Here is a 68,371-nt window from a genome sequence, read left to right on the forward strand (position 1 = left end):
GCCGCCGTTGCCATCATCGTCGCTGTTGCAGCCGTAGCAACAGCAACAACAACGATATGCTCTTGCCCTACTCACGAAGCCTCTCGCTCATAAACTGTTTGCTTTGCATCAATTCAAGATTGGTATCCTTGACAGGAGCACCACAGGGACATGTTAATGCATTCAAGCTTCTTCAATAATTCTTTTTATCTTCTATTCTCTTCCCTTCTTCAATAATTCTTCTTATCTCCTATTCTCTTTAACAATATCACATGATATTTGATTAGATGTAGAATGGATAAATATGTTGTATAAACAAACCACATGATTAAAAAGATTTTTCCGACGTTATCACAGCTACATAGCACCATTAGTAGTAATATAACCTTTGTTTGATATTATGATTTTATTTAAGAAAATATATTTAAATATGTGTTGGTTTAAAAAACCACACATATAATCTTTTAGTATATGAAGCTTATATTATGACAAGCAGAACCTTATTATAAATTGATGAAATCTTTATGAGCTAAGTTAAATAGTATTTTTAATCTCTCCAATGAGGTTTAAATCTTTAGTAAGTAGATTTAATACAATACCACTAAACCAATGTTTTAGGTATCATATGATTTTTTTTGTTAAGTATGATTAAAACAATATCTGAATTTTGAATAAAATTAGTAGAGAATTTGGTTTTTTTGAATATTCAATTTATGTTTTTTTGATTTAGACAAACAATATGTGTGTGTTTTTTTTCTTCTAATATCCAATTGAGTTGGAACATTTGTGTCACCCTTCGTAAAATGACTACTCCAATATTATGGAGATTGGACTCCTCACCACATGCTTCGTCGACACCCACCTCAATTGCCCCTCACCTAAGCCCTGCCGACCTCCCGATCTCCGGAAGGTGATGCTGAAGCTCTTCTTCTCGTCCACCTTCTCGAACGACAGCGTCGTCGGATCTACACGCGCAGATGCTCCCTCCGGCACATCAACCATCGCCCGGTACGTCGACCTTGGCTCCCCGACGTTGGTCACTGTCCGCGTGTAGCTGACCGGCGTCGAATGGTTAGCCGGCAGCTTGACCGATATGGAAGGATAGTTCAGCTCTGCTTCGCTGATGCTCTTCACGGAGGAGCAATTCACTGGTCCGCCAACTATAGCTCGGACATAGTAGTTGGCGTAGAGGCCGCAGAGGTAAGGAATGTAGTCTTGGGGCGTGAGGTCGTAGACGAGTCCGGGGTCCATGGCCTTCGGCGGGTCCACGTGACCGGCTCCTACCGCGAACAAGTCGGCCGGGAGGTGTCTCTCGTCGAGGATTGGCCCTCTGCTGTTGTCGGTCGCGTACGCTGTCGTCATGATCGCTGATTTGATCGCGGCGGACGACCAATCGGGGTGCGCTTTCTTGATCAACGCGGCGATGCCGGAGAGGTGAGGGCAGGACATGGAGGTGCCGGAGAACACCTCGAACGCGCTGGTCCACGCTGCCAGGATGTTCACGCCGGGTCCGGTGATATCTGGCTTCAGGATCCCTGGTGTAATTTGGCTGGGTCCTCTGGAGGAGAACGAGGCCATCGCCGGTGAGTGGGGCGTGTGCATGACGGTGCCCTTGAAGATGATGGTTGCGGTAGGAGCAGAGGTGGTGTTGATGTAGGCCTTGATCTTGAGTCCGTCAGCGTAGGGAACGTTCGACGTCCGGAGGACATGGGGTTCAACGAGAGTGCTGTAGGCGAAGTCAGGGTTGTTGACGATGATCATTCCTGAGCCGCCGGCGCTCTTGACGACGTCATCCTTTTCGGCTCTCCCATTGCCGCCGTCGTCGCACACCACTATTTTGCCGTGGACGTCGACGCCATCCAAGGAGCCACTGAGGCAGAAGGAAGAGTTTTCGTTACCAGTGGCGTGGCCGGGATACACGAGAGGCAGCATTTTGGACTCGAAGTCACGCGGCTGGGACAATGACTCGCCGTAAAACTCTTGTCCGTCGCCGAGCTTGACGGTGGACAAGAAGGACCGGTCCGTGGTGCTTGCGCCTACCGTGAGCAGCCACGGCGCATCGTTGGTCACGGTGCCACGATTTGGCCCGGTATTACCTGCCGAGCAGCTGACGAAGACTCCTTTGTTGATGGCCTTGAAGCCACCCTGCGCGACCGGGTTGGAGTGGAAAGCAGCAGAGGGTCCGCCAAGAGAGAGGGAGATCACATCGACGCCGTCTTCCACCGCGGCGTCCATGGCAGCCAATATGTCATAACCGTGGCACGTATCTTCGTTACACACCTTGTAGACGGCGATGTGAGCGCGCGGCGCCATCCCCGATGCCGTGACCACCCTGGCGTTCCCATATGCGCTAGCATTCGTCACGAACTTCCCGGCGGCCGTGCTCGCGGTGTGGGTGCCGTGCCCCTCATCATCGACCGGAGTGACCGTCGACCGACGCGTGACCTTGTCGTAATTGATGAAGGACCTCGCACCGATGAGCTTGTTGTTGCACGCCGACGCGTTCAAGTCGCAGCGGCCCTTCCACTTTGCCGGCGGCGGCGGCATGCCGTCGTCGTCGAAAGAAGGATGCCCCGGGGTGATGCCGGTGTCCAGGATACCGATGATGATCCCTTCGCCCATGTTGGTGGCGTTCCACACGCTGTGGCTCGGTTGGCTCAACCCCAGGAACTCGGGCGTGTGGGTGGTGAGGGGGCGGTAAACGGGGCTGGGATAGGCATGCAGGAACCAGTCCAACTTCGACATGGCCTCCACCTCCCTCTGCCAGAGCCGCGCACAGAAGCCGGTAATGACGTTGCGGTAGGAGTAGACAATGCGCGAGTCTGCGACGTTGGCGGCATCTTCTTCAGGCGCAAGTTCGAAAGCTTCACTTGCACTGTTTAGGAGGGAGCAGTACCAATCGGACCATTGTTCGGCGGCGGAGAAGGTCACGTCCTCGGAGCGTTTGACGTGAACAATGTAGACCGTCAGCTCGTCGGAGCCGTAGACATGAAGGCAGGAGATGAGGAAGGAGGCACAGAGGCACAGGAGGAGGGGGAGGAAGGGCTTAGGGAGAGCCATCGCAGGTTTGGGTCTTACGACAAAGCATTAGAGGACGGAGATTTATAGAGCTCCTCTGGGGATGCAGTCGTAAGTACATATTCCTACACAGGATGGAAGTATTGTTTAGGGACAGTAATTAGGGTTGAGCAAACATGATATGTGACAAAACAAGAAAGAACACAAAACAAACTAACAAGAAAAGAAGTTATTACTGTTTGGATTTCAGTATAATTTTGTGGTTAAGTCTTGGCATAGGAGACTAATTTTAGTAATTAATAAACTTAATTTCTTCTTTTTTTACTTAGATTAGGATATAATCAAAAAAATAATAAATTAGTTTTTTTTACTAAATAATTGGCTTTCACTAATACAAATCTCAAATATTAGAAAGTTTATACTTTATTTAATCCTAAAATATATCTCCTATTTAGTTCGAACCTCTAATGTATTAATTGACCTAAACTACCGGTTAAGATATTTAAATTGAAGTTAATAATAGTATACTCATCGGATCCTTATAACTTAATATTAGTCTTCTTCACTTTCGATGTGAGACTTATCGGAATGTTATATTTTTTTAATATTTTTTTAAATTATATATCAAAAATCAAATGTTTACAAATGTTAGTCTAACTAATCAATAGTTAATGTTAACGTATATTATGTCATATACTAATTTAACACAAGATTGTTTTGATCTTGAGTGATTTGAGATTATTTTCTTAATCTATCTTTTTTCTATCTCACTTACATAAATATTAATAAAAATTAAGCCTTGTGATATATTATCCTCTTTTTACGAAATGTCGATAAGGTTGTTTTGGCTTTGTTATGAAATAATAAAAAAAAGTTATATATAATTATAAATATATAAATAACACTTTTTGGAAGAAAAATCAAGTAAAGAGCTAAATCTTATTTATTGGTGGAATTTATAAAAGTGTAGCAAGTCATGAACATACCAACACCCTTTACGAAATTCATGAGGATGTGATGAGAATTATTTGAAGTTAATAAATCTACTATGAAATTATCTGCAAGTATATGTGTCTTGATAAATTAAAAGAAAATTAAACACGATGGCATTGCAGAGCAGTAAATTTTGGACCAAAAATAAGATGGAGTATAAGGTTGGAAACAAAATGGCACACAGGAACATAAATATATTGGATAGATAAATGTCATTTAACTCGGAAGATGTTGAGGTGAACAACCTTAAGCCGTGGCCTCGGGGCCGACGCGGCTAGGTTCGGGTCCGAATGATGGGGGGATCTTGTTCGGCGTCCCTCTGGGTTGCCAAGGCGGTTGGTCGTGCTGATCGGGTCACGTCGGAGCTCGTCGGGCTTCTCCGAGGGATGGAGGTTCCTCGCCTAGGTGTTCGGGGGAAGGAGCTCTGTCTTCGTCCTTGCACACAGGTCGGGTCAGGAGAGCTCGACCCGACCCCTCCGACGATCAAGTTAGTGAGTGGTTGCAGGGGGTTTAGTATCTATGTTCGTCTCCCCCTCCCCCTCGTTCAGGACGTGAGGGTATTTATAGGGAAGCTTACTGTTTCCTGATATGACGACTTGCAGGGGGCAGGCTCGTACTCATGGTAGCGTCTGACACTGGTGTTGGTGTGGCGTGAAGGGCCGAGCCTGAGCAGGATGTTTAATGTGCCTCGGTCGGCGTCCCGGCCCGTTTGACTAGGTGGTGTTAGGTCAACCAAGGCGTCATCTGGGGCAGCTGATGTCAACCTGAGTCTTATCGTCATTATTACCCTCATCATATTCCCCCCCGAAGGAATCTATGCGTCGGTTGCTGTAAAGGGGGGTCTGAGGCATGGCTTCGGCTTTGAGTAACTGTCCCAACCGGGCGTCTTGCCGGTCCATTGGCAGGGGTGTGGGAATCGAGGAGTTTAGCAACTAAGAAGGGTTGGATGTGCAGCGGTGACCCCGGGTAGCGTGCGACCGAGGAGCACACTCAGTAGAGCAGGCCGAGCGGAGGCTGTGGTCTCGGGGAGAATGGAGCCGAGGAGCACAACGCAGGCGGGCTGGCCGCACAGGTGTGGTCTCGGGGAGCATGGAGCCGAGGAGCACGACGCAGGCGGGTTGGTCGCGCAGGTGTGGTCTCGGGGAGCATGGAGCCGAGGAGCACGACGCAGGCAGGTTGGCCACGCAGGTGTGGTTTCGGGGAGAATGGAGCCGAGGAGCACGACACAGGCGGGCTGGCCGCGCAGGTGTGGTCTCGGGGAGCATGGAGCTGAGGAGCACGACGCAGGCAGGCTGGCTGCGCAGGCGTGGTCTTAGGGAGCATGGAGCCGAGGAGCATGACGCAGGCGGGCTGGCCGCGCAGGTGTGGTCTCGGGCAACATGCGTCCGAGGAGCACGACGCAGGCGGGCATGCCGCGCAGGTGTGGTCTCGGGCAACATGCGGCCGAGGAGCACGATGCAGGCGGGCAGGCACCGCAAGTGTAGTCTCGTGCAACATGCGGCCGAGGAGCACGACGCAGGCAGGCTGGCCGCGCAGGCGTGGTCTCGGGCAACATGCGGCCGAGGAGCACGGCACAGGCGGGCTGCGGCCGAGGGGTATGGCTCGGGTTGGCAGGCCGCGCTAAGGTGGACTCGGGCAGTCTACGGCCGAGGGGTATGGCTCAGGCGGGCAGGCCACGCTGAGGTGGACTCGGGCAGTCTACGACTGAGCCATGCAGATACAGAAAGGGGGTTAGGCCGAAGCTAACCGCGAGCAGGGAGGCAGTCAGGTAGATATTGAGCCTTCGCTCGGAAGAGACTTTTGTTAGGGCCTAGATTTCTTTTCATGATGACTACATCGGATAGCCAACGCGGGTGCCTAACCTCTTCTATGGAGCCCACTGCCAAACGTCTTCCCTTCTCCTCACAACCACCCAGGCCTCCGTCGCGATGTACTGGTTAGCCCGCTTGAGAATATCTAGTACCATGGTGGGGGGTCGCTCCACAAGGGACCAGAGGAATCTGGAAGGTCGCAGGCCTATCATAAATGCCTGCATTAACAGAGAGGGATGAGTTCCGGCAACCCCCAGATTTGTGTTGTAAAGCGATTCACAAAATGGGAGAGGGGCTCATCCTCCCTTTGGTTGAGTCTGAGGAGCAGTGCAATGGACGGCTTTGGCCAGGTGTAGGTCAAGAAGTTAAGCTCAAAGTCTTTGACGAGCTGATCAAAGGAGACGATCATCCCGGTCTTCAGACCGCTGTACCATGTGCGGGTTGGCCCCCTCAGAGTCGTGGGAAACGCCCTGCACATGAAAGCGTCAGAGGCTCCATACAGCGCCATTTGGGCACGGAAAGCGGCTATGTGGTCCGCTGGGTCGGTGGTGCCGTCATATGCGTCCAGAGAGGGGAGCCGGAAGTTCGGGGGGACTATCTGATCTTGTATCTCGGGCGCGAACGGGGACCCTTGGTGTGCGTCCTCCCCGAGCTCTCCCTTTGACCTGCGAACCTCCTTCTCCACATCGTCGAGCCGCTGACTGACAAAGCATAGCTGGGCTCGCAGGGAGTCCGTTGAATCCGAAGACAATGCCTCGGGTTCCGAGCGACCGCTCGGGTTTGCCATCACTTGATCCCCGAGTGGGATCGATCGGACTCGAGGCGAAGTGGGGAGCTCCGGAAGTAGCGTGTGGGCCCGAACGGGCGGCTCCTATTGTCGCAGCGGTTGGATCGCAGGCGGGTGCGCCGGATGAGAAATGAGCAGGATAATGGTTTGTAGTATACCCGTTAGAGCTCGGACTTGATGAGCGAGGTCCTGAAAGGCCTCGGATGACACGGGCGACGGGTCGGCTGGGGCTCCTTCGGGCGGCGACCAGCCCGGGTCGTTGAATAACCGCCAATGGCACTATGAGGTCGCGGCGGGGTGCTCAGCTCGAGGTTCTTCACGAGGGGGGTGTTCCCCCGAAGCTCCGATCGGGTGTGACCCCTCAGCCGCAAGCTCGTTTGAGTCGATCGAGCGATCCCTTGACATTCGGGCCCTTCCTCTAGCGCTAAAATGTTGAGGTGAACAACCTTAAGCCGTGGCCTCGGGGTCGACGTGGCTGGGTTCGGGTCTGAATGATGGGGGGATCTTGTTCGGCGTCCCTCTGGGTTGCCAAGGCGGTTGGTCGTGCTGATCGGGTCACGTCAGAGCTCGTTGGGCTTCTCCGGGGGATGGAGGTTCCTCGCTTGGGTGTTCGGGGGAAGGAGCTTTGTCTTCGTCCCTGCACACAGGTCGGGTTGGGAGAGTTCGACCCGACCTCTCCAACGATCAAGTTAGTGAGTGGTCGCAGGGGGTTTAGTATCAATGTTCGTCTCCCCCTCTCCCTCGTTCAGGACGTGAGGGTATTTATAGGGAAGCTTACTGATTCCTGATGCGACGGCTTGCAGGGGGCAGGCTCGTACTCCTGGTAGCGTCTGACACTGGTGTTGGCATGGCGTGAAGAACCGAGCCTGAGTAGGATATTTAATGTGCCTCGGTCAATGTCCCGGCCCGTTTGACCAGGTGGTGTCAGGTCAACCGAGACGTCATCTGGGACAGCTGACGTCAACCGAGTCTTATCGCCATTATTACCCTCATCAGAAGACACTAATATACATTCACTATATGGAAATCACTAAATATTATATATATATATATATATATGTTATTTGAAATGAAAGATTAATAACTCGGAAGATAAATATTATGTCCATATTGATTGAATCGTATAATAAATAGTATGTCGAAGATAAATATTAGGGACGTAAACAAAATGACACATAGGAACACAAATATATCAGATAGATAAATCTCATTTCACTGGGAAGATGGTGATATGCATCCAATCATCGGAAATCAATAACAATTTGTGAATGCCAATACCATCTCCGGAGAGAGAACATCGTATATGATGACGTTCCCTTTGTCGCCCCTGCATGCATGGATTACTCCAGCTTGATGGAGATCGGGCTCCTGACTACGTGCTTCCCTGACACCCACAGCAGCTGCCCCTGCACTGCGCCCGACCCACCTCCGTTCCTCCTGAAGCTGATGCTGAAGCTTTGCTTCTGGTTCACCTCGTTGAACGAGAGCGTTGTTGGCGTCACGCCCGCCGATACCTCCTTCGGCACGTCAAGCTTCACCGTGTACGTCGACTTGGGCTCCCCGACGTTGGTCACCGTCCGTGTGTAGCCGATCGACGTCGAACTGTTGGCCGGCAGAGTGACAGATATGGAAGGATAGTTGAGATCTCCTTCGCTGATGCTCTTCACAGACGAGCAATCGACGCGCTTACGAACTATCACTTGAACATAAGTGCTGTCGTAGAGGCCGCAGAGATAAGGGATGTAGTCTTGGGGTGTGAGGTCGTAGACGAGACCGGGGTCGATGGCATTCGGAGGGTTCACGTGTCCCGCTCCTATCGCGAAGAAGTCGGCCGGGAGGTGTCTCTCGTCGAGGATCGGCCCTCGGCTGTTGTCCGTCACGTACGCCGTCGTCATGATGGCGGATTTGATCGCGGCCGGCGACCAATCGGGGTGCGCTTTCTTGATCAGGGAGGCGATGCCGGAGAGGTGAGGGCAGGACATGGAGGTGCCGGAGATCATGTTGAACTTCTGGATGGTCCACGCGGCGAGGATGTTCACGCCCGGCCCCGTGATGTCCGGCTTCAGGATCCCCGGCGTGATTTGGCTGGGCCCGCGGGAAGAGAACGAGGCCATCGACGGCGAGTGGGGTGTGTGCATGACGGTGCCGTTGAATACCAACGACGCCGCGGGGGCAGAGGCGGAGTTGATGTAGGCCTTGATCTTGAGTCCGACAACGTAGGGGACGTTCGAAGCCGGAAGCACTAGTGGATCGGCGATGGTGCTGTAGGCGTCCTCGGGAGTGTTGACAAGGATTATGCCGGCGCCGCCGGCGCTTTTGACGACTTGAGCCTTCTCGAGCCTCGAATTGTCGCCGCGGTCGCACAGCACTATCTTTCCGCGGACGTCCACACCATTCAAGGAGTCGTTGAGGCAGTGGGAGGCGGCCGCATCACCGGCGACGTACACGAGAGGCAGCATTTTGGAGTCGAAGTTACGCGGCGGGTTCAGTGACGCGCCCTCCCATTCCTGTCCGTCGCCGAGCTTGACAGTGCCCAAGAAGGATCGGTCCATGGTGCTTGCGCCTACCGTGAGCAGCCACGGCGCGACATTGGTCACGGTGTAAGGCTCCGGTCCCGAATTGCCGGCCGAGCAGCTGACGAAGATTCCTTTGTTGATGGCTTCGAAGCCGCCCAGCGCGACCGGGTCAGAGTGGAAAGGAATAGATCCACCGCCGAGCGAGAGGGAGAGCACATCCACCCCATCGGCCACCGCGGCATCCATGGCAGCCAAGATGTCGTAACCCGCGCATCCTATCTCAGAGCACACCTTGTAAATGGCGATGTGGGCGCGCGGCGCCACCCCGGCCGCCACGCCCCTGGCATTCCCGTCTACGTCGGCATGCTTTACCAAGGCCCCGGCGGCAGTGCTCGCGGTGTGAGTGCCATGCCCCTCGTCGTCGATCGGCGTGTCGGTGGGTCGACGCCTGACGGCGTCGTAGTTGATGAAGGACCTTGCACCGATGAGCTTATTGTTGCACGCAGACGCGTTCAAGTCGCATCTCCCCTTCCACTTGGCCGGCGGCGGCGGCAAGCCATAGTCATCGAAGGATGGATGCCCTGGTGTGACGCCAGTGTCTAAGATGCCGACGATGACCCCTTGGCCCATATTGGTCGCGTTCCAAACGCCGTTGCCGATCCTCTGCCTCAGCCCCAGAAACTTTGGCGAGTGGGTGGTCATGAGGTGGTAAACGGGGCTGGGGTAGGCGTGCTGGAACCAGTCCAACTTCGACATGGCCTCCACCTCCCTCTCAGTGAGCAAGGCAGAGAAGCCGGTGACGACATGGCGGTAGGAGTAGATAACGCGCGACCGTGCGAAGTCGGTGTCGTTCGCTTCAAGAGACGCAAGGCTCAAGAGAGAGGAGTACCAACCCGTCCATTGTTCGGCGACGGAGAAGCTCAGGTTCTCCGGGCGTTTGACGTGAACGATGAAGGCTTTGAGCTCGTCGGAGCCGTCGACGTGGAGGCAGGAGAGGGAGAGGGAAGCAAAGAGGCAAATGAGGAGGGCGAGGAAGGGCTTAGGGAGAGCCATCATCGATTGCCGGGATTACAGTACCGCTGGCATATGACAAAAGCCTCGGAGGACGGAGATATATACAGATCTTTTGGGGGAACGGATCTTAATTTCAGGCACACAGGCTTTGGTTTGTTATTTCCGGAGCAAAAATGGGCTCTAAGACAGAACAAAACACGAAATTAGCCAAAAAAAAAAGGCTGCTTCTGTTGCGATGGTAGTTTTCCGGTGGTAATTATTTATGGAACGTTAATACAAGACGAAGTATTTGATCGATATATAATGATAAATGCATTTGGAAATAACATTGGAAAGGTGTATATAATAGGAAAAAGAGGAGATAACATATCACCTATGATAGGGGTAAAAACAGATTTGACGTAATACTCCGGATTTGACGTAATACATCATGACGTCAGGCCCCCCTGGACGGCACACTGCTCCAGGGGGCGGGCATTAACACCAACATAATGTGCACCCTCACTCACCGTACCCAGACGACCTCATCACCTGACCCCGCACGATCGGCCGAGGCAGGGGAAGGCGTCGACTGAGGCTCGCCATACCTTGCGGCAGCTCGGCCTTCCACGCAACGCCCACGACGACGACAGGCTCCAACAGAGGTACGGCCCTGCCCCGGCAGGATGGCACATCAGGTAACATCAAACTCACCTATAAATACTCCTAGGCTCCAAACGAACCGGGGAGGACAAGAGAGGCACGATTTCACCCAAAACTCCTCTCCTCATCACTAACTTGATCGTTGGAGGGGTCGGGTCGAACCGCCGACCCGACCTGTGTGTAGATACTCGACCGAAGCCGATCCAACCCGACGACGCGAAGCATTCCAGCCAGATCCCCCGTAATCGACCGCCCCAAGATCCCGAGAGGAGCCTCGCCTGATCCTAGCCGTTCGGACCCCTGAACCAGCCGCGTCGACCCCAAGGTCACGGCTAAAAAAGTTACTTACCGTAACAACCTGACGTCGAGCGAATCGTAGTGACAAACAAGATTTAATGTTTTGGGTGGATTAATTCGCCTCAAAAGCCCACAGTTTTTAGTCTTTCATTTCTCTCTCTCTCTCTCTTTCATTATTTTTCTACGGAATGTTCTGATTTTTTAATAAGAAAAGCAATTTTTCCAACTTTTTCTCTCCTTCATTGGTCACATTTGATTGAATTGATAGGTTTAGTTGGAATGATTCACTCGACGCAGCATTTAAATTAGTTCATAACCAATAGTAGCTAATAAATAAATAAATAAATAATATTAGTATATATTGATCCATATCAAAACATAAAAAATAATTATAAAAATAACAAGATGATGATAAAATAATAAAATAAAATAAAATTTATATTATCGATAAAAATGATATAATTATGTTATTTTTATATTTTAAATAAAATACACAAGTTATAAAAGAAACAAATAAATGCTAAATATTAAATAAGTCCGATGTAATTATTTGTAACACATCAAACATTAAAATATTAATATCTTAAATGATATTTCAAAATAATTAATTAGAATATAAAACCTTATATAGAGTTTTAAATATATGAATTGCATGATTAAACTCTCATTATTACCAAGTCTTTCTTTTTATTTTTTTTTTTCCATTTTTATATTTTTTATTTGATATTTTTTTCTTTAATACTCAAATATTCATCGTTTATCATCGTATCATACCGTCGCTTTTATTCTACTATTTTCTCTTCTCTTATCTTCTTTTCAAACTTTCTTCTCTTTTCTTCTCGATAATGTAGAGGCGACGATGGTGGAAATGACCACAACGTTATGGAAGCGGGGGGTAAGAAACAATAAGATCTCGTGAAAGGGAATGAGGCTCTTACAATAGGATGAAACAATCATGGAAAGATAGTAAAACCTCATGGTAAGACGAATGTGCCGAGCAACAACAAAAGATATCTAAAATATTAAAAAATAAGATATGAAATGAAAAAAATAAAAACTAAGATACCTTTTGAAAAAAGCCAAAAAATAGAAAAATTTTCAGGAAAATTATATGTTTCAGTATATTTTAAATTAAAATAAATCAAAATAAAAAATACATCATTTAAAGCTCAAATTAAAAAGTTAACAATTAGCCCTGATTTCTTGCATATAAATCCTCAGAACTTCTTCCACGTTGAAGTCCTTCTCCCCATAAATTAAATTGATGCAATGCAGCGACTTGTGAAGAGTAAGGGAAAGTGGAAGTGACGGAGAAAAGGAGGAAACAAGAGAAAGAAAAAATGTCAGAAATGAAAAGAGCTGTCTAACGTAATGAAAAAAATAAAAGAGGCGAAAAGAGGATGTGCATAAGAGAAGAAAAAGAAAAAAAACGAGATAAGTAAAAAGAATATTTCTTAAACTTTTAGGTGTGTTTGCAACGTTATATCTAATAGCAGATAAGATTTTCTCAACTAAAATCTCTCTACTGAGGAAAATCTTCTCTCATAATCTGTATAAATAAGTGAGGGACTTCACGGCTTCGACATTCATCACATCCCTTAGGGGGAACTCTTTCCCATCGGTTTCCCATCGGATTTGCTTTCTTTCCCATCGGATTTGCTTTCACTGCTGCAGCTTCTGCTTCCTTCTCTTCCTTCTCTACAGTGGCTTCTTCCTTTGCTACAGCATTGCTATAGCTTTCTCCTCTGTTGCAGCCGCCGCCGTTGCCATCATCGTCGCTGTTGCAGCCGTAGCAACAGCAACAACAACGATATGCTCTTGCCCTACTCACGAAGCCTCTCGCTCATAAACTGTTTGCTTTGCATCAATTCAAGATTGGTATCCTTGACAGGAGCACCACAGGGACATGTTAATGCATTCAAGCTTCTTCAATAATTCTTTTTATCTTCTATTCTCTTCCCTTCTTCAATAATTCTTCTTATCTCCTATTCTCTTTAACAATATCACATGATATTTGATTAGATGTAGAATGGATAAATATGTTGTATAAACAAACCACATGATTAAAAAGATTTTTCCGACGTTATCACAGCTACATAGCACCATTAGTAGTAATATAACCTTTGTTTGATATTATGATTTTATTTAAGAAAATATATTTAAATATGTGTTGGTTTAAAAAACCACACATATAATCTTTTAGTATATGAAGCTTATATTATGACAAGCAGAACCTTATTATAAATTGATGAAATCTTTATGAGCTAAGTTAAATAGTATTTTTAATCTCTCCAATGAGGTTTAAATCTTTAGTAAGTAGATTTAATACAATACCACTAAACCAATGTTTTAGGTATCATATGATTTTTTTTGTTAAGTATGATTAAAACAATATCTGAATTTTGAATAAAATTAGTAGAGAATTTGGTTTTTTTGAATATTCAATTTATGTTTTTTTGATTTAGACAAACAATATGTGTGTGTTTTTTTTCTTCTAATATCCAATTGAGTTGGAACATTTGTGTCACCCTTCGTAAAATGACTACTCCAATATTATGGAGATTGGACTCCTCACCACATGCTTCGTCGACACCCACCTCAATTGCCCCTCACCTAAGCCCTGCCGACCTCCCGATCTCCGGAAGGTGATGCTGAAGCTCTTCTTCTCGTCCACCTTCTCGAACGACAGCGTCGTCGGATCTACACGCGCAGATGCTCCCTCCGGCACATCAACCATCGCCCGGTACGTCGACCTTGGCTCCCCGACGTTGGTCACTGTCCGCGTGTAGCTGACCGGCGTCGAATGGTTAGCCGGCAGCTTGACCGATATGGAAGGATAGTTCAGCTCTGCTTCGCTGATGCTCTTCACGGAGGAGCAATTCACTGGTCCGCCAACTATAGCTCGGACATAGTAGTTGGCGTAGAGGCCGCAGAGGTAAGGAATGTAGTCTTGGGGCGTGAGGTCGTAGACGAGTCCGGGGTCCATGGCCTTCGGCGGGTCCACGTGACCGGCTCCTACCGCGAACAAGTCGGCCGGGAGGTGTCTCTCGTCGAGGATTGGCCCTCTGCTGTTGTCGGTCGCGTACGCTGTCGTCATGATCGCTGATTTGATCGCGGCGGACGACCAATCGGGGTGCGCTTTCTTGATCAACGCGGCGATGCCGGAGAGGTGAGGGCAGGACATGGAGGTGCCGGAGAACACCTCGAACGCGCTGGTCCACGCTGCCAGGATGTTCACGCCGGGTCCGGTGATATCTGGCTTCAGGATCCCTGGTGTAATTTGGCTGGGTCCTCTGGAGGAGAACGAGGCCATCGCCGGTGAGTGGGGCGTGTGCATGACGGTGCCCTTGAAGATGATGGTTGCGGTAGGAGCAGAGGTGGTGTTGATGTAGGCCTTGATCTTGAGTCCGTCAGCGTAGGGAACGTTCGACGTCCGGAGGACATGGGGTTCAACGAGAGTGCTGTAGGCGAAGTCAGGGTTGTTGACGATGATCATTCCTGAGCCGCCGGCGCTCTTGACGACGTCATCCTTTTCGGCTCTCCCATTGCCGCCGTCGTCGCACACCACTATTTTGCCGTGGACGTCGACGCCATCCAAGGAGCCACTGAGGCAGAAGGAAGAGTTTTCGTTACCAGTGGCGTGGCCCGGATACACGAGCGGCAGCATTTTTGACTCGAAGTCACGCGGCTGGGACAATGACTCGCCGTCCAACTCTTGTCCGTCGCCGAGCTTGACGGTGGACAAGAAGGACCGGTCCGTGGTGCTCGCGCCTACCGTGAGCAGCCACGGCGCATCGTTGGTCACGGTGCCACGATTTGGCCCGGTATTACCTGCCGAGCAGCTGACGAAGACTCCTTTGTTGATGGCTTTGAAGCCACCCTGCGCGACCGGGTTGGAGTGGAAAGCAGCAGAGGGTCCGCCTAGAGAGAGGGAGATCACATCGACGCCGTCTTCCACCGCGGCGTCCATGGCAGCCAATATGTCATAACCGTGGCACGTATCTTCGTTACACACCTTGTAGACGGCGATGTGAGCGCGCGGCGCCATCCCCGACGCCGTGACCACCCTGGCGTTCCCATATGCGCTAGCATTCGTCACGAACTTCCCGGCGGCAGTGCTCGCGGTGTGGGTGCCGTGCCCCTCATCATCGACCGGAGTGACCGTCGACCGACGCGTGACCTTGTCGTAATTGATGAAGGACCTCGCACCGATGAGCTTGTTGTTGCACGCCGACGCGTTCAAGTCGCAGCGGCCCTTCCACTTTGCCGGCGGCGGCGGCATGCCGTCGTCGTCGAAAGAGGGATGCCCCGGGGTGATGCCGGTGTCCAGGATGCCGATGATGATCCCTTCGCCCATGTTGGTGGCGTTCCACACGCTGTGGCTCGGTTGGCTCAACCCCAGGAACTCGGGCGTGTGGGTGGTGAGGGGGCGGTAAACAGGGCTGGGATAGGCATGCAGGAACCAGTCCAACTTCGACATGGCCTCCACCTCCCTCTGCCCGAGCCGCGCACAGAAGCCGGTAATGACGTTTCGGTAGGAGTAGACAATGCGCGAGTCTGCGACGTTGGCGGCATCTTCTTCAGGCGCAAGTTCGAAAGCTTCACTTGCACCGTTTAGGAGGGAGCAGTACCAATCGGACCATTCTTCGGCGGCGGAGAAGGTCACGTCCTCGGAGCGTTTGACGTGAACAATGTAGACCGTCAGCTCGTCGGAGCCGTAGACATGAAGGCAGGAGATGAGGAAGGAGGCACAGAGGCACAGGAGGAGGGGGAGGAAGGGCTTAGGGAGAGCCATCGCAGGTTTGGGGTCTTACGACAAAGCATTAGAGGACGGAGATTTATAGAGCTCCTCTCGGGATGCAGTCGTCAGTACATTCCTACACAGGATGGAAGTATTGGTTTAGGGACAGTAATTAGGGTTGAGCAAACGTGATATGTGACAAAACAAGAAAGAACACAAAACAAACTAACGAGAAAAGAAGTTATTACTGTTTGGATTTCAGTATAATTTTGTGGTTAAGTCGTGGCATAGGAGACTAATTTTAGTAATTAATAAACTTAATTTCTTCTTTTTTTAAAACTTAGATTAGGATATAATCAAATAAATAATAAATTAGTTTTTTTACTAAATAATTGGCTTTTCCAACAAGTACGATGGGGTTAAGATATTTAAATTTAAGTTAATAATAGTATACTCATCGGATCCTTATAACTTAATATTAGTCTTCTTCACTTTCGATTCTGGGACTTATCGGAATATTATATATTTTTTAATATTTTTAAATTATATATCAAAAATCAGATGTTTACAAATGTTAGTCTAACTAATCAATAGTTAATGTTAACATATATTATGTCATATACTAATTTAACACAAGATTGTTTTGATCTTGAGTGATTTGAGATTATTTTCTTTATCTATCTTTTTTCTATCTCACTTACATAAATATTAATAAAAATTAAGCCTTGTGATATATTATCCTCTTTTTACGAAATGTCGATAAGGTTGTTTTGGCTTTGTTATGAAATAATAAAAAAAGTTATATATATAATTATAAATATATAGATAACACTTTTTGGAAGAAAAATCAAGTAAAGAGCTAAATCTTATTTATTGGTGGAATTTATAAAAGTGTAGCAAGTCATGAACATACCAACACCCTTTACGAAATTCATGAGGATGTGATGAGAATTATTTGAAGTTAATAAATCTACTATGAAATTATCTGCAAGTATATGTGTCTTGATAAATTAAAAGAAAATTAAACACGATGGCATTGCAGTAAATTTTGGACCAAAAATAAGATGGAGTATAAGGTTGGAAACAAAATGGCACACAGGAACATAAATATATTGGATAGATAAATGTCATTTAACTCGGAAGACACTTGTTGTGGGAAACAATCTTAAGCCGTGGCCTCGAGGCCAACGCGGCTGGGTTCGGGTCCAAATGATCGGGGATCTTGCTGAGCGACCCTTGGGACTGCTGAGGTGGCCGACTGCTTTGATCCGATCGGGACGCGACGGTCGTTTCGTCTGGAAAGATATTCCTCGCTCGGGCACGCAGTGGGAGGCGCTCTGTCTTCGTCCCTGCACACAGGTCGGGTCAGGAAACTCAACCCGACCCCTCCGACAATCCAGTTAGTAGATAGTCACAAGGGGTTTTTATCTTTGCTCTCTCTCTCTCCCCTTAGAGTCGAACATGAGGGTTTTTATAGAGAAGCTTACTGTTTCATGATGTGCCCGTTTACAGGGGACAGACCCGTACTTTCGATAGCGTCCAACACCAATATGAGCGTTGCGTGAATAAACGGGCTTGTGCAGGATGTGGCGTGCCCCGGTCATCGTCTGCTTCGATCAGGCGCATCAAGTCAAACCGAGGCGTGGATCATTATCTTGGAGGAGCTAATGTCAACGCACGTGCCATCATTATTATCACTATCAATATTCACTCTTTGGAAATCACTAAATATATTATTATATATATATTATTTGAAATGAAAGATTAATAACTCCAAAGATAAATATTATGTCCATATTGATTGAATCGTATAATAAATAGTATGTCGAAGATAAATATTAGGGACGCAAACAAAATGACACATAGGAACACAAATATATCAGATAGATAAATCTCATTTCACTGAGAAGATGGTGATATGCATCCAATCATCGGAAATCAATAACAATTTGTGAATGCCAATACCATCTCCGGAGAGAGAACATCGTATATGATGACGTTCCCTTTGTCGCCCCTGCATGCATGGATTACTCCAGCTTGATGGAGATCGGGCTCCTGACCACGTGCTTCCCTGACACCCACAGCAGCTGCCCCTGCACTGCGCCCGTCCCACCTCCGTTCCTCCTGAAGCTGATGCTGAAGCTTTGCTTCTGGTTCACCTCGTTGAACGAGAGCGTTGTTGGCGTCACGCCCGCCGATACCTCCTTCGGCACGTCAAGCTTCACCGTGTACGTCGACTTGGGCTCCCCGACGTTGGTCACCGTCCGTGTGTAGCTGATCGACGTCGAACTGTTGGCCGGCAGAGTGACCGATATGGAAGGATAGTTGAGCTCTCCTTCGCTGATGCTCTTCACAGACGAGCAATCGACGTGCTTACGAACTATCACTTGAACATAAGTGCTGTCGTAGAGGCCGCAGAGATAAGGGATGTAGTCTTGGGGTGTGAGGTCGTAGACGAGACCGGGGTCGATGGCATTCGGAGGGTTCACGTGTCCCGCTCCTATCGCGAAGAAGTCGGCCGGGAGGTGTCTCTCGTCGAGGATCGGCCCTCGGCTGTTGTCCGTCACGTACGCCGTCGTCATGATGGCGGATTTGATCGCGGCCGGCGACCAATCGGGGTGCGCTTTCTTGATCAGGGCGGCGATGCCGGAGAGGTGAGGACAGGACATGGAGGTGCCGGAGATCATGTTGAACTTCTGGATGGTCCACGCGGCGAGGATGTTCACGCCCGGCCCCGTGATGTCCGGCTTCAGGATCCCCGGCGTGATTTGGCTGGGCCCGCGGGAAGAGAACGAGGCCATCGACGGCGAGTGGGGTGTGTGCATGACGGTGCCGTTGAATACCAACGACGCCGCGGGGGCAGAGGCGGAGTTGATGTAGGCCTTGATCTTGAGTCCGACAACGTAGGGGACGTTCGAAGCCGGAAGCACTAGTGGATCGGCGATGGTGCTGTAGGCGTCCTCGGGAGTGTTGACAAGGATTATGCCGGCGCCGCCGAAGCTTTTGACGACTTGAGCCTTCTCGAGCCTCGAATTGTCGCCGCGGTCGCACAGCACTATCTTTCCGCGGACGTCCACACCATTCAAGGAGTCGTTGAGGCAGTGGGAGGCGGGCGCATCACCGGCGACGTACACGAGAGGCAGCATTTTGGAGTCGAAGTTACGCGGCGGGTTCAGTGACGCGCCCTCCCATTCCTGTCCGTCGCCGAGCTTGACAGTGCCCAAGAAGGATCGGTCCATGGTGCTTGCGCCTACCGTGAGCAGCCACGGCGCGACATTGGTCACGGTGTAAGGCTCCGGTCCCGAATTGCCGGCCGAGCAGCTGACGAAGATTCCTTTGTTGATGGCTTCGAAGCCGCCCAGCGCGACCGGGTCAGAGTGGAAAGGAATAGATCCACCGCCGAGCGAGAGGGAGAGCACATCCACCCCATCGGCCACCGCGGCATCCATGGCAGCCAAGATGTCGTAACCCGCGCATCCTATCTCAGAGCACACCTTGTAAATGGCGATGTGGGCGCGCGGCGCCACCCCGGCCGCCACGCCCCTCGCATTCCCGTCTACGTCGGCATGCTTTACCAAGGCCCCGGCGGCAGTGCTCGCGGTGTGAGTGCCATGCCCCTCGTCGTCGATCGGCGTGTCGGTGGGCCGACGCCTGACGGCGTCGTAGTTGATGAAGGACCTTGCACCGATGAGCTTATTGTTGCACGCAGACGCGTTCAAGTCGCATCTCCCCTTCCACTTGGCCGGCGGCGGCGGCAAGCCATAGTCATCGAAGGATGGATGCCCTGGTGTGACGCCAGTGTCTAAGATGCCGACGATGACCCCTTGGCCCATATTGGTCGCGTTCCAAACGCCGTTGCCGATCCTCTGCCTCAGCCCCAGAAACTTTGGCGAGTGGGTGGTCATGAGGTGGTAAACGGGGCTGGGGTAGGCGTGCAGGAACCAGTCCAACTTCGACATGGCCTCCACCTCCCTCTCAGTGAGCAAGGCAGAGAAGCCGGTGACGACATGGCGGTAGGAGTAGATAACGCGCGACCGTGCGAATTCGGTGTCGTTCGCTTCAAGAGACGCAAGGCTCAAGAGAGAGGAGTACCAACCCGTCCATTGTTCGGCCACGGAGAAGCTCAGGTTCTCCGGGCGTTTGACGTGAACGATGAAGGCTTTGAGCTCGTCGGAGCCGTCGACGTGGAGGCAGGAGAGGGGGAGGGAAGCAAAGAGGCAAATGAGGAGGGCGAGGAAGGGCTTAGGGAGAGCCATCATCGATTGCCGGGATTACAGTACCGCTGGCATATGACAAAAGCCTCGGAGGACGGAGATATATACAGATCTTTTGGGAGAACGAATCTTAATTTCAGGCACACAGGATTTGGTTTGTTATTTCCGGAGCAAAAATGGGCTCTAAGACAGAACAAAACACGAAATTAGCCAAAAAAAGGCTGCTTCTGTTGCGATGGTAGTTTTCCGGTGGTAATTATTTATGGAACGTTAATACAAGACGAAGTATTTGATCGATATATAATGATAAATGCATTTGGAAATAACATTGGAAAGGTGTATATACTAGGAAAAAGAGGAGATAACATATCACCTATGATAGGTGTTACGGTAAGTAACTTTTTCAGCCGTGACCTCGGGGTCGACGCGGCTGGTTCAGGGCTCCAAATGGCTGGGATCAGACGTGGCTCCTCTTGGGTGGTTGCGGTGGCTGCCACGAAGGCCGCTGGCCGGAAAGTCCCGTGGCGTCGGGCGGATTAAGTGGCGGTCGAGTACCTGCACACAGGTCGGGCCCGTTGCTCGGCCCGGCCCCTCCGACGATTAAGTTAGTGAAGTAGAATGAAGTATTTTTGTGAGATTGTCCCCCCCTTCCTGTTGGGAGCCAGGGGGTATTTATAAGTGGGTTTGATGTTACCTGACGTGCCATCCTACCGGGGCGGGGCCGTACCTCAGATGGCGTCTGTCGTTGTGGTCGTTGCGTGGAAGGCCGAGCTGCCGCAGGGTATGAGGGGTGTCAGTCAGCGCCTTCCCCTGCCTTGACCGGCCACGAGGGGTCAGCCAAGGAGGTTGCTTGGGTATGGTGGGTGTAGGTGCGCGTCGTGTCGTCGTTAATGCTCGTTCAGGAGCCACGTGCCGCACAGGGTGTCCGGCGTGGGGGTGTATTACGTCAAATCAGTTTTTTTACCCCTATCATATGCCCCACCCGAAAGGAGCTATGCGTCGGTTTTTCAGGTAGGGAGTCCGATGCATGGCTTTCTGCTTCAAGCGAGCTGTTTAGGCGGGCCTGAGAGGCGCGCCGTAGACGGGTCGGCCGCGTGAATGCATCTCGGGTAGCACCAGGCCGAGACGCGTGACTTAGTCGGGAGGCTGAGGAGGATTGGACTCGGGGGTAATGGAGCCGACGAGGGTCGAGGTGCGCAATACAGGCGGGGTGACCGCGCATGTTTGTCTCGGGAGGCAGAAGCTGAGGGCCGAGGAGCACAACGCAGGCGGGGTGACCACGCAGGTGTGTCTCGGGAGGCAGAAGCTGAGGGCCGAGGAGCACAACGCAGGCGGGGTGTCCGCGCAGGTGTGTCTCGGGAGGCAGAAACTGAGGGCCGAGGAGCACAACGCAGGCGGGGTGATCGCGCAGGTGTGTCTCGGGAGGCAGAAGCTGAGGGCCGAGGAGCACAACGCAGGCGGGGTGACCGCGCAGGTGTGTCTCGGGAGGCAGAAGCTGAGGGCCGAGGAGCACAACGCAGGCGGGGTGACCGCGCAGGTGTGTCTCGGGAGGCAGAAGCTGAGGGCCGAGGAGCACAACGCAGGCGGGGTGACCGCGCAGGTGTGTCTCGGGAGGCAGAAGCTAAGGGCCGAGGAGTGGCACTTGGTTCTTTGGCTGTTCAATTGGTCGCCTGACTGCGCGCGGGCGCGGGAGACCAGGTTGCTTTTTCCCTGGGGAAGGTAACAGGCTCCCCCTTTTTGGGAGTCGCTAGTTCTCGAAGCTGATATGATTGGGCGTCTCCGTACTTCGCACCGCGCTGCCGCTGGCCGCCACGTCAGGCCCCTATTAATGCGGGGCACCTTTCGGGGGCCTCCCGATGCGACGTGACGGCTGCGGGTGAGTGGGCTGCCGCCCGTCCTTGGGAAGCGAAGGGGCGCTGGTTCTGGCGAGTTACCCCCTTTAAATGACGGAGGTCCGACTCCGCTCCCATCTTTCGTAGCCGTACTTTCTCATTCGAGTTACACTGTTGCCTCCCCGGTCCCCTTCCGTCTTCTGCGTACTCCTCCCCTCTTCTTAAGGTCAGTCGGGATGTCGTCTCCTTTTTCTCCTCCTTCCTTCTCATCCTCTTCTTCTCTTTGTGTCCTCGGAGCCGGGGAGGGAAGTTCCACTCCGTCTCCCGCCAGGTCCTCCGATGGAGAAGCGGCGCGAACCCTTGAGGCTCTGATGTGGCCGCATGACATTGATTCCACCGTGAGCGGGGCCCTGCTGGAGGAACTCCGGGTGCGCTATAACATCCCGGAGGACCATATTCTCAGCGCTCCCGAGCCGGGTCAACGGGCGTATGACCCCGTCCCGAAGGGCTTCGCCCTGACCCTCGACGCCCTGGATGCGGGCTTGCGTTATCCTCTTCACCCCCTCATAACCTCCTGCCTGTCTCTCTGGCGGATTTCGCCATCTCAGGTGGCGGCAAACTCTTGGCGTTACCTGGTGGTATTCCTAGGGGAGTGCCATTACGCCAATATCACCCCCACTCTCAACCTCTTTCTCTCCTGCTACCGCCTCTGCAAGGGTTCGTGGGGCTATTTCTTGTCAGCCCGGACGGGTTTTCGGGTCGGTGGTGCCCCTTCCAGTAACAAGGGGTGGAAGGGGAGGTTCTTCTATGTCAGCCGCGCGCTGGACTGGGGTTTCGGGGTTCGGTGGTCCGCGAGGGCGATCGATAACACCACCCCATGTCTGGGTGAAGCAGAGCGTCAAGCTCTAGTGAGGCTCAAGGAAATTCTCCCTAGGTCACAGGCCATCCGTACCATGACCGAGCAATGGCTGGTCGAGGCGGGCCTCAGCCCGACGCCTCTGGGTATGTCTGGTTACGTTTTGTCCGGGCGCTTGCGTGGTTGGCTCCGGGTACTAACTTCTTTTGTTCCTCGCAGATATGGTGAATCTGCGTTCGCTCTTGGGGATCAGGGTTCGGAGCTCCCCCTTACAGCTTCGCCCACCGATCCGCAACCTGCAGTTCCCGCTCCGTCGACCGACCCGCTACCCGGCTCGGAGGGCGCCCCGCTGGAGATCGAGGCTGGGCGCCCTTCGAAGAAGGCGAAGATGACTCCGCCGAAGGGGTCCGAGGCGAGCTCTAACCGCGGAGGGGCAGACCCCAGCCGGCGGAGGCCCGGGAGGGGTCTTCACCCTGTGTCCGTGCGTGACCTCTGCCAGCTTCCTGCCAGAGACGGGGAGTCGTACCTAACGCGGCTGGCGAGCGAGCTCCTGCCCGGTGAGCTCAGCGACCCCCTGGTTCCCCGCTGGGAGGGCTTGTCTCGGGGGTCTAAGGTATGGGCTGGAGGGGATCCCTCCGCGGAGTTCCTCCGAGGCGCACTCCATCCCGATATGGCTCGGGACTTGTATGTTCTGCCCTCGGAGGCACTGCTCAACAAGTCGGCCCAGTCGGGACTACGCGGTGGCCCTGATGGACCGGGTGCGCGACGCCGGGCGAGTCATTGGGGGCCTCGTCCATCGCAACGCCGAGCTCCACCGCCATATGGCAGAGGTTCAAGCTGGGGCCGGCCCAGAGGCCGTGGCGGCCGCGGAAAAGCGTGCGGCGGGTCTGGAGGCGGAGGCGACGAGCCTCCGGTCGGAGCTCGAGGCCTTGAAGGAGGCGAACGAGGGGCTCCAGAAAATAATGAGGGTGGAGCGGACCGAACTCCGCCTATTGAGGACGGAGGCGGGCGCCCTCAGTAAAAAACTGGACGCGGCGAAGGCTGAGGCGAAGACGGCCTCGGAGGCGCTGGCGGAGGAGGCCCGTCTCCGACCCGCGAGAGACAAGGAGCTCCTCGAGACTTACAAGAGGTTGGAGGGGTTTGAGCTCGGGCTGACGCGGACAGGGCGGGTGTCCTTCGAATACGGATACCGTGTCGCCACGTCCCGTTTTCGTGCTCGTCACCCGGGTCTTGAGGTGGAGGAGGATCCTTTTACTCCTCACCCCGAGGACCGGGGGGTGGACATGCCAGAGGAGGTCCCCTTCGACGATCGCCTAGAGGTCCCCCAAACATAAAAAGGGGTTTTGTATTTTGTTTTTTGGTCAGGCTTTTGTAAGTCGTGTCTTGTAAGTGGGCTTGCTTTCAATACAAAAGAAAACCTTTTCTTATCTCGACTGCTGTCTTCTCCCCTTTTGGGTGAAAAAAAACTTTTTCTTCTCTCGGCTTGCTTTCAGCACCTGGTCGGACCACCTTGGTGGCCCGACAAGGTTTCAAAAAAGGTTTCGCTACTTCAGACAAAAAACTTCTTAAGGTTCCAAACATTCAAGGTTCTCGGCAAGGGAGAACCATTCATTGTCGTGAGTCGGTAAGTACCTGGTCGGATCACCTCGGTGACCCGAAAAGGTCCTTCCCACTTGGGGGCCAGCTTCCCCCTTGCTCGGGTCGGGTCGCTGACCTCGACCCTTCGCAGGACTAGGTCCCCTAACTTGATCGGTCGGGGTCTTACCTTTTTGTTGTAGACCCTCGCGACGGCTCTCTGGTAAGAGAGGGCTTTCAGGTGCGCGTCAGCGCGTCGTTCCTCGAGAATGTTGAGACCGGCACAAAGTCCTTCGTTCGAGACTTCTTGGTCATAGCTCCTCGTCCGGAGGGTGGCAACAGCCATCTCGGGTGGCAAGACGGCTTCGGTCCCGAACGTCAAGCTGTACGGGGACTCCCCGGTCGTGGCCTTAGGAGTGGTGCGCAGCGATCATAGTACACTGGGGAGTTCGTCTGTCCAGGCCGATCGGGCTGCGGACACTCTCCTTTTGAGTCCGTCCAAGATGGATCGGTTGGTTACCTCCGCCAGCCCGTTCGTCTGAGGGTGGGCCACCGAACTGTACCTCAATTGAATGCCATTACCGACACAGAATTCTCGGAACCTTCTGTCGGCGAACTGAGGTCCGTTGTCCGTGACAATGGCCTTGGGCAACCCAAACCGAGTTACCAGGTTTTTCCACACGAACTTCTCCACTTGATAATCCGTGATCGTCGCCAGCAGCTCGGCCTCGACCCACTTTGTGAAGTAGTCCACTCCTACGATTATGTACCTCCGCTGTCCAGAAGCTGGTGGGAAGGGCCCGAGGAGGTCCAAACCCCACTGCGCGAACGGCCACGTGCAGTCGATGGGGCTGAGCGGGACCGCTAGCTGTCGGGGTGCGCGGGCGTGTTGCTGGCACGACCTGCACCGCCGCACGTAAGCTTTCGCGTCCCGGCACATGTTCGGCCAATAGTAGCCCTGGCGGAGTATCTTGTGCGCCAAGGTTCGCCCGCCGACGTGTTCGCCGCAGACCCCCTCGTGCGTCTCGGCTAGGACCGTCTGGGCTTCGTCAGGCTCCAAGCATCGCAGGAGGGGGTAGGTGAAGAACCGTTTGTAAAGTCGGCCACTCTCTAGTGAGGCTCAAGGAGATTCTCCCTAGGTCACAGGCCATCCGTACCATGACCGAGCAATGGCTGGTCGAGGCGGGCCTCATCCCGACGCCTCTAGGTATGTCTGGTTACGTTTTGTCCGGGCGCTTACGTGGTTGGCTCCGAGTACTAACTTTTTTTGTTTCTCGCAGATATAGGAAGACAAATATATCAGATAGAGAAATGTCATTTCACTGAGAAGATGGTGATATGCATCCAATCATCGGAAATCAATAACAATTTGTGAATGCCGATCCCATCTCCGGAGAGAGAACATCGTATATGATGACGTTCCCTTTGTCGCCCCTGCATGCATGGATTACTCCAGCTTGATGGAGATCGGGCTCCTGACCACGTGCTTCCCTGACACCCACAGCAGCTGCCCCTGCACTGCGCCCGTCCCACCTCCGTTCCTCCTGAAGCTGATGCTGAAGCTTTGCTTCTGGTTCACCTCGTTGAACGAGAGCGTTGTTGGCGTCACGCCCGCCGATACCTCCTTCGGCACGTCAAGCTTCACCGTGTACGTCGACTTGGGCTCCCCGACGTTGGTCACCGTCCGTGTGTAGCTGATCGACGTCGAACTGTTGGCCGGCAGAGTGACCGATATGGAAGGATAGTTGAGCTCTCCTTCGCTGATGCTCTTCACAGACGAGCAATCGACGCGCTTACGAACTATCACTTGAACATAAGTGCTGTCGTAGAGGCCGCAGAGATAAGGGATGTAGTCTTGGGGTGTGAGGTCGTAGACGAGACCGGGGTCGATGGCATTCGGAGGGTTCACGTGTCCCGCTCCTATCGCGAAGAAGTCGGCCGGGAGGTGTCTCTCGTCGAGGATCGGCCCTCGGCTGTTGTCCGTCACGTATGCCGTCGTCATTATCGCGGATTTGATCGCGGCCGGCGACCAATCGGGGTGCGCTTTCTTGATCAGGGCGGCGATGCCGGAGAGGTGAGGGCAGGACATGGAGGTGCCGGAGTTCATGTTGAACTTCTGGTCCTTCCACGCGGCGAGGACGCTCACGCCCGGCCCCGTGATGTCCGGCTTCAGGATCCCCGGCGTGATTTGGCTGGGTCCGCGGGAGGAGAACGAGGCCATCGCCTGCGAGTGGGGCGTGTTCATGGCGGTGCCCTTGAAGATGATCGTTGCCGTGGGAGAAGAAGTCGAGTTGATGTAGGACTTGATCTTGAGTCCGTAAGCATGGGGAACGTTTGATGCAGGGAGCACATGGGGGTCGGCAACGGTGGTGTACCCGTCCACCGGTGCATTCGCAAGTATCATCCCGGCGCCGCCGCCGAACTGGACGACTTGACCCTTTTCGATTCTACTGTTTCGGCCGCGGTCGCACAACACAATCTTTCCACGTACGTCGAATCTATCCAAAGAGCCGCTGACGCAGAGGGAGGACTGCTCATTCCCATTTGGGTACATCAGCGGCAGCATTTTGGACCCGAAATCGTGCGGCTGATACATTGTCTCGCCATCGAACTCTTGTCCGTCCCCGAGCTTCACCGTGGCCAAGAGGGAGCGGTCCATGGTGCTTGCGCCCACTGTGAGCAACCACGGCGCATCGTTCGACAGGGTGTTGTGGTCCGGTCCGGAATTTCCGGCCGAGCAGCTGACGAAGACTCCTCTGTTGATGGCGTTGAAGCCGCCCTGCGCGATGGGGTTGGAGTGGAAATGTTCAGAGTCTCCGCCGAGCGAGACGGAGAGCACATCGACCCCGTCGTCGACAGCGGCGTCCATGCCAGCCAAGATGTCATGACCCAGGCATTGGCTCCGGTAGCACACCTTGTAGGCGGCGATGTGAGCGCGCGGCGCCATCCCGGACGCGACGCCCTTGGCGCTCCCGTTGGCGTTGGCACCCTTCACGAACGCCCCGGCAGCGGTGGTCGACGTGTGAGTGCCGTGCCCATCATAATCGATCGGCTCGTCGGTCGACCGGCGCGTGACGTTGTTGTATTTGATGAAGGACCTTGCGCCGATGAGCTTGTTGTTGCACACCGTCGCGTTCAAGTCGCAGCGCCCCTTCCACTTGGCCGGCGCCGGCGGCATACCGTGGTCATCGTAGGAACGGTGCCCGGGGGTGACGCCGCTGTCGAGGACGCCGATGATGATGCCTTCGCCCATGTTGGTGGCGTTCCACACGCTGTGGCCGCCGTACCTCAGCCCCAGGAACATGGGGGTGTGGGTGGTCAGCGGACGGTACACAGGGCTCGGGTAGGCGTGCAGGAACCAGTCCAGCTTCGACATGGCCTCCACCTCCTTGTCGGTGAGGCGCGCAGAGAAGCCAGTCATGACGTTGCGGTAGGAGTAGATAATGCGCGACGCCGCGGTATCTTGCTCGGACGCAAGTCCGAATACGTCAGTTGCTCCGTTCAACAGAGAGGAGTACCACGGTGCCCATTGCTCCGCCACGGAGAAGTTTTCGCCCTCCGGCTGTTTGACGTGAACTATATAGACCTTCGGCTCCTCTGTACCGTCTGCATGTTGGCCGGAAAGGAGAACGGAAGCACATAGGAACAGGACGATCGAGAGAAAGTGCTTCCGGAGAGCCATCGCATGCAGGGGCGACGCCGAAACATAAAACATCGATGGAGATTTATAGAGCTCTTTGGTGGAGAGAAAAGGTCAAACAAGACGTCTTTAGACCTAAAAACTTCCTTAATTAGGATCGAGGAGTTGTTTTCTCGGAACAATAGTCCGGCAGAGGCGCTGTAATATTGACAAAAACATCTGTGGTCGAACCTCAAGAACTGTCTCATGATCTCTTTTAGCCACTCCATTGAGAATTGAGTTTGTGATAGGGAAAGTACAAGCGTTACACATGATCTCTTTAGCCACACAAGATCTCGCACTGTCCTCACGTGGAAAGTCATACATGTAAACCGGTGGCGACCTAACTTCTTAGCTTCCCCCTCGATCACACCATCGTTCATCAGTAATCCATCGACCTTACCATGATTTCAGAAGAGGCCACATGCTTAATCGCTAGGAGCATTAATTTCCGATAGAATGGTCCAACTCTTCGGGTACCTGACGTAGATTCTCATCCTTTATTCGTTTTAGGCATGTCCCTACCTTGACAGACGATACACCCCCAGCCTTTTCCTAACATAATCAACGAGAAGACATATTCACTAGCTATCGATATAAATGAATCTTTGATGATATGAGAAGGTAAAGGAGGGATGAGCAACCAACAACCCTCTTCCTACAAATCAGGTATAAAAGCCAACCCTAAAAACCAGATGAAGGGGATTGAACAAAAACTTATCTTGAGCTCTGCTAAATCTTCACTAATTTCTCTATTAACTTAAACATTAGAAGGGTCGGGTTAGAAAATTTTTCGACGCTAACCAATTGTGCAGGGCTCCGGCACACCTAAGGAGCACCCTAGGATGACATAGAACATCGCCTAGTCAAGGTGCTCCTTCGGAACGTCTCTAAATTTCCTTCAGTGGATGAAATGTACCTTGAATGGTCAGTTGCCATGGGCCAGAAAAGCATCAGGAGTCTACTCGTCACATAAGCGATATGTTTAGGCTACTAGGATGGGTCCGCGCTTTTGAGACTGAACCAGACCGTGTTGACTCTATAGTCAACAACACTCAAGTACTAACATTTTAGTATTAGAGGAAGGGCTCAAATGAACACTTACCCACGGACCCGCACAATGAATAGTCCAATGAGGAAGCGTCGCCACCTACACTTAACACCTTTGTACAAGAAAGATAGTCTCCTCCCTTCCTGTAGGTGGAAGCCTTCACCTTGAAACATACGCTAGGATGCTATCAGTGTTTGTCCAACCATCCAAGTCTCTCTCCTCCGAGATCGAGCATAGGGCACATGTTTATCCCCATCGATGCCTTTCTTAGCCTCACTCTCCAAGTCCAAACATTGGTCGGAATGATGCAGGCCATCACCCCGCTTTTGCCACAATTGGCTCAATCCCAACCACCCATTCCCACCTTCCCTCACCCCTCCACCCTTGGAGGAATCTCTGGCAGACTCACAGTAGGTCCACTCTGACCATCCTCATTAGAGGGAGGTGCCATAGGGAGCGGGGTTTTTTTCCCACGACAAGGCACAATGCTCCCCCTGCCATGAATTCGTTCAACTCGAATCAGATACCCAATCTATCAACTAAATCAAGGACTCACTCAGGGCCCAACTTGCAAGGTCAACCAATTTCTGGACAAGGTCCAATGAGAGTTCCAACACTTCAAATGGGAGGCTATGACTTGACCTTAGGCCACCACCTATTCGCCCGAAGTATCGAGAAAGAGCCCCTCCCCACCAACTTCTGACTTCGAAGGTTGAAGGCATTCGATGGTAGCTCTGATTCGGTAGAGCACACCATGACTTTCAGAGCCTAAATATTGCTATACTGGACATCAGACACCTTGATGTGCTGGGTGTTCACAACAATATTAAGGGGGTCAATTCATGAGTGGTTTAGCCGTTTGAAGCCGCTCTTGGTCTCCTCCTCCTCCTAACTAGCGAAAAAATTTGAGCTTCACTTCCTAGCTAATATGCACCCGAGACTCTTAGCAGCTATGCTACTTTGGTTAAGGCAAAGGGAGGACGAGCTTCTTTCTCACTTCGCCTCTGGATTTACCCATGAAATCTAAGGGGTTCAAGATGCCTACCCCTCGGTGATACAAGCCTTCATGGTAGATCTATGGTCCTATTTCTTTTGATCATTGATTGAAAGGCCACCGGCGACCATCCCCGAAATGCTCTAAAGGATGAACCAATACGTAGCTATAGAGGCCATGATCTCCAATCGATGCAAAGAGCCCCATAAGAGATCTTGCCAAGACCCACCTTGAGCCTCAACTTCAAACTCACCATGAAAAATACCCCTTGGGCCCCAACTGCCCCTTCCAATGACCGATCTGATCTTCTCCAAATAAGAGAAAAGAGATTTCTAAAGGAGGCAATACCCATGAAGACTCCTAAGGAGCCGAGGGATAAGTTGAAGTACTATCGTTTCCATCGAGACTATGGCTATGACATGGAGGAATGCCACAAACTCAAGTATCAGATCGAGGAGCTCATCCAGAGGGGTCACCTTTAGAATATCTTGGAATTAAATTATTCTCATATTACATTCCTTTAGGGAAATAGGATTGCAATTCCTTGGGTTGGAGGCGATTATTTTTTATAGGGTTAAGGTCCATTTTAGCCCATATGGTTTTGACTATTAACTTCTTAAACCCTTATGGTTTATTCATGTCTAAAATAACCTCTATATTTTTTAAAACATAATATATAAGCCCATCTCGTTAAGTCTGAGTTAATAAATGTTAGAGTTTACTTATGTGACACGCTAACTCATAATAAATTATTAATATAATAACACATATAATTTAAGTTAAAAAGGGTTTAGGTTCATTTTAGCCCTTATGGTTTTGACCATGAACCTCTTAAGTCTTTATGGTTTATTTGTATATAAAATAACCCATATATTTTAAGAAACATAATATATAAGCCCCTTCCGTTAAGTTTAAGTTAACAAACTTTAGAGTTTGCTTATGTGATATGTTGACTCATAATAAATTATTAATATAATAATACATATAATTTAAGTTAAAAAAAGATTGATGAGGATAATAACTGCAATAAGACTCGCGTGACGTCAACCGTCCCAAATAACGCCTCACAGCACCTGGTCAACGCAGACCGGAATGCCGACCGAGGCACTTTAACACCCTGCTCAAGCTCAATCCTTCACGCCACGCCAACACCAGTGTCGGACGCTACCAGCCTGCCCCCTGCAACCGGGCAGCTCAGGAAGCAGTAAGCTTCCCTATAAATACCCTCTCGTTTATCGAAAAATGGAGATTCCCGAATCACTATCATCTGACTTGATTGTCGGAGGGGTCGGGCCGAGCACCCCGACCCGACCTTTGTGCAGGTGCGAAGCAGAAGGCCCCCGCCGGATGTGAAGGCAAGGAGTTCCTACCCAGAGAAAACAACGATCCCGTCCCGACCACCGCATCAGAACACCTCGGCGGATTCGAAGGCCGTCTCAGGGAGATCCCCCATCATCCGGACTTGAACCGAGCCACGTCGGCCCCGAGGCCACGGCTCAAAGATTGTTTCCATCAATAATGATAATAGGTGGATTTGAAAACGTGGACTGGCTGCTTAATCAACCTTGTGAAGGCGAGCCAGGAGATGCCAGTTTTTATGGCGACATGCTCCCATGCCTTCCACTTTCCTTGAATTGCCGCCTATGTCACGAGCCATGCCAACCTTGCTTTCCCCATTTGCTCCACCTCCTGGTGTCACGTGCTCTTCCTCACCGTGCTCCGTCGCCTAGAAGATGATGCACCCAGTATCGAGCAAGGGGTGGTGGGAGAGATGGAGAATCAGAATCTAAATAGGAGAACTACCAATAGTAGTAGTCGGAACACTAACAAAGGTAGGGAACGACAATTGGGGGAGAACAAAGTGGCTATCGCTGTTGTTGTTGCTAAAGTTTATGATGACGATGAGCTGCCATTGCTTATGTCGAAGCCCAACCAGGGTGGGGGCATGCAGTTCAATCCTATACCAGAAGCAGTCAACAAGAAGAAGGATAAGGAAGCTTACGATGACGATGTAGAGGTGGAGGACGTGGAACGAGAGGACGAGTTCTATGGGCTCCTTGCAGCCCCTCACGCTCGATCTACTAGTTGCATTGACGAAGGAGTCCTTCATCGGTTGACACTTAGGTCCAGGGCCGGTGGCATCCTTATAATCGTAATGCTGCAGGTAGCCATACTCTCGGAAGAGCGAAGGTACTAAAGCTATGTGGTGGCTCTCAAGGTGAAAACGCCATTGATAGGATCCTTCGCCCCTCTCTGTGCCTTGATTGATCTGGTGATAATGCTGGACGTGAGCCAAGGCATGATATGGGAGAAGCTACGGATGGTGAAGCGCACAATGCGGCTATTGGTTTTCTCTTTGGGCCCAAGGGACCAACTCTCCATTATGGCCTTCTTAACCGTCGTAGGTACTTCGAGGCAAGGTCAACGCATCGCACACTAGATCTTGAAAAGGCTCATTTTAAAGGAAATTGATTAAAAAATCGATTCATGTTTTCAAATCCATCTATTATAATTTTTTTTAAACTTAAATTACATGTGTCATTATATTTATAGTTTATTATGAGTAATCATGTCACGTAGGCAGAGTCTAACATCTATTAACTAAGATTTGATGGGAAAGACTTATATACTATGTGTTTTTAAAATATAAGATTATTCTAGATATTAGTAAACCATAAGGGCTTAAGAGGTTTTTGACCAAAACCCATAAGAGTCAAAATGGACCTTAACTTTTTATTGTGAGTCAAAATATCACGTAAGCTTGACGGAAGAGGCTTATATGCTACATTTTTAAAAATATAGAGATTATTTTAGATAGGGGTAAACCATAACGATTTAAGAGGTGCATGGCCAAAATTATAGAGGCTAAAATGGATTTTAATCCTATTTTATATATTTATTATTATATAATTAGTTTTATTACCCTAATTTTACCCTATTTTTAGAAAATGCAATTGTTTTCGGGAATAAAGTTCATTTCATTTCACTGATTTGGCGGTCAAGTCCACCAAATCTCGGGACAAATAATATTTATACAATGAGTACGTGCATGCATTACTTCAAGAGGATGGAGATTGGGCTTCTAACCACGTGCTTCCTCGACACCCACCTCAGTTGCCCACTGACTCTGCCCGATCGACCTCCGCTTCTCCAGAAGCTGATGCTGAAGCTTTTCTTCTGGTTCACCTTCTTGAACGACAGCGTGGTTGGCGTAACGCTCGCCGTCACCCCCTTCGGCATGTCGACCTTCACCGCGTAAATCGACGTCGGCTTCCCCACATTGGTCACCGTCCGTGTGTAGCTGACCGACTTCGAACTGTTCGCCCGCAGCTTGACCGATATGGAAGGGTAGTTCAGCTCTCCTTGGGAGATGCTCTTAAGAGACGAGCAGCGCACGGGTTTGCGAGTTAGGGCGCTAACAGCTGAGTCGTTGTAGCCGAGGCCACAAAGATACGGAACGTAGTCTTCCTGTGTGAGGTCGTAGACGAGACCTGGATCGATGGCCTGCCGTGGATTCACGTGACCCGCGCCTACGGCGAAGAGGTCGGCCGGGTGGTGCAGCTCGTCGAGGATCGGCCCGCCTGTGTTGTCCGTCACGTACGCTGTCGTCATGATCGCCGATTTGATCGCGGCAGGCGACCAGCCGGGGTGCGCTTTCTTGATCAGAGCTGCGATGCCGGAGAGGTGCGGACAGGACATGGAGGTGCCGGAGATCAAGGCGAAGGCCTGGGAGTTCCACCCGGCGAGGATGTCGACGCCTGGCCCGATGATGTCAGGCTTCAGGATCCCCGGCGTGATTTGGCTGGGCCCGCGGGAGGAGAACGAGGACACATCCGGCGAGTGGGGCCTGCGCATGACGGTGCCGTGGTAGATGATGTTCGCGATCGGGGTAGAGGTGGAGTTGATGTAGGCCTGGATCTCGAGTCCGTAAGCGTATGGAACCACGGATGTCGGGAGCACATGGTCGTCGGCTATGATCGTGTACCCGTCTACCGGATAGTTCATGACGATCATCCCGGCACCGCCGGCTTTCTTGACGACTTCACTCATTTGCACACTGTCAATGACGCCAAGCTGGCACAACACCATCTTTCCGCGGACGTCCACACCATCTAAGGTGCCATTGATGCACATGTAGGCGCCATCTTTAGCTGTGACGAAGCCGGGGTAAACGAGAGGTAGCATTATGGGGTTGAAGGAACGCGGCCGGTACAGTGATTCCCCATAGAGCTTTCGTCCGTTGCCAAGCTTCACGGAGGCCAAGAAGAGGCGGTCTGTGGTGCTCGCTCCCACCGTAAGTACCCACGGCGCATCGTTATTCACGGAGCCAGGATCGGGCCCCTCGTTGCCGGCTGAGCAGCTGATGAAGACACCTTTGCCGATAGCGTTGAAGGTACCCTGCGCGATCGGGTCCGAGTGGAAGGGAATTGGGTCGGCGCTGATCGAGAAGGAGAGCACGTCGACCCCATCGTCCACCGCGGCGTCCATGGCGGCCAACATGTCGTGACCCATGCATGCGATTTCGTCGCACACCTTGTAGGCAGCGATGTGAGCACGGGGAGCCATCCCGGCAGCGACTCCCGGGGCGAACCCGTTGACGTTGGCACGCTTCACGAACGCCCCGGCGGCGGTGCTCGACGTGTGCGTGCCGTGACCTTCTTCGTCGACGGGCGTGCCAGTCGACCGACGGTCGCGTCCGTCGTGATTGATGAAAGACCTTGCACCGATGAGTTTGTTGTTGCAAGCCGACGCCTTCAAGTCGCAGCGCCCCTTCCACTTGGCCGGCGGCGGCGGCATGCCGTGGTCGTCGTAGGAAGGATGGCCGGGGGTGACGCCGGTGTCGAGGAGGCCGATGATGATTCCTTCGCCCATGTTGCTCTCGTTCCACACGCCGTGGCTCCGGAGCCTCAGTCCCAGGAACTCGGGTGTGTGTGTTGTCTTAAGGCGGTAAACACGGCTGGGGTAGGCGTGCAGAAACCAGTCCATCGTCGAGATTGCCTCCACCTCCCTCGGGGTGAGCCGCGCAGCGAAGCCCGTCATGACGTTGCGGTAGGAGTAGATAAGGCGCGAGCGCGGGTCACCTTCTTCAGACGCCAGTCCTAATGGTGTAGCTGCACTCTCCAAGAGAGAGGAGTACCAATCGCTCCACTGTTCTGCGACATCGAAGTCCACCTTCTCGGGGCCCTTGACGTGAACAATGTAAGCCTTCGGCTCCTCAGAGCCGTCGACATGCAAGCCGGAGCGGAGGAAGGAAGCACAGAGGTAGAGGACGAGGGAGAGGGCATGTTTGCTGAGAGACATTGCAGGGATGATGAGATGCACCACAAAGCAGTGGAGGATGGATATTTAGAGTGCGGCGAAATACTCGATTTAGTGTTAAGTAGCTGTTTACCAAACCGCAGGAAACTCGATTAGGAAATGGATCTTCTATATCAGGAAAAGATTTGTTTGCGCTGAACCAGAATCTTAACATGTACGCGGACTGTTTGTGCTAAATATTGTTGATGTTGATAGGAAGAGAGGATAGAGATATCAAATAGAGGAAGAGTATGACGAGCTTCAATCTTTTATATTTCTCTCAAGAAAAATACTTTTACAATTTCAGAAATTCTATATAACTCATGACCCAATATATGGGGTTTATATAGTCCCCAAAAATACATTATATTAATTGTATTCAAGATGAATCATTCTCTTTCAAGAAACTCTTTCAAGAACCAATAACCAATTTGACTTATTCTTCTATAGACTTTTAATCCATTTTTTCTTTCTTAATGTAATGAATCTCCCTCTTGATGCAATGAACCTCTTTATGACATTTGAACAAGTTTAATTCCAACATTCTCCCCCCTTAAACTTGTTCCATCTAGCATGCCATGTTTCTTTCGAAGTTGTTGAAACAAATTTGAGAGGTTTTGTAAGTATATCAGCCACTTGTTCACTTGTCTTGACATGATGTATCTCCACTTCTTTATTTTTGATATGATCTCTTATGAAATGAAATCTTGTATCGATATGCTTCGATCTTTTATGATATACTGGATTCTTGGCTAAGGCAATAGCTGATTTGTTATCAACATAAATCTTGGTTGATTTCTCCTGTGGCATATGAAGTTCTTGGAGTAATCTTCTTAGCCATATTGCATAACAAACACTAGAAGAAGCTGCTATATATTCTGCTTCACAACTTGATAGAGCAACGATTCGTTGCTTTTTTGAAGACCAAGTGAATGTAGCTTCACCAAAATAAAATACAAATCCAGTTGTACTCTTCCGATCATCGTAGCTTTCGGCCTAATCACTGTCACTATATCCAATGAGCTCCAACTTTTTAGACGATGAATAGAACATTCCATACTCAATTGTTCCTTTGATATATCGCAAAATTCTTTTAGCGACATTTAAATGAGATGTCTTTGGAACTTCCATAAATCTACTTATTAAACCAACTCCAAATAGTATATTAGGTCAAGTGCATGTCAAATACCTTAAACATCCAACTAGATTTTTATAATAAGTTGGATTAATGTATTTACCTTCACCTTCCTTGGTCAACTTGGTGCCATATTCAACAGGTGTATCTGTAGGATGACAATCTTCTATGGAAAACTTCTTTAAAACCTCCTTTGCATAATTTTCTTGTGAGATAAAAATTTCTTTATTATCTTGTATAACTTCGATACCAAGGAAATAAGTCATTAAGCCCAAGTCGGTCATCTCAAACTCCTTTTTCATAGAATGCTTAAAATATATAATCATGGAGCTATTATTGCCTGTAAATATTAAATCATCTACGTACAGGCATACAAATAAGATATCTCCATTAGAGTTAGATTTTGTATAGAGAGCATGTTCATGTGAACATTTAGAAAAACCATTTTGAATAAAATAAGTATCTATTCGAGAATTCCATGCTCGTGGGGCTTGTTTAAGCCCATAAAGAGCTCTCTTTAACTTATATACTTTGTCCTCTTGGTCTTGAATAATAAAACCAGGGGGTTGTTGAATATATACCTCTTTTTCAAGAACTCCATTAAGAAATGCTGATTTGACATCCATTTGTAAAATCTTCAATTTCATTTGAGCTGCTAGAGAGATAAGTAATCTTACTGTCTCCAATCGAGCAACTGGCGCAAATACTTCTTCATAATCAATCCCATATTGTTGTTTATATCCCTTCGCAACCAATTTGGCCTTGTATTTCTCCACCTCTCCTTTTGCATTTCTTTTTGTTTTGAAGATCCACTTAACACCGATAGCTTGGTGGTCTTCTGGAAGTGTAGTAAGCTCCCATGTATTATTTTTGTTAATGGCATGAATCTCTTCATTCATAGCTTGTCGCCATTTTTCATCTCTATAAGCTTCTTCAAAGGTTAATGGATCATATCCTGCAAAAAGACAAAATAAAGAAAGTTCATCATTGTTAGTATCAATCCTTCGAGTCACATCATATAGGTCATGAATCGGTCTTGTCCTTCTTATAATTGGACTTCTTGAATCATATGACCTAGCTGATCTAGGTGATGATTCTGGCAAAGCCACTTCAGTGCTTGCTTGTATTGTATCATCTTCTTCTGAAGCTATAGCTTTCTTATGTTGCTCATCACTTTTCCAGTTCCAAATCTGTTGTTCATCAAACTCAACATCTCTTGACATCACAACTTTATTTGTGATAGGATTGTAGAGTTTGTAACCACTGGAATTCTCCGGATAACCTAGCAAAATGTATTTTTGACTTTTATTCTCCAATTTTGTTCTCTTCTCTTCTGGTATCTTAGCAAATACAACACTTCCAAAAATCCTTAAGTGATCAACTCTTGGTTTTTGTAAGCTCCATGCTTCTTCTGGTGTAACATTACTAATTTGCTTTGTCGGAAACCTGTTAAGCAAATAAACTGCACAAGCAACAGCATCACCCCAAAATTCTTTCAGAATTTTTCTTTCCTTTAACATGCATCGGACCATATTAAGGATAGTCCTATTTTTTCTTTCCGAGACACCATTTTGTTGAGGTGTGTATGGCATGGTGAATAGATGTAGAATTCCATTATTTCTACAAAAACTTTCAAATTCATTTGATATATATTCACCACCTCTATCTGTTCTTAAACATTTAATCTTATAACAACTTTGTCTTTCAACCAAATCCTTAAATTCTTTGAATTTTCTTAAAACTTCTTTCTTTTCTTTTAACATGTAAACCCAAGTTTTGCCACTATGATCATCAGTAAATGTAAGAAAATACCTGCTTCCTCCAAGTGTTACTGGATTGATAGGGCCACAAACATCCGAGTGTACCAGATCAAGTCGATTCCATGCTCTTTTTGTCCTTCTCACTTTGAAAGGCTTTCTTTCTTGCTTACCCATGACACATACTTCACACAATTTTGCTGGGCGATCAATTTTTGGCATTCCTGTCACCATATTATACTTCTCTAGAAGTTTCAAAGCCTCAAAATTTAAGTGAGCATATCTAAGATGCCAAAGTGTAGATATATCCTCAATATCAGCTTTAAAACAATTTGATTGATCAAAAATACTCAAATGTATTGGAAACATTCTATTCCTTGCCATTTTCACATGTGATATCAATGTTTTATTCTTGTCACGAATTGAGAGAGCCATATCTTTCATCTCAATATCATAACATTTTTCAAGTAATTGTCCCAAGCTTAGAATATTATTTTTCATATCATGAACATAATAAACATCTGAAATGCATAATTCCTTACCATTATTAAGTTCAAGGAGAATTTTACCTTTGCCTCTTACTGGTCTTTGAGACAAATCACCAAATGTAATATTCTTGGAATAACTTGTATCCATTTATGAAAATAGCTCTTTGATGCCACACATGTGATTTGAGGCTCCTGTATCTAGATACCATGCCATAGACTGATCATTTTTCAAATTTTCATAACTCATTAGCAAAACTTGATTTTCCTTGTTTTCTTCCTCAACAAAATTTGCCTTATCACCTTGATTGTTAGGATTATAATAACATTCATAAGAGTAATGTCCATACCTTTTGCAAACATAGCATTGTATTTCAGACCTTTTAGAGTTTCTGCCACGTCCACGGCCTCGGCCACGTCCTCGACCATAACCTCGGCCTCTTTGGCTAGAATTTTCTCCACCACCTTCAATGTTTGGAGATTCTTGATTGGTCTGATTTCTGCCTCCTCTTCCTCTTTGTCCTCTTCCTCTTCCTCTTTGAGAATTTGATTCTCGTTTATTTTCAAGAGTAAGCTTCGTTTGTAATGCTTGCTCCATAGTTTTGTCTTCTCTTCTGTTTACAATCCTTTGTTCATGAACTTGAAGGGAACCCATAAGTTCTTCTAAAGACATTTTTTTCAAATCTTTAGATTCTTCGATCGCAACAGCAATAAAATCAAATTTTGGATCTAGAGATCTCAATATTTTTTCTATTACTCTCTGATCATTTACTTGTTCACCATTTCATCTCATTTGATGAACAATAGAAATGCTTTTTGAGAAGTAATAAAAAATGGTTTCAGAAGTACCTTGTTATAATTTCTCAAACTCAGCTCGTAAAACTTGTAGACGAAGTTTCTTTACCTTATCAACACCACCGAATGCTTTTTGAAGCATTTCCCAAGCCTCCTTTGAAGTATTTGCTGGAGCGATGATCTCGAACATTGTATCATCAAGGCCTTGGTAGATTGTGAACAAAGCCTTTTTCTCCTTCTTCTTTCTTTCTTTGAGTTGTTTTCTTCCTTCTACATTTATTGCTCCTTCTTCTGCTGGACTTGGTTCAGCAAATCTATCTTCTACAAACTCCCATACATCTTGGGAGCCTAGAAGAACCTTCATTTGGATGCACCATATGTCATAATTTACTTTTGTCAATCTGGGGATCTGGAGTTGGATGACACTTGAGGAAGAAGTCATAGCTTAACCTATGCTCTGATACCAAATGTTGATGTTGATAGGAAGAGGGGATAGAGATATCAAACAGAGGAAGAGTAGGACAAGCTTCAATCTTCTATATTTCTCTCAAGAAAAATACTGTTACAATTTCAGAAACTCTATATAACTCATGACCCAACATATGGGGTTTATATAGTCCCTAAAGATACATTATATTAATTGTATTCAAGATGAATCATTCTCTTTCAAGAAACCCTTTCAAGAACTAATAACCAATTTGACTTATTTTTCTATAGACTTTTAATCCATTTTTTCTTCTTGATATAATGAATCTCCCTCTTGATGCAATGAACCTCTCTATGACATTTGAACAAGTTTAATTCCAACAAATATATCTGTCTGTGTTGGATTTTTTTCTGTGCTGACCAGAACCAGATTCGAGATATGGAAATTTTATCTTTTGTTTGATATTTGTAGTGATTATTTTTTATGATTCTACCATTGAATTCATTGACTATTGTTTCTTTCCATGTCCTTTCTTTGTAGCATTTATTTGAATCCAACCTTAGGTAATGGTTTTCTTCTTTGTGGACTAAGTGAATAGTAAATGGCTTAATGAGTTAGTGGATGTTATGTGCAAGGAATGATATGATTTTTAATGAACGTTTAGAATACTAAAATTACTAAAATTACTAAAATTATTGAACAGGTTATGAATGTCCAGATTGAATTATTTATAAATTTAAAATATGACAAATATTATGTGGAAGTAAATTATTTATCCGTTGAAGTCTTGTATTCCTATAGCAAAATTTATAGGATTACATCATTTTTCGTTCCCGATCTTTTGCTGGAATGAGGGTATTACGCTCTCCTCTTTTATCTTTGATTTGCTCTAATGCTAAAGGGTGACTTTTCTACTCGATCTGATTAAGCAATAATAACTTTTCATTTGAATTAAAAACCTAAGAAATGAAAACTTAAAATTATATATGGCCGATTAAGATATGATATGATTGTACAGTAATGTTTAACCACAAGATCTAAGGGTGATCGAAGGCCAACACCAATTATATATAGAACATCAATTTTATTTTCTTCAACCCATGAAAAAGTGCTATAAAACGGGCACAGAATATTTTAGTCAGAATTTGCAAAACATAAATCAGTGTTTGCATCCGCCATTAAATTCTGTTCAGGTAAATACAAATATTTGTGAGCTATATTTGTTGGGAAAAATCTATTAAAACGGAATAATTTTTTTCTCTTTGTGTATCAAAATGGGTTCCTCATCTCAAAATACCAACTTGACGTGGAAAACCCAATGCGAAAAAATCACGGGATCGTAGTGTACCTCAAACTTTTACTATCACCAATAATGATAATAAGTTTACAATAAATCTTTTCTAAAATAACAAGAGGATCATTATAATATCAAGACCACATATCTTGGCTCAAGAATAGCATATCATCATCACATGAATGGATTTCATCAAAAAAAGAATTCTAAGTCTCATAAAATGGGTATAGTAGGAAAATACCTCTTAACACTATTAAAATTATAGAGCTTGCTGTAAGGATTCTCCACATATAATTTATGATAAAACTGACAAAATTTGACCTCTGATCGTCAAGCAGAAAACTCCTTTTTTTTTTTTCTTTTTTTTTTTTTCTATCTCCTCTTTCTCTCCCTGTGTACTGCCATCGCTTGCTGTGCTCTCTCGTTCACTGCCCTCATGTCTCCTCTTATTTTTTTAATATTTTTTGATTGTTGATAAAACAGATTTGGACTTAAATCATTAGTCCAAGCCTACGTATCGGCTGGAGCTAACAATATTTATGTCTATTATCTATGCTTGTATTTTTACTGTTTAGTTAGTACATATATAATATATTGCCTTGACATAAATGTGGTAGAATGCTATAAAAGGGTAGTTTTTAAATCTTAAAATAGAACATATTTCGTATATTGGTCTAATTAGTATTTAATTTTATGTGAAATAACATTAGTGATTGAGTATATGATTGTGAATTACACGACTAAAATTTAAATCATGAAAATAACTTCTCTATTTATGGGGGTACGAATTCGTATTTCAATTTAATAACATATTAATTTTTAATTTTTATTCTTATTTTATTTTTCTTATTGCCATGGTATCGTTGACCGAAGAGTTAACATGGCCTGGTTCAATCTTGAAGATGCAGATCTGTCCTGGGGTCCCTGCCAGGGCGGATGAGACGACCCGAGTGAGTAGTTAAGATGACAAATGGACTCTCGAGGCGTTGTTGGCTTAAGGCGATTGACTCGTGGTCATCTCAAGGTGTGATTTGTCTCTTGAGGGAAGTTTGGGATCATCTCGAGAGGCATCTTGGCCTTGTCCGGAAGTGCTCAGCATCGCTTCGAGGTGCTCCTTCGACGCGCTTATGCCCTGCACAAGCAGTTGGTGTCGGGGGATGTCTTAATCCAACTCCTTTGACACTCAAGTCAGTAGAGTAGGTGGAGGGGATTTAGTAGAGCTGAGATTGCCTACCCCCATTTGATCTAGAGGCTTGGGTCTTATACCTGAGCAGTCGGTGGCATGAAGCCAGCGATGGGTTAGGGCACATCTTACCCTACAAGGGGATCATTGATGGTGGTAACTAACAAGCGTGTCCTCTAAAGGACGACGTCAAGGTAGGGTGCATGTGATGATATGCTTTGTCATGCCTTTTGGCCTATTTGAGATAGTTAGGAGATAGCCCCTTGCGTTGTTCATCTGGAAGGTAGGGTTGGGGAAATTGCGTCATGTCGTCTAGCTTCAATGCGTGCATGCAGGCCTTTCCTTAGTTGCGGTTGAGGTGGCTTCTTTAGTTCAGGTGATAGGGTGAGTTGGTAACGCTGTTATTTTCCTTATCATTCGTCCCCTCTAGAAGACGTGCTTCGAGGCCTAAGTAAGGGTTTCAAGGCACATCATTTGGATTCATGGCTTTGCTTCGTTTGGGTGTGCTGAGTTATGGGTGCTGCTATGTAGCAGCTTCACGCTTCTCATGATGGTTTTTCATGGACGTTGGTATCGAGTTTATCCGTCGTAGCAGGTTTTAGTCGTAACGAGTATAAAGCTTGTCTTGGTGGATCTTGCCTCGACTACCACAGGGGTCCATCATGGCAGATTTGTTTTGATCGTCATAGTGAGAGTAGGGGTCCGTCGTGGTGAATCTTGCCTTGACCACCATAACAAGAGTAGGGGTCCACTGTCACGGATCTTGCCTCGACCTTTGTAGCGGGAGTAGGAGTCCATCATGACAGATTTTGCCTCAACCGTCATAGCTGGAGTAGGGGTCTGCCATGGTGGATTTTGTGTCGACCATCATAGTGGTAGTAGGGGTCTGTCGTAGCAGGAGTAGGGGTCTACCGTTGGGGATTTGATTTAGTAGGTCCTTTCTTTTTTCTTTGTTTTTTCTTCAATCTCTCCCTTTTGTTTCAGGAGTTCATTTTGTAACATCCCATTAGTCCCACATCGGAAGTGGGCAATGTGTATGATTGGCTTATATGGGCCTGATGAGTGTATTACGTTAACTCATGCTTAAGCATTTTGGTCCGTGGTTGAAGGACCAAAATAGAGTTATTAGCCAATTGGCTTATCAGACTCGGGTCGTGACATTTGGTATCAGAGCCGACCTAGCATTTGGGCAGGGTGAGAGGGTTCGAGTAGGAAAAGGCTACCCATGGATGGAGTCAAGAACTCATCACGGCGTGGAGCCACCACTGAGTTAAACCTCATATGCACTATGCTAATCGAGTTGGGCCTTGACGAGGATAATCGAGTTGGGGATATTGTAACATCCCATTAGTCCCCCATCGGAAGTGGGCAATGTGTATGATTGACTTATATGGGCCTGATGAGTGTACTATGTTAACTCCTGCTTAAGCATTTTGGTCTGTGGTTGAAGGACCAAAATCGAGTTATTGGCCAGTTGGCTCATCAGACTCGGGTCGTGACACATTTCCTCTCTAATTTTTAACCTCCCCCTTTCATTTTGGGAGGTCTTTTTCTCCATTTCTTTTTACCTCCCCCTTCCACTCTAGGAGGTTGCTTTTATCACTGCCTCCCCATCTACTTCAGGAGGCAGGGGCGGGCTCTCGTTCTATTACTCCCAAGAGAGAGCGCTAGTTTGGGGCTCCACCATAGCGAGCCTTGGCTTGACCGTCGTAGTGGGAGTACAAATCCACCGTAACAGGTCTTCGCTTGATCGATTTTGCAAGAGTATTTATCCATCATGGCGGCTTCTGTCGTAGTGGGTCTTGGCTCGACCGTCATAGCGGGAGTATTGATCCACCGTGGTGGCTTCTATTGGTGTCAACAACCTTAAGCCGTGGCCACGGGGCCAACGTGGCTGGGTTCGAGTCCGAATGATTGGGGATCTTCTTGAGCGACCCTTGAGACTGTTGAGGTGGCCGACTGCAGTGGTCCGATCGCGATGGGACAACCGTTTCCTCTGGAAGGGAACTCCTCGCTTGGGCACACGGTGGAAGGCACTCCGCCTTCGTCCCTGCACACAGGTCGGGTCGGGAGGTTCGACCCGACCCCTCCAACGATCAAATCAGTGGATAGTCTTAGGGGGTTTTTTCTACCCCTCCCTCCTTCTGAACGCGAGGGTATTTATAGGGAAGGTTACCATTGCCTGATGTGCCCGCTTGCAAGGAGCAGGATCGTACTCCTGGTAACGTCTGACACCGATGTTGGCATGGCGTGAAGGACCGGGCTCGCGCAGGATGTTAATGTGCCTCGGTCGGCGTTCTGGTCTGTTTTGGCCATGCGCTGTCAGGTCAACCGAGGCGCGAGGTGTCATCCGAGCATAGCTGACGTTAACCCGCGTCCCATCGTCATTATTGCCCTCATCATATTCCCCCCCCCGAAGGAAGCTATGCGTTGGTTGTTGTAAGGGGGGTCCGAGGCATGGTTTCAGCTTTAAGAAATTATCCCCGCCGGGTGGTAGCCGGTCCGTTACCAGGGGTGTGGGAATCGTGGAGTTTAGCGATCGAGGAGGGCTGGGGGCGTAGCGGTGGTCTCGAGAAACATGCAACCGAGGAGCACGACTCAGTCGGGCAGGCCGAGCAGAGGTAGTCTCGGGCAACACGCAATCGAGGAGCACGACTCAGTTGGGCAGGTCGAGCAGAGGTAGTCTCGGGCAACATGCAACCGAGGAGCACGATTCAAGCGGGCAGACCGCGCAGAGGTGGTCTCGGGCAACATGCAGCCGAGGAGCACGACTCAGGCGGGTAGGCTGCGTAGAGGTGGTCCCGGGCAACATGTAGCCGAGGAGCATGACTCGGGCTAGCAAGCCGCGCAGAGGTGGTCTCAGGCAACATGTAGCCGAGGAGCACAACTAAGGCGGGCAGGCCGCGCAGAGATGGTCTCAGGCAACATGCAACCGAAGAGCACGACTCAGGCGGGCAGGCCGCGCAGAGATAGTCTCGGGCAACATGCAACCGAGGAGCAAGACTCAGGCGGGCAGGTCGCGCAGAGGTGGTCTCGGGCAACATGCAGCCGAGGAGCACGACTCAGGCGGGCAGGCCGTGCAGAGTGGTCTCGGGCAACATGCAGCCGAGGAGCACGACTCAGACTTGGGGAGTCTGTTCGGTGAGGAAGGCCGTGTGCTCTTGGTCCTCGGGTGCCCTCCTCTTCTATGAAGCACACTGCTAAAAGTCGCTCCACCTCCTCACGACCATCTAGGCCTCCGCTGCGATGTACTAGTTAGCCCGCTGGAGCATCTCCGGTACTGCGGTGGGGGGTCGTTCCACGAGGGACCAGGAAAATCTGGAAGGTCGTAGGCCTATCATAAACGCCTGCATTAACAAAGAGGGGTGAGCATCCGGGAAACCACAGATTTACGTGGCAAAGCGATCCACAAAATGTGAGAGGGGCTCGTCCTCCCTTTGGTTAAGTCCGAGGAGCAGTGCAACGGATGGCTTCAGCCGGGTGTAGGCTAGGAAGTTAAGCTTAAAGTCCTTGGCGAGCTGATCGAAGGAAGTAATTGCCTCGGGCTTCAGACTGCTATACCATGCACGGGCTAGCCCCCTTAGAGTCGTGGGGAACACCCTGCACATCAGGGCGTCTGAGGTTCCGTAAAGCGCCATTTGGGCACGGAAGGCGGCTACATGGTCCGTTGGGTCGGTGGTGCTATCGTACGCATCGAGAGAGGGGAGGCGGAAGTTCGGGGGGACTGCCTGATCTTGTATCTCAGGCGCGAACGGAGACCCTTGGTGCGCGTCCTCCCCGAGCTCTCCCTTTGACCTGCGAACCTCCTTCTGCACTTCGTCGAGCCACTAACTAACAAAGCGTAATTGGGCTCGCAGGGAGTCCATTGAATCCGAAGATAATGCCTCGGGTTCCGGGTGCCCGCTCGAGTTTGCCATCACCCGATCCTCGAGTGGGGCCGATCTGTCACGGACTTAGCTGGTTTTGCCTAAGTCGTGTGGCACCCTTGCGTGTCCGTCCGCAAAGGTCAGCCTCCCCGAAGACTCCCATTGTCCTTTAGGACTAACAAGAGAGAGAACGGGCAAGAGAGAACGCCTCAATCGGGATCCACAAGCAAACATCTCTGAAAAACACTTCATAGACAATGCAAATTACAAACAGACTTTACAAGCTCTGAACAGTGGCACAACAAAGGGTAAAATGGTCCATTACAGATCGAGAATCTCTCGCATGTGTCCACATGACACAACCTTTATTTACAAGCCTAAAGAGGCCACCAACCCAACTAAAATGGGACTATTAAGCCTTCGGCCGCCCCTTTACATGCTGTACAAGGCATGAACATGCCAAAAGACACGGACATACATAAGCATTACATCAAACACCTTGTTTAGAAGTTTGTCTATGACATTCTCCCCCACTTATTCCTTCGACGTCCTCGTTGAAGCCTTTGTCGACACTGCAACTCCTCGCCTTTGCTGAGTCTTCAATCTTCTGCTCCAGCTACAATGCGCCTCTTGGCTCCTTGCTGCTCTCCGCTGCTATTTTTGAGTAGTCGAACCTTTGATCCGCCATGTTGCTTCAACTCACCAATGACTCTGACTCTGGTGGGGGGTTGGTTGAGTTGTGTTGATCCTTGTTGATTCCTGCGGATCCTCCAGATAAAGGAAAAGACCATCCTTACTGCGCCAGTCTCTCAAATTCCTCATGCTGCTAGAATTGGTTGGATGCTTGTTGGAGCTTTAACGAGCATCATCTCGCAAACTTCTGAAGTTTTGGGTCCTTCCTCCACAAAATCTGCTCATTGACTCTTCTTTCAGTTAGTTGTCACATCCAAGTAGGTTCGCATCACTTCCGCTTTCGATTGGCATTTCGTTGGGAAATGAGGCGGACAATCTACTCTCAGTAGCACTGATCACCGTTGGTGAGGATTTGACAACTATTGTCTTTCATTATCTTCGAATGGTCTTTGAACTTGTGCAGAGCTCCTCTGCTGGATAGATAAGAGAATTGGGGTACTCGGTTTCGCCCATTCTCTTAAGAGTTGAGAAGGCAAAGGTTACTTAACTTCGCCCGCCTCCTCGAGATTGTACTTCATGCATCGAGCTGGTTACTAGCCTTCGCCTGCTCTTTGCTCACACTTCTGAAGCACTTGAAGTGTTTGCACTCCTTGCGTTGAGTTAGCTACTGTGATTCACCTTCTCAATACCATCGAACTTCTGGAATGCGGTAAGTTTTCACCCCAACTTGGAGTAATTCTCTGATAGATGAGGTCGCCGCTGGGATTGTACTGTCTTCTCCATCAACCCTGCCGCCTACTCCACTGAGTAGCAAAGGTACAGCACCGCGTACTGCTTGCTTCGTTCCTTGGTCGTGCACTCTTGCATGACCCGAAGTCCTTCACTTACGGCTATCTTGATGAGAAATTTGTTGACACCGGTCTTACGAAGTTTCTTGGCCTCTGCCCTTCAGCCTTGTCTCGGTACTTGGAGATTGCCTCTGCATGCTCCACCTCCTCGGCCCCTTTCACGACCAAGCGCTCTCCCTCCGTGAGAGCAAGGGTTCAATGACTTTCACGAAGGTCCCGCCTCTGCGGTACCATGGCGCTGCCATGCCCATGGCCCTACTATCTGTCTCCTCGCATCTGCATCCCTTTTCTTCACGATCAGTAGATATGTCTCCGTGGCACTCCTCTGAGTCCACTTACATTCTGACTGATGCTTGATTTTGGGTAGCTAAGTCCCTCTGGACTTGTCGTCGCTTCCTCGCCCCTTTCGACCCCCTGCTTCAACACCTCTGTGTTCTCCAAGCAGTCCGTTTGGTCGATGGAAAGACAGACTGCAACTCCCATGCATGGCCTCTGCCATCACGTTGTAGGGTTTGCACCGATTCTGTTCTCCTTAGCTTCCTTGGTGGCAACGTTCGCTTACTCGCTTACTCGACCTTGTCCTCTGACTTGTCGGGCTCCCTTAAGCAAATATGAGCTCTGGAGCAGTCCAACTCTCCAGCTGCTTCGATCATACCTCTGCATGATCAAGTCCCTCCCATGGAACTCACTGGTACTTGCATTCGAACTTTTCCCTTGGTGGAACCCAGCCCCCATATGCTGATGACCAAGGTTTTCATCCGATGCAAAATTCGATGCACGCCCGGAAGACCCGCCTCTGCGGTACCATGGCCTTCACTCCTTGAATCCATAGCCCTTCTTGCCGTCGTGTTGTTCACCAAAGTGGAGCTCCCAGTAGCTCCCGATCATACCTCTATATGATCTAGTCCCTCCCGGGACTAGGTCGTGTGTATCGTATTGCCATCGAACTATTCCACCATGATCCGCTGCACCATGTCGCCTCCTGGTGACATCTTCATTGCATTCTGATCCTTGTGGAATAAACTCGAATTGTGAACCCTCCATGTGTGGCCTCTGCCAATACATCACAGGGTCTCCTCCACCTTTGATTTTGTTCGCTCCTTTGGCAATCGACCTTCATCCACCCACTCTTGGGTCACACCTAGATGAAGCACCGCTCTAGGACAATTCGTCGCCTAGTAGCTCCCGAAGTCCACCGACTTCACTGTAATTTGTGCACCATTGTCTGGATCTTGGGCCTCTGCCCCTACCAGCACAATCTCCACTGCGCACTGCTTCCTTCATGGCAACTTGAATGGCAACACTGTGGCATATTCTTCAAGAGTACCTGCCTCTGCGTCCTCTTGCCCCGTGCTAAGGCCTTCTGAACCCAACTTCACCTCCGCAAATTGAGTCGCCTTAGTTCCTCCATCAAATGCTCCTCCGAGATAAGGTGCATGTGCCCAAAAGCTCCCTTCGTCTTTGGCACCATGCAAGATGAGTCTGCTCCATTAGAAAGAAGGACCCATGGAACAACATGATCCTACTCTTGCCTCTGCAAGAGTTCATGTCCTTGACCTCTGTCTAAGAAAAGCACCGTGCCTCTGCTCCATGTTCCAACTTCTATGCTGGCTCCCTTCATGTGGCTTGGGTACTTCGCCAAGTTACACCCAAGTTGCTCCGCTCCTCGTTTTTGCATTGAGTCGATGGTGGCCCTCGCGCCCACCATTCCACGGGTCAGCCCTCCCTTGAGTCCGATCTCCACATCGACTCCAAGTGTGCCTTCATTTAAGTTGCTTTGGGTCGCTCCCCCACTTGATCTCGCAATGCATCCACCAATGCATTCTCTCAAGCGAGATCATGCAACGACTCCTCGCCGCTTGCTCAGTCCATCGAGCTTCGTGGAGTTGTTGTTTGTTGAGGTACTCCTCCTCAACAGGTGAGGTCCGTCTCACATAATTCTCCCTCTGGAGAGCCGGGACTTATCCCTCCTGGATAACTATCCCGTTGGAGCAACATCTCTCTTCGTTTGGGAGACCACCATCCCCTTGGACTACTCCGATCTGCTGAACAAACTGTGCATTGTTTTGCCTCCTGCAAACGCACTTGCTAGATTGCGACTCCCCGTCAATACAGTCCCCGCTGCACCCCTCAAGGCCTAGCAACATGCTGAACTCGTTGCACACTTCAGCCTCCTATGGACGTATCCTTCACATGCTGAAGAGAAAGTTTCAATGCTCCATGGCGCCGAGTTTCGGTCGCCTTGGGATGGCCACGAACATTCCATCGTCCGCATACAAGCCCATGCATGAGTACCAAATTCTTCGAGTTAGCAATTCCCCTCACCTCTGTGAGCTTTGCATAACTCTTTTGGTCGTTGAGCAACTCATTCCACCTTGCATGGTCTCATCCTTTACCAAGCGCCTCGCTTGGCTTGAGCACCATCAAGTATAGTTGTTAACGTTGAGCCGTAGCTCAAACTCAGCCATCCCAACCTTTGTGCGCTCCACATTCTTCCAAGCTTGCCTGTTCTCGTGGTGCCTCTTGCGCGAAGGGTTGGCCATTCCTCTGAATGCCAATCTCAGATGCCCGCTCCTCTGAGCGACTCCTTTTCCCTACATCTCCATGCCCGTTTTCCCCCCAACGGTCGCGCGTGTGCTGACTGCCCTCAACGCAGTCTCGCTAGGTCCCCCCACGTTTGCATGCTAAGTGTTTCTATGAGTGCTTGTCCCGCTTTGATACCATCTGTCATGGACTTAGCTGGTTTTGCCTAAGTCGTGCGGCACCCTTGCGTGTCCGTCCGCAAAGGTCAGCCTCCCCGAAGACTCCCATTGTCCCTTAGGACCAACAAGAGAGAGAACGGGCAAGAGAGAACGCCTCAATCGGGATCCACAAGCAAACATCTCTGAAAAACATTTCATAGACAATGCAAATTATAAACAGACTTTACAAGCTCTGAACAGTGGCACAACAAAGGGTAAAATGGTCCATTACAGACCGAGAATCTCTCGCACGTGTCCACATGACACAACCTTTATTTACAAGCCTAAAGAGGCCACCAACCCAACTAAAATGGGACTATTAAGCCTTCGGCCGCCCCTTTACATGCTGTACAAGGCATGAACATGCCAAAAGACACGGACATACATAAGCATTACATCAAACACCTTGTTTAGAAGTTTGTCCGTGACAGATCGGACCCGAGGCGAAGTGGGGAGCTCAAGAGGTGGCGTGTGAGCCTGAACGGGTGGCTCCTGTTGCCGCAGCGGTTGGATCACAGTCGGGTGGATCGGACGAGAAACGAGTGGGATAATGGATTGCACCATACCCGTCAGAGCTCGGACTTGATGAGCGAGGTCCTGAAAGGCTTCAGACGACACGAGTGATGGGTTGGCTGGGGCACCGTTGGGTGGCGACAAGCCTAGGTCGTTGAATATCGGCCAATAGCGCTCTGAGGTCATGGTAGGGTGTTCATCTCGAGGTTCTCCATGCAGGGGGTGTTCCCCCGGAGCCGCGATCGGGTGTGACCCCTCAGCTGCGGGTTCGTTTGAGTCGATCTGCCGATCCCTCGACATTCAGGCCCTCCTTCTAGCGCCAAAATATTAGTGTCGACAACCTTAAGCCATGGCCCTAGGGCCAATGCGGTTGGGTTTGGGTCCGAATGATTGGGGATCTTCCTGAGTGACCCTTGAGACTGTTGAGGTGGCCGACTGCGGTGGTCCGATCGCGACGGGACAACTGTTTCCTCTGGAAGGGAACTCCTCGCCTGGGCACGCGGTGGGAGGCGCTTTGCCTTCGTCTCTGCACATAGGTCAGGTCGGGAGGCTCGACTAGACCCCTCCGATGATCAAGTTAGTGGATAGTCTTAGGGAGTTTTTTCTACCCCTCCCTCCTTCAGAACGTGAGGGTATTTATAGGGAAGGTTACCATTGCCTGATGTGCCCTCTTGCAGGGAGCAGGATCATACTCCTGGTAACGTCTGACACCGGTGTTGGCATGGCGTGAAGGACCGGGCTCGCACAGGATGTTAATGTGCCTCGATCAGCGTTCCGGTTTGTTTTGGCTAGGCGTTGTCAGGTCAACCGAGGCGCGAGGCGTCATCCAGGCGCAGCTGACGTTAACCCGCGTCCCATTGCCATTATTGCCCTTATCAGCTTCCACCATAATGAGTCTTGGCTCGATTGCCGTAGTGGGAGTATTGATTTATCATGGCTGCTTCCGCTGTAGCGGGTCTTGGCTCAACCACCATACGAGAGTATTGATCCGCAATGGCGACTTCCATCGTAATGGGACAAAAGCTCGACCGTCGTAGTGGGAGTATTGATCTGTTGTGACGGCTTCCGCCGTAGCGAGAGTATTGATTCGCCATGACAGGTCTTGGCTCGACCATCATAACATGAGTATTGCTCTGTTGTAGCAGCTTTCGTCGTAGTGAGTCTTGACTCGACCACCGTAGCAGGAGTATTGATATATCATTGTGCTAGTCATAGGTGTCCTGTAAGTCAATCATGCGAGTGATGACACGTGTGAGACGATATGTACTGTATTTATTAATTATTATTTATTGGTTTTTTTCTTACTTTATGTTGCCTATTGTATATATTGTGATGTCCGTTGATCTATGCAATGAGAATCAGATCGTGATAAGATCACGATAATAAGATCAATTCACCTTTAAATACAAACCATAAATAATCTCGGTCGTAGGTTACTCGAGAGGGATATTGAGATAACTAGACAAATTAGTGTGCTGTATACCCGTCTATATTATGGAGGCAATTGATCTCATAGCTACTCGTGTGGGGACACTAGGGATATAGTGCAGGTGCTCATTAGAGAATAAGTTCACCGATTGATCCGCTCACAGAATGCTGGATGGTTGATGATACCTCATTGTCAGATAATGATTCCGTCATCCCAATTGTGTATCTGATTCTTAGACTTGAGAAACCAAAGATGTCCTATATGAGTACTCCACTATTTGATACCAGATTTATATGTTAGGGAGTTTCAAATCTAGCACAATCGATCATCGGAAATGACAACCAACCTTACGAGGGCAATTGAGTGTTGATAGAGGATCATCCACTCTCGGTGTCATGAGATGAATATCGTTTATGTTTTTGCTTAAGTAAATCCCGAACCAGAATCATTTGGATTAAGATAGTAGAGGAGGAAATGAACTTCCCTAGACACATAAGATAAAAACAATAGAAAGAGAAAAATAAAGAAAGATAAATTTATGGTGGATACAATTTGATATTAATTATATTGAGATGAATTTTATGAAAATTATATTAGGCATGATTTAATTTATCTTTCCTTTCTATCGATTTAATTAATGTACAATGATAGATATTGATTTTGATATTCTTAACTAATTTGATATTATATTAGTGAAAGAAATAAATGAAGAAAAAATGGTGATGTTGGAAAAATAAAAAAATAAAAGGAAGAATAAGAATTGTATGCTTATAATGAGGATATAATGTAAGTATCTAATGACTAAGTCTAATTTGTTTATAAAAGAACTAATGCATTAGTTTAAAATTTATAAATACATATAATTTATATGATTTAAAAGTCATTTTATTATCCATAAATTATAAAAAAAATATATGTTATTAATTTGAAACATATGATTTAAATAATTATTTATTATATTATAGAGATTTATTAATTTATATTATCTGAATTTATATTAAAATATCTATTCAATATTATTTTTGAAAAGCATTAAAAATGCATGATTAGTATTTGGAAGGATATATGATATCATCATATTTAAAATGACATGCAAAAAGATTTACTTACTTAAACTCTTAATTTGGAAAAGTTATGTGTTACTTTGGATGACACTATTGTTGTTCAGTGAGTATGATTATTATATATTAAAATATATTTTAAAAAGACTAATTTCTTTTGGGTCCTGACACCTATATCATGACAGTTAAAATGGTTTTTAGCTTATCATTGGGATATAATACTATTCGTAGTCATCAATGCTACTATAACTTCTATTGTAATGTCTATATCTTAGTTACACTTATACTTGTGAGCTCTTAACTATATTTATGTTTATTTATAAATAAGTTTACTGAGTCATGATTTGAAATGCATATGAATTTTAAGCATTGTAAATTGTATAAATATGAAGAAAATATTTGATATGCATGCATATTTGAAAAACATATATTTAATCAAATCTCGGGACAAATAATATTTATACAATGTGCACGTGCATGCATTACTTCAAGAGGATGGAGATTGGGCTTCTAACCACGTGCTTCCTCGACACCCACCTCAGTTGCCCACTGACTCTGCCCGATCGACCTCCGCTTCTCCAGAAGCTGATGCTGAAGCTTTTCTTCTGGTTCACCTTCTTGAACGACAGCGTGGTTGGCGTAACCCTCGCCGACACCCCCTTCGGCATGTCGACCTTCACCGCGTAAATCGACGTCGGCTTCCCCACATTGGTCACCGTCCGTGCGTAGCTGACCGACTTCGAACTGTTCGCCCGCAGCTTGACCGATATGGAAGGGTAGTTCAGCTCTCCTTGGGAGATGCTCTTAAGAGACGAGCAGCGCACGGGTTTGCGAGTTAGGGCGCTAACAGCTGAGTCATTGTAGCCGAGGCCACAAAGATACGGAACGTAGTCTTCCTGTGTGAGGTCGTAGACGAGACCTGGATCGATGGCCTGCCGTGGATTCACGTGACCCGCGCCTACGGCGAAGAGGTCGGCCGGGTGGTGCAGCTCGTCGAGGATCGGCCCTCCTGTGTTGTCCGTCACGGACGCTGTCGTCATGATCGCCGATTTGATCGCGGCCGGCGACCAGCCGGGGTGCGCTTTCTTGATCAGAGCTGCGATGCCGGAGAGGTGCGGGCAGGACATGGAGGTGCCGGAGATCAAGGCGAAGGCCTGGGAGTTCCACCCGGCGAGGATGTCGACGCCTGGCCCGATGATGTCCGGCTTCAGGATCCCCGGCGTGATTTGGCTGGGCCCGCGGGAGGAGAACGAGGCCACATCCGGCGAGTGGGGCCTGCGCATGACGGTGCCGTGGTAGATGATGTTCGCGATCGGGGTAGAGGTGGAGTTGATGTAGGACTGGATCTCGAGTCCGTAAGCGTATGGAACCACGGATGTCGGGAGCACATGGTCGTCGGCTATGATCGTGTACCCGTCTACCGGATAGTTCATGACGATCATCCCGGCACCGCCGGCTTTCTTGACGACTTCACTCATTTGCACACTGTCAATGACGCCAAGCTGGCACAACACCATCTTTCCGCGGACGTCCACACCATCTAAGGTGCCATTGATGCACATGTAGGCGCCATCTTTAGCCGTGACGAAGCCGGGGTAAACGAGAGGTAGCATTTTGGGGTTGAAGGAACGCGGCCGGTGCAGTGATTCCCCATAGAGCTTTCGTCCGTTGCCGAGCTTCACGGAGGCCAAGAAGAGGCGGTCTGTGGTGCTCGCTCCCACCGTAAGTACCCACGGCGCATCGTTATTCACGGAGCCAGGATCGGGCCCCTCGTTGCCGGCGGAGCAGCTGATGAAGACACCTTTGCCGATAGCGTTGAAGGTACCCTGCGCGATCGGGTCCGAGTGGAAGGGAATTGGGTCGGCGCTGATCGAGAAGGAGAGCACGTCGACCCCATCGTCCACCGCGGCGTCCATGGCGGCCAACATGTCGTGACCCATGCATGCGATTTCGTCGCACACCTTGTAGGCAGCGATGTGAGCACGGGGAGCCATCCCGGCAGCGACGCCCGGGGCGAACCCGTTGACGTTGGCACGCTTCACGAACGCCCCGGCGGCGGTGCTCGACGTGTGCGTGCCGTGACCTTCTTCGTCGACGGGCGTGCCAGTCGACCGACGGTCGCGTCCGTCGTGATTGATGAAAGACCTTGCACCGATGAGTTTGTTGTTGCAAGCCGACGCCTTCAAGTCGCAGCGCCCCTTCCACTTGGCCGGCGGCGGCGGCATGCCGTGGTCGTCGTAGGAAGGATGGCCGGGGGTGACGCCGGTGTCGAGGAGGCCGATGATGATTCCTTCGCCCATGTTGCTCTCGTTCCACACGCCGTGGCTCCGGAGCCTCAGTCCCAGGAACTCGGGTGTGTGTGTTGTCTTAAGGCGGTAAACACGGCTGGGGTAGGCGTGCAGAAACCAGTCCATCGTCGAGATTGCCTCCACCTCCCTCGGGGTGAGCCGCGCAGCGAAGCCCGTCATGACGTTGCGGTAGGAGTAGATAAGGCGCGAGCGCGGGTCACCTTCTTCAGACGCCAGTCCTAATGGTGTAGCTGCACTCTCCAAGAGAGAGGAGTACCAATCGCTCCACTGTTCTGCGACATCGAAGTCCACCTTCTCGGGGCCCTTGACGTGAACAATGTAAGCCTTCGGCTCCTCAGAGCCGTCGACATGCAAGCCGGAGCGGAGGAAGGAAGCACAGAGGTAGAGGACGAGGGAGAGGGCATGTTTGCTGAGAGACATTGCAGGGATGATGAGATGCACCACAAAGCAGTGGAGGATGGATAATTAAGAGTGCGGCAGAATACTCGATTTAGTGACGAGTAGCTGTTTGCCAAACCGCAGGAAACTCGATTAGGAAATGGATCTTCTATATCAGGAAAAGATTTGTTTGCGCTGAACCAGAATCTAACAGCTGCGCGGACTGTTTGTGTTGGATTTTTTAATCTGTGCTGAACCAGAATTAGATTTGTGACATGGAAATTTTTCTATGGACATATAATGAATTTTGTTTTTAGAAATACCATAATAAGAGGATAGGTTCCATTAAATCTTCCCTGTAAATGCCTTTTTTGTAGTCATCACTTTTTTTTTATTCTACTATTGAATCCATTGATTACTATTTTTCTCAATAACAGCATATTTTAGTCAGAATTTGCAAAACATAAATCAGTGTTTGCATCCGCCATCAAATCTTGTTCAGGTAATACAAAAATTTGTGAGCTATATTTGTTGGGAAAAATCTATTGAAGCGGAATAATTTTTTTTCTCTCTTTGTGTATCAAAATGGATTCCTTATCTCAAAATACTAACTTGACGCGGAAAACCCAATGCGAAAAAATTACGTGATCGTAGTCCATCTCAAACTTACACTATCACCAATAATGATAATAAGTTTATAATAAATCTTTTTTAAAATAAAAGAGGATCATTATAATATCAAGACTGCATATCTTGGCTCAAGAATAGCATATCATCATCACATGAATGGATCTCATCAAAAAAAAAAATTCTAGGCCTCATAAAATGAGTATCATAGGAAAGTACCTTAGAGAGGGTAAATTACGGATCAGCATTATTAGGATTATAGAGCTTGCTGCAAGGATTTTTCACATATAATTGGAGTCTAAATTGATAAAGTTTGACCCTGATCGTCAAGCAGAAAACTCAAAATTTTATTTTTTTTCTCTCCCCGTGCATCGCCACCGTTCACTGCACGCTCTCTAGTTCGCTCCCCTCATGTCTCCTCCTTTTTTCATTTCTTTTTTTTAATTATTGATAAATTAGATTTGGGCTTACAACCCAAATCATTAGTCTAAGCCTACGTATTGGCGGACCCAATACTTCTGCCCCTCCAACTCGGTGGGCTATATTAAGCCCGCTCTTCGCCTACATGCTTCAAGCTTCTCCTTAGGCAAAGACTTTGTCAACATATCTGATTCATTTTCATTAGTATGTACATTTTCCAACTGTAATTCTTTCATCTCAAGCACATCACGAATCCAGTGATATCTCACATCAATATGCTTAGATCTAGAATGGTATGTTAAATTCTTGGAGAGGTGAATGACGCTTTGACTGTCAAAGTAAACAGTATATCTTTCTTGTTTCAACCCCAATTTTTATAGAAACTTTTTCATCCACAAAGTTTTCTTACAAACTTCAGTAATTACTATATATTCTATTTCTGTGGTTGATAAAGCTATACAATTCTATAACTTAGATTACCAAGAGACTGCTCCTCCTGCAAATGTCATCAAGAATCTCGAAGTAGACTTCCTGAAATCAGTATCACCTGTCATTTCTGTATCTATGTATCCTTCTAGGTTTATCACTGCCAAAACATAAACACAATCTAGAAGTACCTCTTAGATATCTTAATATACATTTCATTGTTGCCCAATGTTCCTTTCTAAGGGTCGGTCAATGAAAGACGTTTCGAGGGGGCAGAATACAACATGAAGCAGTGAAGAGCCAGCAATAACAAGTGTCAGGAAGAAGGGAAGAAGAGGAATAATAAGAATCGACTGAATGCTCAAACGATGAAGCCTCATTTTCATAGCAATCAGTTTGTATACGAGACTCTGAAATAGGCTTATGTGCTCAACAATGTTACCACCATCTTTATATTTCAAATTTTCAAGTCTTCTGAATAGAGAAATTCTATTTTCCATTGTGTTTTTCGCAAAGAGATTTTCTAATCTTTGCCAAACAACATCAGCTCTGATTTCATCAGAAATATGCTCATGCAAATTTATGTTCATCCATATTCTAATATAAGTAATAACTTTTCTATATTGAACCTCTCATTCCTCATCGTCCATAGTAGAAGGTTTATCTTTAACCTCGATGCGCTTATATAAATCTTTGTAATAAAATAAATCTTCCATCATACGCCTCCAAGTTGAATAATTTGATGAGTTCAATTTAATCATATTATCTGACTCTTCAATTTCAATCACACAAGAAAAAACTAGCACCAAACAACCTGTTGCTCTGATACCACTTGTTGGGAAAAACTTGTTAAAGCAGAATAATTCTTTTCCCTCTTTGTGTATCAAAATTGGTTCCTTATCAAAATACCAACTTGATATCAAAAGCACATATAAACTAGAACAACATAAACAATAGAACAATGAATCAATTACAAAGTGAGACCAAATTCTTAATATAAAAAACCCAATGTGAGAAAAATCAATGGACCATAGTCCACCTCAAACTTCCACTATCACCAATAATGATAATAAGTTTATAATAAGTTTATCTAAAACAACAAGAAGATCATTATAACATCAAGATCACATATCTTGGCTCAAGAATAGCATATCATCATCGCATAAATGGATCTTATCAAAAGGAAAATTCTAGATCTCACAAAGTGGGTATAGTAGGAAAGTACCTCAGAGAGTGTAAACTACATATTAGCAACATTAAGATTGTAGAGCTTGCTACAAGAATTCTCCATGTATAATTTGAGATAAAACTGACAAAATTTGACCCATGTTCATCTTTTTTTCTCTTTCTCTGTTCTTTTCGAACTCAAAATCAGAACTCAAAATCTTATTTTTTTCCACATCAGAACTCAAAATCTTTTTTTTTTTTCCACATCAGAACTCAAAAGATATCTGTTCTTTTCCACATCAGAACTCAAAATCTTTTTTTTTCTCTCTCCTCTTTCTCTATGTTCTTTTCTCTCCCTGTGTACAGCCACCGCTTGCTGCACGCTCTCCCCTCGTGTCTCCTCTTATTTTTTTTTTATTTTTTTAGTTATTGATAAATCAGATTATGGGCTGGGGCCAACAATATTTATGTTTCTTAGTTAGCACATATATAATATATTGCCTTGACATAAATGTGGTACGACGTTATAAAAGGATTGTTTTTAAATCTTAAAACATAACATATTTCGTATATTGGTCTAATTAGTATTTAATTTTATGTGAAATGACATTAGTGATTGAGTATATGATTGTGAACTACACGACTAAAATTTAAATCATGAAAATAACTTCTCTATTTATGGGGTGTCGTATATCAATTTAATAACATATTACTTTTTTTTTTTGTTCTTATTTTATTTTTCTTATTGCCATGGTATCGTTGATTGAAGAGTTAACATGGCCTGGTTCAATATTGAAGACACAGATCTATCCTGGTGTCCCTGCTAGGGCGGATGAGATAGCCCGAGTGAGTAGTTAAGGTGACAAATGGACTCTTAAGGCGTTGTTGGCTTAAGGCGACTGACTCGTGATCATCTCAAGGTGTGATTTGTCTCTTGAGGGAAGTTCGGGTTCATCTCGAGAGGCATCTTGGCCTTGTCTGGAAGTGCTCAGCATCGTTTCGAGGTGCTCCTTTGATGCGCTTATGCCCTGCACAAGCAGTTGGTGTCGGGGGATGTCTCGATTCAACTCATTCGACGCTCAAGTCAGTAGAGTAGATGGAGGGGATTTAGTAGAGTTGAGATTGCCTACCCCCATTTGATCTAGAGGCTTGGGTCTTATATCTGAGCAGTCGATGGCATGAAGCCAGCGATGGGTTAGGGCACATCTTACCCTACAAGGGGATCATCGATGGTGGTAACTGATGAGCGTGTCCTCTGAAGGATGACATCAAGGTAGGGTGCTTGTGATGATATGCTTTGTCATGGCTTTTGGCCTGTTCGAGATAGGTAGGATATGGCCCCTTGCATTGTTCATCTGGAAGGTAGGGTTGGGGAAATTACATCATGTCGTCTAGCTTCAATGCGTGCATGCAAGCCTTCCCTTAGCTGTGGTTGAGGTGGCTTCTTTAGTTCAGGTGATGGGGTGAGTTGGCAACACTGTTATTTTCCTTATCATTCGTCCCCTCTAGAAGACGTACTTTGAGGCCTGAGTAATGGTTTCAAGGCACATCGTTTGGATTCATGGCTTTGCTTCGTTTGGGTGTACCGAGTTATGGGTGCTGCTATGCAGCAACTTCACGCTTCTCGTGATGGTTTTTCATGGGCGTTGGTATCGAGTTTATCCGTCGTAGCAGGTTTTTGCCGTAACGAGTATAAAGCCCGTCTTGGTGGATCTTGCCTCTACTACCATAGGGGTCCGTCGTGGCAGATTTGCTTTGATCGTCGTAGTGAGAGTAGGGGTCCGTCGTGGTGAATCTTTCCTTGACCATCGTAATGGGAGTAAGGGTCCACTGTCATGGATCTTGCCTTGACCTTTGTAGCGGGAGTAGGAGTCCATCATGATGGATTTTGCCTCAACCGTCGTAGTTGGAGTAGGGGCCTGCCATGGCCGATTTTGTGTTGACCATCGTAGTGATAGTAGGGGTCTGCCGTAGCAGGAGTAGGGGTCTACCGTTGGGGATTTGATTTAGTAGGTCCTTTCTTTTTCCTTTGTTTTTTATTCGGTCTCTCCCTTCTGCGCTTCGGGAGTTCATTTCATCTCTAATTTTTGACCTCCCCTTTTCACTTCGGGGGGTCTTCTTCTCTGTTTCCTTTTACCTCCCCCTTCCACTCCAGGCGGTTGCTTTTATCACTGCCTCCCCATCTGCTTCAGGAGGCAGGGGCAGGGTCTCCATCTGCTACTCCCAAGAGAGGACGCTAGTTTGGGGCTCCACTATAGCGAGCCTTGGCTCGATCGTCGTAGTGGGAGTATTGATCCACCGTAATAGGTCTTCGCTCGATCGATGTAGCATGAGTATTGTTCCATCGTGGCAGCTTCTACCGTAGTGGGTCTTGGCTCGACCGTCATGGCGGGAGTATTGGTCCACCGTGGTGGCTTCCACCGTAGTGGGTGTTGGCTCGACTGCCGTAGCAAGAGTATTGATTTATCGTGATTACTTCCGCTATAGCGGGTCTTGGCTCAACCACCATAGTGGGAGTATTGATCCGCAATGGTGACTTCCATAGTAACGGGACAAAGCTCAACTGTCGTAACATGAGTATTGCTCCGTTGTGGTAACTTCTGCCATAGTGAGTCTTGACTCGACCACCGTAGCGGGAGTATTAATATATCATAGTGCTAGTCATAGGTGCCTTGTAAGCCAATCATGTGAGTGATGACACATGGAAACGATACGTACTTTATTTACTTATTATTATTTATTATTATTTTTCTTACTTTATATTGCCTATTGTATATATTGTGATATCCGTGGATCTGTGAAATGAGAATCAGATCATAATGAGGTCACGATAACGAGATCGAGTCTTTAAACATAAACCATAAATAATCTTGGTCGTAGGTTACTCAAGAGGGATATCGAGATAACCGGACAGACTAGTGTGTTCAATACCCGTCCATATGACGGAGGCGATTGGTATTATAGCTACTCGTATATGGATACTAAGGATATAGTGTAGGTGCTCATTGGAGAATAAGTTCACCGATTGATCCACTCACGGAATGCTGGATGGTTGATAATACCTCATTATCAGATAATGATTCCGTCATCCCAATTGTGTACCTGGTTCTTAGACTTGAGACACCAAAGATGTCCTGTATGAGTACTCCATTCTTTAATACCAGACTTATAAGTCAGGGAGTTTCAAATCTAGCACAATCGATCATCGAGAATGACAACCAACCTTACGAGGGCAATTGAGTGTTGATAGAGGATCATCCACTCTCGGTGTCATGAGAGGAATATCGTTTGTGTTCTTGCTCAAGTAAATCTCGGACCAGAATCATTTGGATTGAGATAGTAGAGGAGGAAACGAACTTCGCTACACACATAAGATAAAAACAATAGAAAGAGAAAAAAAAAAAAGAAAGATAAATTTATGTTGGATCCAATTTGATATTAATTCTATTGAGATGAATTTCATAAAAAATATATTAGGCATGATTTAATTTATCTTTCTTTTCTATCGATTTAATTAATGTATACAATGATAGATATTGATTTTGATATTCTTAACTAATTTGATATTATGTTAGTGAAAGAAATAAATGAAGAAAAAATGGTGATGTTGGAAAAAAAAAAAGGAAGAATAAGAATTGTATGCTTATATTGAGGATATAATATAAGTATCTAATGACTAAGTCTAATTTGTTTATAAAAGAACTAATGCATATAATTTATATGATTTAAAAGTCATTTTATTATCCATAAATTATAAAAAAAATATATGTGTTATTAATTTGAAACATATGATTTAAATAATTATGTATTATATTATAGAGATTTATTAATTTATATTATCTGAATTTATATGAAAATATCTATTCAATATTATTTTTGAAAAGCATTAAAAATGCATGATTAGTATTTGGAAGGATATATGATATCATCATATTTAAAATGACATGCAAAAAGATTTACTTACTTAAACTCTTAATTTGGAAAAGTTATGTGTTACTTTGGATGACACTATTGTTGTTCAGTGAGTATGATTATTATATATTAAAATATATTTTAAAAAGACTAATTTCTTTTGGGTCCTGACACCTATATCATGACAGTTAAAATGGTTTTTAGCTTATCATTGGGATATAATACTATTCGTAGTCATCAATGCTACTATAACTTCTATTGTAATGTCTATATCTTAGTTACACTTATACTTGTGAGCTCTTAACTATATTTATGTTTATTTATAAATAAGTTTACTGAGTCATGATTTGAAATGCATATGAATTTTAAGCATTGTAAATTGTATAAATATGAAGAAAATATTTGATATGCATGCATATTTGAAAAACATATATTTAATCAAATCTCGGGACAAATAATATTTATACAATGTGCACGTGCATGCATTACTTCAAGAGGATGGAGATTGGGCTTCTAACCACGTGCTTCCTCGACACCCACCTCAGTTGCCCACTGACTCTGCCCGATCGACCTCCGCTTCTCCAGAAGCTGATGCTGAAGCTTTTCTTCTGGTTCACCTTCTTGAACGACAGCGTGGTTGGCGTAACCCTCGCCGACACCCCCTTCGGCATGTCGACCTTCACCGCGTAAATCGACGTCGGCTTCCCCACATTGGTCACCGTCCGTGCGTAGCTGACCGACTTCGAACTGTTCGCCCGCAGCTTGACCGATATGGAAGGGTAGTTCAGCTCTCCTTGGGAGATGCTCTTAAGAGACGAGCAGCGCACGGGTTTGCGAGTTAGGGCGCTAACAGCTGAGTCATTGTAGCCGAGGCCACAAAGATACGGAACGTAGTCTTCCTGTGTGAGGTCGTAGACGAGACCTGGATCGATGGCCTGCCGTGGATTCACGTGACCCGCGCCTACGGCGAAGAGGTCGGCCGGGTGGTGCAGCTCGTCGAGGATCGGCCCTCCTGTGTTGTCCGTCACGGACGCTGTCGTCATGATCGCCGATTTGATCGCGGCCGGCGACCAGCCGGGGTGCGCTTTCTTGATCAGAGCTGCGATGCCGGAGAGGTGCGGGCAGGACATGGAGGTGCCGGAGATCAAGGCGAAGGCCTGGGAGTTCCACCCGGCGAGGATGTCGACGCCTGGCCCGATGATGTCCGGCTTCAGGATCCCCGGCGTGATTTGGCTGGGCCCGCGGGAGGAGAACGAGGCCACATCCGGCGAGTGGGGCCTGCGCATGACGGTGCCGTGGTAGATGATGTTCGCGATCGGGGTAGAGGTGGAGTTGATGTAGGACTGGATCTCGAGTCCGTAAGCGTATGGAACCACGGATGTCGGGAGCACATGGTCGTCGGCTATGATCGTGTACCCGTCTACCGGATAGTTCATGACGATCATCCCGGCACCGCCGGCTTTCTTGACGACTTCACTCATTTGCACACTGTCAATGACGCCAAGCTGGCACAACACCATCTTTCCGCGGACGTCCACACCATCTAAGGTGCCATTGATGCACATGTAGGCGCCATCTTTAGCCGTGACGAAGCCGGGGTAAACGAGAGGTAGCATTTTGGGGTTGAAGGAACGCGGCCGGTGCAGTGATTCCCCATAGAGCTTTCGTCCGTTGCCGAGCTTCACGGAGGCCAAGAAGAGGCGGTCTGTGGTGCTCGCTCCCACCGTAAGTACCCACGGCGCATCGTTATTCACGGAGCCAGGATCGGGCCCCTCGTTGCCGGCGGAGCAGCTGATGAAGACACCTTTGCCGATAGCGTTGAAGGTACCCTGCGCGATCGGGTCCGAGTGGAAGGGAATTGGGTCGGCGCTGATCGAGAAGGAGAGCACGTCGACCCCATCGTCCACCGCGGCGTCCATGGCGGCCAACATGTCGTGACCCATGCATGCGATTTCGTCGCACACCTTGTAGGCAGCGATGTGAGCACGGGGAGCCATCCCGGCAGCGACGCCCGGGGCGAACCCGTTGACGTTGGCACGCTTCACGAACGCCCCGGCGGCGGTGCTCGACGTGTGCGTGCCGTGACCTTCTTCGTCGACGGGCGTGCCAGTCGACCGACGGTCGCGTCCGTCGTGATTGATGAAAGACCTTGCACCGATGAGTTTGTTGTTGCAAGCCGACGCCTTCAAGTCGCAGCGCCCCTTCCACTTGGCCGGCGGCGGCGGCATGCCGTGGTCGTCGTAGGAAGGATGGCCGGGGGTGACGCCGGTGTCGAGGAGGCCGATGATGATTCCTTCGCCCATGTTGCTCTCGTTCCACACGCCGTGGCTCCGGAGCCTCAGTCCCAGGAACTCGGGTGTGTGTGTTGTCTTAAGGCGGTAAACACGGCTGGGGTAGGCGTGCAGAAACCAGTCCATCGTCGAGATTGCCTCCACCTCCCTCGGGGTGAGCCGCGCAGCGAAGCCCGTCATGACGTTGCGGTAGGAGTAGATAAGGCGCGAGCGCGGGTCACCTTCTTCAGACGCCAGTCCTAATGGTGTAGCTGCACTCTCCAAGAGAGAGGAGTACCAATCGCTCCACTGTTCTGCGACATCGAAGTCCACCTTCTCGGGGCCCTTGACGTGAACAATGTAAGCCTTCGGCTCCTCAGAGCCGTCGACATGCAAGCCGGAGCGGAGGAAGGAAGCACAGAGGTAGAGGACGAGGGAGAGGGCATGTTTGCTGAGAGACATTGCAGGGATGATGAGATGCACCACAAAGCAGTGGAGGATGGATAATTAAGAGTGCGGCAGAATACTCGATTTAGTGACGAGTAGCTGTTTGCCAAACCGCAGGAAACTCGATTAGGAAATGGATCTTCTATATCAGGAAAAGATTTGTTTGCGCTGAACCAGAATCTAACAGCTGCGCGGACTGTTTGTGTTGGATTTTTTAATCTGTGCTGAACCAGAATTAGATTTGTGACATGGAAATTTTTCTATGGACATATAATGAATTTTGTTTTTAGAAATACCATAATAAGAGGATAGGTTCCATTAAATCTTTCTTGTAAATGCCTTTTTTGTAGTCATCATTTTTTTTTTATATTCTACTATTGAATCCATTGATTACTATTTTTCTCAATATCCTTTCTTTGTTTTGTTTTATTCTACTATTGAATCCATTGACTGCTATGTTCCTTAATTTTTTTTTCCTTTGTGGATTGAGTTAACAGTTAATGGCTTAATGAGGATTAGAATTTTGGTCGTTAGAATTTTCTAAGTTTTGATTGTTACTGACTTTTAGTGGTATGCAAGGAATGATATGATTTTTAATAATGTCTAGAATACTAAAATTATTGAAATTATTGACCAATTATTGTCCCTATTTTGTACTTGTCTGATTAAGCAATAATAAAATTTTATTTTAATTTTAAAAAAATAGCTACCGATCACAATTCGATTTAAAGTAAAATCGAATCGATTATGTGGTTCGCTAGTTTCAAATCGAATTAGAATGGTGTTTTAGTTTTGGTTCCTAGGTCTAAAAAATTAGAATAATTGATTTCGATTCTAATTCGAGTTAGTATGTAATTTTAAATTTACAAGCCTTTCATGTTAAGTTAAGATTTAATATACAAATAATTTAAACTAAAGATTGTATGGACACCAAAATCATAAGAGTGTATAGAAGGAAGTACCTAAAATATAAAATAATAATAATGTTTTGAGTTTTTAAAATATGATGAACAATTAATTTCATATATATTTCACTTTTAGGTGAAATATTAATATATTCTGTATTTACTCAAAATTATTTATATAAGACTAATACCATTCTTATGAAATAATTTTGCTATATTTTGGTATATAAAATTAAACTATAAGAATATCTAAAATAGTATAATTCTACTCATCACACAATTAGTCGAAATAAATTCTTCTTTGGGATTATCTAAATATCCAAGTTATGTTAGTCAATATGAATATTATTTTTTAATATAATTTTATAAGTTATTAGTCTAGGCCACTTTAGTAACTATAAGACTAATATAATAATATAAAATATAGTTTTAAAAAATTTATAATTGATAAAATATTTATTATAATTTATATCTCATAAACTAATCATCCTAGGCCACCTTGATAATGGTTAGTAAAATAAAAATTAGAAGTATAAGTTACAAATGATATTTACTAATTTTTTGTTAATCCAATTTATATTAAAAAAAAGTTCAATACTAATAAAATAATAATTATATTAATTCTTAAATATTATTCAACATAAAGAAAAACTCATATGATGATAATAATCATGAAAAAATAAAAATTCATGACTTTATGTGAAAATACATATCATTTCATAATTTCAAGATATATGTATGTGAATAACTATACAAATATCTAAGAATTTTCTAATATACTATATGAGAAAACTTTAAAAGAAATTCATAATTTATAAAATTTTAATTCTGTAAATGACCTAAATGGGCTAATCAATCTTATTTAACTGGACATCCCGAATTGAGCCAATCAAAATTGGACTAAAATAATTGGACTATCATTGTCCTAACTACAACCACCTGACACATATATGAATGTTACCACCAGCTTAGAAAATCACTACTATCGTGACACCCAACAGTCTAGTTTGTGACACCCAACGCAACCCAATGAGCCTCTTATTCATCGCATTCATTGCCATATGTGTGACACAGTCAATCCACTGACTAGTGCCTAATTGCATTATCCACCACAATGATGAGTCAATCTCATCTTGTGCATTGTTCTCCCTTGCAACCTATCGATGTTAAATCATAAATCGTGATTCCCACTTGCAACCGTCAACCACTTAAAATTGCCACCCTCCTATGTCATGTATGCAGCATCACCTGTAGCCAAGTCATACCGTCCCAGCCTACCTACAAGGCATCCCCTTTTTATCGTAACTCTCTTCCGTGACATTAAGTGACCATTGTATAGTGTAGCACTATCGCATGCAACAATGACGCCACCCAAAGCAATATCTACCCATGGTGGCAATCATCGCATGTAGCACCACTGCTTCACTCAATAGTAGTTGCTATACACATCACTACCACCTATGAGTTCCTCCTCTGTTGCCCATAATGGTAACTAATGACAATAGCATCGTCGCCTACACAACTACTACCCATGCTAGGGCTAGTAACCATAGTAGGTTGCCAGCCTCCACAATGATGTTACTAATAGCAAGCTACCCACGACAGCCTGCAAACTAAACATGAGTAGCATGTCATCCTCGACTCTACGGCGAGGAATCTTGCATCGCCCGTAAATAGATGACAAAACAAATTAGATAAGAAAATATATTAATAACACAGATGGATCATTCAAGTATCATGTTGAATTTTGAATTTTGATGAAAAATTTAATTAATGAGTTTATGGACTAATATGATTTTGAGATAGTGACGTAGGAAATACATCGATCAGGGACTTGAACCATTGAAGAATATTCATATTAAGGGGGTTAAACATCGATCAGGGATATAACGTGACCATAGTTATTAATATTGTTATACCTTTTATTTTGACATATTTAACTTAGCTCTAATTTTGTCTATAAATTCTTAACTATATTTATGCTTATTTGTGAATAGTTAATGGCAAGTTTGCATTACAATAATTTATACTCTTGTATGTGACATT

At 47.5% G+C, this 68,371-nt stretch overlaps 8 protein-coding genes across 8 annotated transcripts; all 8 read right to left on the reverse strand.

Moving 5' to 3' along the window:
* Positions 1 to 786: 786 nt before the first annotated feature.
* On the reverse strand, positions 787 to 3,039 carry LOC135652294 (subtilisin-like protease). Its single transcript, XM_065173132.1, has one exon. It carries the CDS (start codon positions 3,037 to 3,039, stop codon positions 787 to 789), a length of 2,253 nt encoding a protein of 750 aa, XP_065029204.1.
* A 4,889-nt stretch (positions 3,040 to 7,928) lies between these two features.
* Positions 7,929 to 10,157, reverse strand: LOC135652295 (subtilisin-like protease 4). Its single transcript, XM_065173133.1, has one exon. It carries the CDS (start codon positions 10,155 to 10,157, stop codon positions 7,929 to 7,931), a length of 2,229 nt encoding a protein of 742 aa, XP_065029205.1.
* A 3,442-nt stretch (positions 10,158 to 13,599) lies between these two features.
* On the reverse strand, positions 13,600 to 15,852 carry LOC135652296 (subtilisin-like protease). The gene has a single exon (XM_065173134.1). It carries the CDS (start codon positions 15,850 to 15,852, stop codon positions 13,600 to 13,602), a length of 2,253 nt encoding a protein of 750 aa, XP_065029206.1.
* A 1,965-nt stretch (positions 15,853 to 17,817) lies between these two features.
* LOC135652297 (subtilisin-like protease 4) lies at positions 17,818 to 20,054 on the reverse strand. Its single transcript, XM_065173135.1, has one exon. The coding sequence runs from the start codon at positions 20,052 to 20,054 to the stop codon at positions 17,826 to 17,828; it is 2,229 nt and encodes a 742-aa protein (XP_065029207.1). The 3' UTR covers positions 17,818 to 17,825.
* A 5,605-nt stretch (positions 20,055 to 25,659) lies between these two features.
* LOC108951684 (subtilisin-like protease 4) lies at positions 25,660 to 27,957 on the reverse strand. Its single transcript, XM_018820396.2, has one exon. The coding sequence runs from the start codon at positions 27,955 to 27,957 to the stop codon at positions 25,723 to 25,725; it is 2,235 nt and encodes a 744-aa protein (XP_018675941.2). The 3' UTR covers positions 25,660 to 25,722.
* Positions 27,958 to 33,053: 5,096 nt separating this feature from the next.
* Positions 33,054 to 35,300, reverse strand: LOC135652300 (subtilisin-like protease 4). Its single transcript, XM_065173138.1, has one exon. The coding sequence runs from the start codon at positions 35,298 to 35,300 to the stop codon at positions 33,054 to 33,056; it is 2,247 nt and encodes a 748-aa protein (XP_065029210.1).
* Positions 35,301 to 53,946: 18,646 nt separating this feature from the next.
* Positions 53,947 to 56,193, reverse strand: LOC135652301 (subtilisin-like protease 4). The gene has a single exon (XM_065173139.1). It carries the CDS (start codon positions 56,191 to 56,193, stop codon positions 53,947 to 53,949), a length of 2,247 nt encoding a protein of 748 aa, XP_065029211.1.
* A 6,995-nt stretch (positions 56,194 to 63,188) lies between these two features.
* LOC135652302 (subtilisin-like protease 4) lies at positions 63,189 to 65,435 on the reverse strand. The gene has a single exon (XM_065173140.1). It carries the CDS (start codon positions 65,433 to 65,435, stop codon positions 63,189 to 63,191), a length of 2,247 nt encoding a protein of 748 aa, XP_065029212.1.
* Positions 65,436 to 68,371: the final 2,936 nt, after the last annotated feature.

The sequence above is a fragment of the Musa acuminata genome, chromosome BXJ3-11, assembly GCF_036884655.1.
Source record: "Musa acuminata AAA Group cultivar baxijiao chromosome BXJ3-11, Cavendish_Baxijiao_AAA, whole genome shotgun sequence".
Lineage (NCBI taxonomy): Eukaryota > Viridiplantae > Streptophyta > Magnoliopsida > Zingiberales > Musaceae > Musa > Musa acuminata.

Bases quoted from the DNA above. Each gene is read 5' to 3' on its own strand.
- LOC135652294 (XM_065173132.1), bottom strand. From the start codon at position 3,039: ATGGCTCTCCCTAAGCCCTTCCTCCCCCTCCTCCTGTGCCTCTGTGCC.
- LOC135652300 (XM_065173138.1), bottom strand. From the start codon at position 35,300: ATGTCTCTCAGCAAACATGCCCTCTCCCTCGTCCTCTACCTCTGTGCT.
- LOC135652301 (XM_065173139.1), bottom strand. From the start codon at position 56,193: ATGTCTCTCAGCAAACATGCCCTCTCCCTCGTCCTCTACCTCTGTGCT.
- LOC135652297 (XM_065173135.1), bottom strand. From the start codon at position 20,054: ATGGCTCTCCCTAAGCCCTTCCTCGCCCTCCTCATTTGCCTCTTTGCT.
- LOC135652295 (XM_065173133.1), bottom strand. From the start codon at position 10,157: ATGGCTCTCCCTAAGCCCTTCCTCGCCCTCCTCATTTGCCTCTTTGCT.
- LOC135652296 (XM_065173134.1), bottom strand. From the start codon at position 15,852: ATGGCTCTCCCTAAGCCCTTCCTCCCCCTCCTCCTGTGCCTCTGTGCC.
- LOC135652302 (XM_065173140.1), bottom strand. From the start codon at position 65,435: ATGTCTCTCAGCAAACATGCCCTCTCCCTCGTCCTCTACCTCTGTGCT.
- LOC108951684 (XM_018820396.2), bottom strand. From the start codon at position 27,957: ATGGCTCTCCGGAAGCACTTTCTCTCGATCGTCCTGTTCCTATGTGCT.